The sequence below is a fragment of the Lethenteron reissneri genome, chromosome 8, assembly GCF_015708825.2.
Source record: "Lethenteron reissneri isolate LAM-NWPU_2019-01 chromosome 8, ASM1570882v1, whole genome shotgun sequence".
Lineage (NCBI taxonomy): Eukaryota > Metazoa > Chordata > Hyperoartia > Petromyzontiformes > Petromyzontidae > Lethenteron > Lethenteron reissneri.
The window spans coordinates 5,522,120-5,590,847 of NC_083786.1; the positions used below are offsets into that span (position 1 = coordinate 5,522,120).

At 53.3% G+C, this 68,728-nt stretch overlaps 7 protein-coding genes across 12 annotated transcripts in view; 4 read left to right on the forward strand and 3 right to left on the reverse strand.

Annotated features, from left to right (window-relative positions):
* Positions 1-1,147: 1,147 nt before the first annotated feature.
* On the forward strand, positions 1,148-5,895 carry LOC133360688 (protein cornichon homolog 1). Its single transcript, XM_061579481.1, has 5 exons — positions 1,148-1,338; positions 2,558-2,626; positions 3,673-3,785; positions 4,365-4,508; positions 4,747-5,895. The coding sequence occupies exons 1-5, from the start codon at positions 1,258-1,260 to the stop codon at positions 4,772-4,774; spliced, it is 435 nt and encodes a 144-aa protein (XP_061435465.1). The 5' UTR covers positions 1,148-1,257; the 3' UTR covers positions 4,775-5,895.
* A 429-nt stretch (positions 5,896-6,324) lies between these two features.
* Positions 6,325-12,047, reverse strand: LOC133360645 (glia maturation factor beta-like). Its single transcript, XM_061579442.1, has 7 exons — positions 11,916-12,047; positions 9,091-9,187; positions 8,217-8,266; positions 8,036-8,088; positions 7,342-7,421; positions 6,984-7,057; positions 6,325-6,798 (listed from the first exon to the last, which is right to left on the reverse strand). The coding sequence occupies exons 1-7, from the start codon at positions 11,916-11,918 to the stop codon at positions 6,727-6,729; spliced, it is 429 nt and encodes a 142-aa protein (XP_061435426.1). The 5' UTR covers positions 11,919-12,047; the 3' UTR covers positions 6,325-6,726.
* A 159-nt stretch (positions 12,048-12,206) lies between these two features.
* LOC133360564 (nucleophosmin-like) lies at positions 12,207-18,225 on the forward strand. Its single transcript, XM_061579363.1, has 11 exons — positions 12,207-12,364; positions 13,065-13,150; positions 13,858-13,977; positions 14,518-14,611; positions 15,465-15,577; positions 15,720-15,748; positions 15,917-15,953; positions 16,688-16,756; positions 17,063-17,152; positions 17,347-17,421; positions 17,992-18,225. The coding sequence occupies exons 1-11, from the start codon at positions 12,331-12,333 to the stop codon at positions 18,037-18,039; spliced, it is 795 nt and encodes a 264-aa protein (XP_061435347.1). The 5' UTR covers positions 12,207-12,330; the 3' UTR covers positions 18,040-18,225.
* Positions 18,226-22,714: 4,489 nt separating this feature from the next.
* Positions 22,715-37,408, reverse strand: LOC133360352 (leucine-rich repeat transmembrane neuronal protein 3-like). Of its 6 annotated transcripts, none has more exons than XM_061579073.1 (3): positions 37,366-37,408; positions 28,144-28,252; positions 22,715-25,120 (listed from the first exon to the last, which is right to left on the reverse strand). In XM_061579073.1, exon 3 carries the CDS (start codon positions 25,042-25,044, stop codon positions 23,413-23,415), a length of 1,632 nt encoding a protein of 543 aa, XP_061435057.1. In that variant the 5' UTR covers positions 25,045-25,120; positions 28,144-28,252; positions 37,366-37,408; the 3' UTR covers positions 22,715-23,412. The 6 variants fall into 6 exon arrangements, with proteins under 6 accessions (XP_061435057.1, XP_061435047.1, XP_061435025.1 ...); XM_061579063.1 differs by lacking the exon at positions 37,366-37,408 and adding an exon at positions 35,942-36,023; XM_061579041.1 differs by lacking the exon at positions 37,366-37,408 and adding an exon at positions 29,819-30,067.
* A 4,129-nt stretch (positions 37,409-41,537) lies between these two features.
* LOC133360573 (receptor expression-enhancing protein 1-like) lies at positions 41,538-47,789 on the reverse strand. Its single transcript, XM_061579373.1, has 8 exons — positions 47,142-47,789; positions 46,366-46,438; positions 45,862-45,938; positions 44,753-44,873; positions 44,278-44,391; positions 43,925-44,042; positions 43,329-43,474; positions 41,538-43,080 (listed from the first exon to the last, which is right to left on the reverse strand). The coding sequence occupies exons 1-8, from the start codon at positions 47,171-47,173 to the stop codon at positions 43,012-43,014; spliced, it is 750 nt and encodes a 249-aa protein (XP_061435357.1). The 5' UTR covers positions 47,174-47,789; the 3' UTR covers positions 41,538-43,011.
* A 2,378-nt stretch (positions 47,790-50,167) lies between these two features.
* On the forward strand, positions 50,168-63,472 carry PNN (pinin, desmosome associated protein). The gene is made up of 9 exons (XM_061578906.1): positions 50,168-50,323; positions 51,031-51,108; positions 51,788-51,871; positions 52,149-52,224; positions 53,029-53,123; positions 61,191-61,266; positions 61,421-61,576; positions 61,695-61,833; positions 61,958-63,472. The coding sequence occupies exons 1-9, from the start codon at positions 50,211-50,213 to the stop codon at positions 62,986-62,988; spliced, it is 1,848 nt and encodes a 615-aa protein (XP_061434890.1). The 5' UTR covers positions 50,168-50,210; the 3' UTR covers positions 62,989-63,472.
* A 2,553-nt stretch (positions 63,473-66,025) lies between these two features.
* Positions 66,026-68,728, forward strand: part of LOC133360656 (otoraplin-like) — a 3,475-nt gene continuing 772 nt past the window's right edge. The window contains exons 1-2 of the mRNA XM_061579453.1: positions 66,026-66,180; positions 66,930-67,072. Of these exons, the coding sequence (XP_061435437.1) occupies positions 66,081-66,180; positions 66,930-67,072 (243 nt within the window). The 5' untranslated portion in view covers positions 66,026-66,080. The remainder of the gene's footprint in view (positions 66,181-66,929; positions 67,073-68,728) is intronic.

Genomic DNA, 68,728 nt, shown 5'->3' on the forward strand with positions numbered 1-68,728 from the left:
TGTGGCCGAAACGTCGTGAGAATTATTTCGTTATGTTTTATTTTTATTATTTCCCTTCTACGTGACTTTACCGAAAGAACCAAGAAGAGGAGTTTACACGTTTCTTGCCATCAACCACTTTAGCCCATCAACCGAGACCTCAACAACGTTCCTCGTTGCCGCCGGCTCATAGTCCCGACCCCCCTTCTGGGACCGCACTGAAGTCACCATCCTAGAATAGAACCCAGATCACTCTGTGGTGAACAGATTGGAACAACGCGTACGTCCAGAAAAAAACGCCTCGTTCGAGACCCAAACATCGCACGAACACCTGCTGGCTTTGGCTTTCCTCCTCAAAGGTACCGGTGTCATATCAACCGCATCAGAACTTCAACAGGCTGATGTAGCACATCTCCGACATGAATGGAAAATTGAAGACGCAAGTCACAACAAGTGTGACCGGCCATGCAAACCAAACTATGGACCATACAGCAAAAACCACTGTAGTCTGCGCTTCTACATTGGAGGAGGAACAGCAAAACGACACGAACTCTCCTAAAGCCAGCCGACCTCGACATTGCCATTTAACTCCTGCACATATTGCTGCCATCGTACGCAAAGGTGCAATAGAAACGCACTTGTTGTAAGTTACACACTAAACAATACGATCATCGTTGACATACCGTACGATATTTTATCGCGGGGACCTTAGTGGCCACCAAAGCGTCAATGCCACCCAAGTTGCTTTGAGCGGCTTCTGTCTGAGCGATCGACTTCTGCCTGAGCGAGCGACTCCTGTCGGATGACTTCTGTCTGAGCGAGCGACTCCTGTCGGATGACTTCTGTCTGAGCGAGCGACTTCTATCTGAGCGAGCGACTCCTGTCTGAGCGAGCTACTCCTGTCGGATGACTTCTGTCTGAGCCAGCGACTTCTGTCTGAGCGAGCGACTCCTGTCGGATGACTTCTGTCTGAGCGAGCGACTCCTGTCGGATGACTTCTGTCTGAGCGAGTGACTCCTGTCGGATGACTTCTGTCTGAGCGAGCGACTCCTGTCGGATGACTTCTGTCTGAGCGAGCGACTCCTGTCGGATGACTTCTGTCTGAGCGAGCGACTCCTGTTGGATGACTTCTGTCTGAGCGAGCGACTCCTGTCGGATGACTTCTGTCTGAGCGAGCAACTCCTGTCGGATGACTTCTGTCTGACCGTCGAGGAAGCAGGCGCTGCCGGCTCAGCGGGGTGGAACTGCGCATGCGCGGCTGGCGCCCCGTCCGTCAAGATGGCGTTCACGCTCGCCGCCTTCTGCTACATGCTGGCCCTCCTGCTTACGGCCGCGCTCATCTTCTTCGCAATCTGGCATGTGAGTGGCGCCAAACTCCGCGGCCTCCCTCCCCGAGCCAGCGCCCCGTGCCCGCGCGCCCCGGGGCCTCGGCCCGCGCGGTGGGCATTTCGTGGTTGCGCGGGGCCCGGGCCTCGGATTTCCTAGCGCGGATAGGCGCCGCATCGCGTCGCCGCGTTTGGCTGAGGGCGCGCACGTGACCGGTAGGCGGCACGCGATTGGGTGGAGCTGCCAGCTGTGGCCAATGGCGAGCCGCGAGGAGGCCGCGATGCGTGTCCAGTCTGGGGAATGTAGAGGCGGCGGCGGCAGCGCCCCCCAGACACGGGGACACAGGGAAATGAGGATACTGGGACACAGACAGGGGGACATGGGGACAGAGACAGGGGGACATGGGGACATAGACAGGGGGACATGGGGACATAGACAGGGGGACATGGGGACAGAGACATGGGGGCAGAGACAGGGTACATGGGGACACTAGACAGGGGGACATGGGGACAGAGACGCAGGGATAAGGGGATATGGGGACACAGACAAGGGTACATGGGGACACAGACAGGGGGACATGGGGACAGAGGGACTTAGAGACAAGGGGATAGAGGGACTTGGAGACAAGGAGACATGGGGACACAGGGACGTAGAGACATGGGGATATGGGGACAGAGGGACCAGGAGACATGGGGACAGAGGGACGTGGAGACAAGGGGACATGGGGACACGGACGCAGGGACAAGGAGACATGGGACACGGGCATGGGGACATGGACACTAGGACAAGGCGACATGGGGACACGGACGCAAGGACAATGAAAAATGGGGACACGGACACAGGGACGAGGAGACACAGACAAGGAGATATGGGGGCACAGACGCAGGTTCAAGGAGACATGGGAACGGGGACACGGACACGAGGAGACATTGGGACACGGGGAAACAGACACTGGGACAAGGAGACAAGATACGGACGGGAACACAGAAAAAGGAGACATTGGAACAAAGGGACACAGCAACAGGAACATAGGGATTCAGTCTGGCTATCTTAATGAATGAGTTAAGTCTGGAGCTCCCATCTCTCTCTGACCTGGTAAAGCGGCCATTCACTGACAGTGCCAGAAGACTGTAGCAACACTTGTAAGTTGTATGAGCTGTGCTGAAACTACTCGTACGTCTAGTTACACATCGGTAGTGCTATTGCACTAATGCCGTTGAAGCAGTGACATGTGTTCCCGCTCTGTTCTCAGATCATCGCCTTCGATGAACTCAAGACCGACTACAAGAACCCGATAGACCAATGCAACACGCTCAATCCGGTAAGACAGTCTCTTGCACATGCCTACATGAATAGCAACTTATAAGTTTGTTTCGATTTAAAGCTTTCGTGACTGCAGGGATTCATATGCTTGGTTCTTTTGGGTAAAGTCACGTAGAAGGGAAATAATCAAATAAAAAAAAATTAAACAATAACATTCTCACGACGTTTTGATTTCTAACACAAGCAATCATCAGGTGTGAAAACCACAGCAAGAAAATTTGAAAAAGGTGGCGGTCTTTTGCACCGATGTGCTTATTTTAAAAAACCGCCACCTTTTTCAAATTTTCTTGTTGTGGTTTTCACACCTGATGATGATTTCTTGTGTTGCAATCGAAACGTCGTGAGAATTTTATTGTTTTATTTTTATTATTTCCCTTCTACGTGACTTTACCAAAAGAACCAAGAATATTATAAGTTTGTGTTCAGGTTAGTTAAACTGGAAATTACTTTGGCTGAGGTGCGGTTGACTTGCTTCAATACCTTCGTTGAAATTTCGGAGTTTCGCAATGCTCCACTGCCCGATGAGATGTCCGAATTGGAGGCCATCATGGCAGGCAGACACGGGCAGGTCGGGATCGCGGTGACAACTAACATTTATGACGTGGTCGTAACGTAACTAACGTCTCAGCATAAAAGTACAAAGGAGGGGGGAACTGGAGGGAACAGGAGGCACAGGAAAGGAAGCCACTCGAGAGAAGGAGAGAAAATAATCAATGAAGGGTCGAAGGGCATGTGGTTGAAGGTTATTTTTAGCAGAATTGAAAGCAGAGAGAAGGGACCAGGGGGAGTTGCCTGGGGAGGGAGTTTTAAAGAGTGGGCACGTAGTGGCTAATCGAGTGGCCACCAATGATGGAGCAGCGAAGGAGACCAGAGTCCACGGAGCGGAGGGAGCGGCTGGGACATGGGGTCGAATGTTGCAGAGGTATTGAGGGTGAACAATGCCGCGGATGGATTTGAATGCAAGACTGTGAAGCCCTGGTGATGAGGGCCTCGACGAGTCGTAACGAGGTGCTTGTGCTCACCCGCCCCCTGCCCCTGCCCCAGCTGGTGCTGCCCGAGTATTTCATCCACGCGCTCTTCTGCGTCATGTTTCTGTGCGCCACCGAGTGGCTCACGCTGGTGCTCAATGTGCCCCTCTTATCCTACCACATCTGGAGGTGAGCACCTCCCTTGGGGTCTCCATGTCTCAACCCAAATTCCCAGCACCGTGAAAGATGCAACCCAAACAAAACCCTTATTATCGTACATGTGCACCCTGGGTTGTTAAATACAATGAGTTTTCTTCATGCGAAACTGAAAATCAAGGTCAGGCACATCATCAGAGCACTGTAGTGACACGCTTTGCTTTGACCTATTACAATGTGCTTGAAGAATGCGATGATGACGCATGTGACGGACATGCTGTATCCCCCCCTCCTTTTATGCCTCTGATCCCATCAATCACGTTAAGAAGCCATTTAAAAAAAAATAATTCAAATTTCTGTCAGTCTGGGCCCACAGAGACCCAAAACATATGGTGTCTACAAACCCATTGTTTTCATGTTGTCTTTAACACCACTGACATCACGGGCAATGCTAACGCTCAGGAACGCTCCTCACTCTCACCACTAACAATAGTCACGATGATACCAACCTTTATCAATGTGGCAACAAACACTTGCGATAGGTTTATGTTAATGGACACTGTGGGTGTTGTGGTTGGCTGATGGTTCCTGGTTGATGGCTGCCGATGACAGGTACCTGCATCGGCCGGTGATGAGCGTGCCTGGCCTCTATGACCCCACCACCATCATGAACGCCGATGTCTTGGCCTACTGCCAGAAGGAGGGCTGGTGCAAGCTCGCCTTCTACCTGCTGTCCTTCTTCTACTACCTATACAGGTGCAGTCACCGCCCCTCCGCAGGGGCTCCACACCTAGTGTCGTGAAGGTTGCAATTTGTGTGCAGTTGCTGTGGTAGGTTGTGGTTGCTGAGGGTTTGTTGTTGCTGAGGTGTGTGGTTCATTAGGGCATGTTGCTGAAGAGCTGTGTGGTTGGTATGGTGTTTTGATGGAGTGGGGGGGTGTGCCTTGTGTTGTGCGGTTGGTGCGAGTTACCACCCTTGTGTGCTCCATTTGCAGCATGATCTACGTGCTGGTGAGCTACTAGCATGGAGCACAGCTCCACGCCCAGCCTGGCCTCAAGAGATCCAGCACAGGGTGCACTCACTACAGCAAAAGCATGCAGACTGCCTACATGTGCCTAACCTGTACACACACTTCGCGTGCATACACATCCTCACATGTGCACAAATGACACGTGCATTCCGCGTGCGCACTTCCACAGATACAGCACATTCACGTGGATACAACACTTCACATGCACACACTTGTACCACCCGCCACTCCCGCAGCCTGGCGTCACATTCCGCAGACTGCCGATCCCCACTCCGTTGTCCAGAGGCCATTTACGTTTTACCTTTTTACGCAAACCCGTTCGTGAAGGAATGCTCATTAATGTACAAACACAAAGCAGATTGTTTGTCAAGTTTAATTAGAAGCTGCCAGTGAGGCTAGAGCCCGATGTAGTTTACACCAATGATCGGCCTCCTCAGTCACCCCCGCCCCACCAGTGATGGACCCTAATCAGGTGATGACACGGCCTCTGGTGTTAACTTTAAGGTGGGAGGAGGGGGGTGGGTGTGGCGGGGCAGGGCAGGTAAGGAGAGGTGACACTTCAGCAGTAGCGGCATCGGGATTCCTCCAATGAAGCCACGGGGAGCTCTGTAACCGTACCGCACCTAATGCTCACGAACGTTGAATCGGAGTGGCTGCACAGAACCTGCGCGAGGGCTGGGGGGACGGTATGCTGTGTGAATTGGTTTACTAAGAGCGCTTGGACTGAGACCCCCGTTTGGAGTTATTGTTTTAATTGTCAGCCAATCAGTTGTGCAAAAAAAATCACAAATGTGTCGGTTATGTAACCACCTCCCCACAGCACAGACAGGGGGTGGTGAAATCTGCTGGCTGTGGTCAGGGTAGCCACGAGGTGCTGAACTGAGCGCAGGGATCAAACTCTGCATGGCTGCAGCCCCCCCCCCCCCCCCCCCCGTCTGTCTGATGCAATTTGCTCTGTGAGGTTACAGAGGTTTACCTGGGGAGGCACTGTGTTTGTTGGTTAAGAGTGTGCGTTTCCCCCACGACTTACGTGTGCTTTGACCCCAACGATTTCAATTCTTGTTTTTGAGTAAATGTGTACAATTGCATGCCAATAAAACACAGTTTAATATGCTGCGTCGTCTTGTTCTGATGCCATGATGCACAGTCCACCGCAAGTTGGCCAGAGCTGCACCTGCTCAGCACCAGCCTCCATCTCCAGTGGAGGAACAAGCACACGCATGAGGCAGCCACGCAATACAGCTTGGGATGTTTCTCCCGCTACTCTTGGGATTTGTCAAGAGTTATTTTAGCTTGGCGAAAGAATAAAAAATGTGATCTGGTGCGATTTGTGAAATTTACAGGAACGTGCTTAATGTTGGTAGCGAGTGGCATCCAAAGTGGGCCCTGGGCCCATTACTAATCTGCACCTAGTGGCGAGATGAAAATACTGCCCAATGGCAATTCACCGCACAAGCACACAAGAGAATAGTACACAACAGCTCATTCGCACCTCGTGAACATTTCTCATTTAATCTCAGACCAAAGCAGCCCACAAATTAGTTTCCCTGCAACATTTATTCCAGTGAGAAAAGCCAGTGGTGGGTTCTGCTCCCTATCATGAATACAAAATGGGCTCGGGGAAAGCGTTAAGAAGCTGCCTTCGCGTGCATCAGTCGGCCCAGGAGAAATCAAATGGCCATGCCGGCGACCTTCAGCCTCGGCCGAACGTGACCCAGGCAGCGCTAGCACGGACTCCATTCCTCGCTAAGCGGCGAGAATGGCGCTTGCTAATGGCTTGATTACCCGTAAAGCTTTTGGTCCCTTAAGGGTAAAAAGTTAGAAAACGTGCAGCAAGTTAGACAATGGACAGCGGCTGGTGCGGAAGGGGGAATGATGGGGCCCAGCACGAGACCTCTGGGAGGGGCCACTGGGCCCTGCTCTCCCACCCATCTCCCCTCTTGGTCAGCGGAAGAAGCACAACTTCTCCCGGAGCCACTCCTCTGTCAGCTCCTCCGTGTTACGGATCTCAAAGACCTGTGCACACACACACACAAGCATGTTAAATCTTTCATATCACTAATAGACATGGTCCAACTTTCTTCTGGGGCCCAAACCCTCCACCGAGGGCCCCTCTGGGAAGATACCTACGTGACTTTACCGAAAAAACCTAAGAGTATGAATCCTTGCAGTCACGAAAGCTTCAAATCTAGAATTAATACCTTGGAGAGCTTTGATGTCTGCACGAGCTTGTTCTTGCTGCCAGCGTACATCATCTGCTGCTCTGGGTTGCACCCTGCACACACCCATGGCAACACAGACATGTAGTGTGCAGTGGGGTGTATGACGATGTGCTAGTATGTGGTGGTGGTTTACAGAATGTGTTCAGCTGTGTGAGGGTGTTAGTGTGAAGTATGTTCTACTTAGTAAAGTGTGTTTTGGGGTGTTCCACTCCGTGTATGCTGTGCAGTATGTGGTGGTGTGTGGCACGTGTCCCACTGTATGGTCTGTTCCGCTGTGTGGTGGTGTGTTGAGCTGTGTTCTCTGTGTATGTGGCTGCGTGGGGCCTGCCATGCTCACCTTGGGGGCTGATGAAGATGAAGCAGAGTGGGTAAGACACACGCCCGTCATCATGCTGATACTTGTAGCTGTAGAGAAGGTATGTGTCGCGACGCAGTCAAGGATGACTCGTCCGTCAGTGTCGCCAGCGAAATGAAACCGGGGTTCCCATTAGCAGCAGCCCTGCACCACTGAGTGAACGAGCGAGTGGGTGTATGAGATAGTATGGGTGAGTGAACAAGTGTGGGTCATAGAGTGGGGGTGTGTGTAGGTCAGTGGATGTGTGAGAGTGTAGGTGGGTGTGTGAGTGCGTGGAAATGTGCAAGAATGGGAGACTGGGTGTGTGTGTTTATGAGAGAATATTGGTGATTGCGAATGAACATTAGAGGGTGTGGGAGAGCAGGTGTGTGAACGTGTCCTGCTGAGAGTTGTGATGCAGTGGTTCGCTCACTGCGCTAAGAACATGGAAACCGAAGTGCAATCCCTGGCCACAGTTAACACAGGTGGCAAAATATATCAGAACCATGCTTGTGCCTCCCCTAGCATGGCGCAGGCTTAAACACTCTTGTGCGACGTGTAAACATCTGCACAAGGGAGACAGAGGCGAACTGGCCTGGTGCTGGCCACATCACCCCCATGCAGGTCATGCTGGCCTTCATAGGTGCTCGCTAACAGCACGTGACCCAGCAGTCTGTAAGGCTTTGCCCTGGAAGGATATCGAGGTTGCCGCTCTGGCAACTCCTCCCTCAGGTCTTCGGGTGTGATGTCCTGCAGACAGTGCAGCAGAGGAGAGGCTGTAAACCCTCCCCCTCCCAGTGAACACCCGTCGAGGCAACGAAGCGCAATTACAGGGATGGAGAGGGGTGTGGGGACACAGTGCGGGCCGTGTCGCTCACCTCATGCTCCTCATCCAGCACCACCAGCCTCCGCTCCTTGTCAATCTTCACTGGAACAAATCAACACACGTCGTCATCATCCACTCACGAATCAACACACCTCGTTATTATCCATCGACTCAGTAAAGAATCGAGACACCTCGTTATCACCTACTCAATAATCAACACAGATATCCACTCACACCGCTAATGAGGGCGAAGACAGCGACAATATCTCATTGCCGCCGCCGTGAGCGGTAACCGACATACGGAGCGAGGCTGTGTGGGGTCCGATGGATGTGGGGTCAGGCGGGGGTCTCTTGAGATCCTTGGGTGGTGGGGGAGGGGGTGGAGATGGTGGGAGGGGGTGGCCAGCCACTAATGACCTCGCTTGACTGCGCTCGTTTGTCAATGGATTTGCTGTCGTGGTGACGGCGTTAGAGTCTAACAGCCCCCGGCGGCCATCCCTTCACAACTGCTCGCCACGCTCCATCATCCGACCACCGCGTTATCGCAAACATGCATCACCGCCACGCGGACTGGCGCGCGAACAGGTTATTGTTCAGCCGATTTACCACCACCACCCAGCCAGTGGCATTCCCTCCAGCCAGCAGCACTTCCAGCCTAACACAGGGAAGCAGGACAAGAAGACCCCCTTCACGGGTGTTTCCCCAACAATCCTAACACTAACACCCTCTCCATTGGAATGATAGCAGACTTGAGCAGATGACAAAATGGTAGAAAGTGAGACACGCAGACAAATTAACAGGCAGTCAGAAAGATACATGTGCAGACAGAAAGACATGATATGCAGTGAGACAGACTCGATTGACAGTAAAGCAGTCAGACAGAGTGCCGCTTGGACAGGGAGGAGCTGGATGGGCGAGGCACGTACTGATGATGGCGCCATTGGTGGTTTCCTTGCGAAAACGGAATTTCTGGATTTTCCCGTCCAGCTCAGGGTCCACATCGCAGACAACCAGGGATTCTGCCTGGACACACACACACATACACACATTTACAGTCACGCACATCTATACCATAAAAAGATACAAATATTCCTGTATAGCCTTTAACAGACTTGTTCGCGAACACATATGAAGGCTGGCATGAGGTCAGCGGGTGGCCAACACCATGCCCAGACGCTTTTGTGGCAATATTTACACATCGCACCATTCATCATTTTAAGGCTGAGTAGACCTTGGGGATGCCCAGGACCGGTTTAGATATTCGTCACCGATGTTGACCGTGAATGGGAATCGAACTACGTAGAAAGCCCGTGGATATCCTGAAATGCATCCAAAAGCACAAATGTCTACAGCCAGAATTCGCCTTTCAGTGATGGTTCCGTGACCACCGCACGTGTGCCAGGCTAGGTGCACTTTACTTTAAGGCTATCATGTGACATGATAAAGGCTCGCTGCTGATAGGTCACGGGACAGACCCAGGTGTTGTGAAATGACTGGGAGATGAATCAACACCCGTGCTCCCTACCATGCCATGTATACGTACAAGGTACACACCGTAACAACCGTTATACAGACTGTGGGGACAATGAATCAACAATTCAGCGAACTTACTATCTGAGATTTGAAAAACTGTAAAATATGGCAACATAAAACAGGACTGTATTAACAGATAAGTATTGTACGAACAGTTAGCGCCGTTGGATACGTACTGTGCGAAATAATTTAAACGTACAATACATACATGTACACATCTGAATGAAAGGGATGATGAACACTGACCCTAAACGCCGCTGGTTATTTGTGCAATTTTTTCATAGTTTTCACTTGTGCCACTTTTACTGGCCACCATACACTTACAGGCAACACACACCTAGACCACATACATTTATACACATATAGGGGTGTCAGGGGAAGGATTTCCACCAATAGGAGGGTTAGTGGGAGGGGTAATCGAGGAGATATAAGAGGAGAACGGGCGGGAAGAAGGGGTCTTTGGCAGAAACGAGATTGGGACGGCTGGGGACAGGTGTGGATGGGAGAAAATTATTAAAAGACGAACCCCCTGCAACCTTGTGTCGGCTCTCCTTTACACACACATTCCACACTGACAGCTTTCCCCACACACGTGTAATGGCGTAAGTAGCGCAGGAGACGTCGACGGAGGCACCACGTACTTATTAACAATTGCTACTATACAGCACGTAGCGCACCCTAACACTTGAAGGGGTAACGGCCCCTTCACCCGGTTCTATCTGAGGCAGTGTCCCTCAGCTAACGTTTCCCCGTTAGCTCCTACACCCCTCTAACCCAGACCATCCTAGTGGAGGCTAACTGACCTAGCCCAGCTTCGGTTCAGGTCCGACCCTCAGCCACACGAGCCTGGCCCTCACAAGGACACAGACCTCGCTGCTCTGAGGTCGCCCCTGGCTTGCCCTGCTCGGCTCTTATAAGAGCAGCGAGACAGGGTAGTCCCAGGGCTAGCTAGCGAGTCTTCAATCTTCACTTGCTCTTCATTCTCTTCTGCTCCAACGACTGCCTCGAGCTCTCTCGCTCACCGCCTTAAATACCCAACTGCTCCCCGAGGGGCGGGGCTGTATGCGGACGTTGATGTAGACACCCCAACGTAACAGCTTGCTACACCCCGTTATGTAATACCTCTACATACGTATACAAATATATGCAAATATCCCATGTATTGCATGTTCAGGCTGTTGGGCAAGTGTTGTTCGCGAGCATCTATGAAGGGCGGAACGGCGCACGGGGGGCGGTAGGGTGTATGGCCAACACCCCACGCTCAGCCGCCTTTGTCTCCCCAGTCACCAGCCAAGTGCACCAGGGGTGATGTTTATGTACAACCCGCTTACTCGCCCCGTGAGCAAAGCCGCGTGTCGCGTGACCACTTAGCGGATTCTTGACCACAGATGACGCCTCCCTCCTACCGCTCATCACGCACGGCTGATCGAACACCGCTCACCTCCACCCAGTGGGGCGGCGGCGACCACCGGTGGCCAAGATGACCACTCAAGAGCGGTCATCGTGGGTGGTAAACCCGTTAGGGTCAGTGTTCATCATCCCGTAGCGTGTGCTACGTAAATAAACACAATTAGGGCGTCCGTGCGACCGTAGCCACCACTCTCTACCTGGCTCCCTGCACCACCTCCCCACCTCATTCCCTCTTCTACCCACCTCGCTCCACGGGTGCCCGCAACTACCCCATCCCGAGCCTCCCCGGAGCGAGGCATTAACCAAACAATCAGCACTCCCTCGCCTGTGCCCCCCCTCCCCTGTGCCCCCCTCCCCTGTGCCCCCCTCCCCTGTGCCCCCCCCTCCCCTGTGCCCCCCCTCCCCTGTGCCCCCCCCTCCCCTGTGCCCCCCCCTCCCCTGTGCGCCCCTCCAGTGTCCCCCCCTCCCCTGTGTCCCCCCTTTCCCCTGTGCCCCCCCTTTCCCCTGTGCCCCCTTTTCCCCTGTGCCCCCCCCTCCCCTGTGCCCCCCCCCTCCCCTGTGCCCCCCCCTCCCCTGTGCGCCCCTCCAGTGTCCCCCCCTCCCCTGTGTCCCTCCTTTCCCCTGTGCCCCCCCTTTCCCCTGTGCCCCCTTTTCCCCTGTGCCCCCCCCCTCCCCTGTGCCCCCCCCCTCCCCTGTGCGCCCCTCCAGTGTCCCCCCCTCCCCTGTGTCCCCCCTTTCCCCTGTGTCCCCCCTTTCCCCTGTGCCCCCTTTTCCCCTGTGCCCCCCACTGCCCCCCTCCCCCCCTCACCATCACGAGTTTCGTGCCGTTGCCGCCTCCGCCGCCGCTTCCTCCACACTCCTCATTCCCCTCCTGCGCATGCGCGGCGGATCAGCCCGGTATCCCCGAAGGCGCGCAGCTCCTTTGATTGGCTGCTCTCGAAAAAGCCGCTGGGGCCAATCAGCGCGCGGTCACGAGGCGTAGACCACGACTCGAAGTTGCGCGCGCCGCCTACAAAATACGGGTGACGTCAGCGCGCGTGGCGAGTGACGTCACCAATCCGGAACCCGCCCCCTAACTTCCGGGGGAGGGTTTGCGGAGGTCCCGCCCCTCGCCGGGGCTGTCCGGAAGGCACCGCGTTGCAAGCCGGGAGTCTCTTACACGTGGTCACCGCTTCCCCTGCAGCTGCTCCGCACGTGTTCTCCTCAGCAACCCGGGATTCACGATGGGAGACGCCAAGCACTTGAGTTTCCTCTTCGGTGAGTACCTTCCCCCCCCGGGTGCGAGGCTGCGTTAGCACGGACAGGAGGGGCCGCCCGAATTTGGGGGCACCCACCCCCCCTAATCCGACTATTTTTGGGGCTGCGATCGTGTCGTACTTGACTACCTCGGTCCACCCGGACTCAATTGAGTAGTACTGTGTTTGGGTGCGCTGTTTAAAAATCGACACTCGGAAGACAAAGGCGGTCGGGCGTGTATTTATGTTTTGCTTTAACCAGGACTTCGTGGGGTAACAAACCCAAAATCTGAGGCGGCTGCGGCGCACGTGGTCTTGGCCCTGGGGGTTCTCTTTGAGTTCCCACTTGGCTGCCCCCCGGCAATCACTTTGGGGTCCCCCCCCCCCCATCCTGTGCCGTGTTCCCGACCTCCCGGATCCCCCTAGTGCCCCCCAACCTCGGTTCTTCACCCTGGCCCCCCTTTAAGTCCCGCTCGTGTCCGCCCCCCACCCACCCCACCCTCGGGTCCCTCCACGTCTTTCCCGAGTCCCTCCGTGAATCCCAGTCTTGAGTTCCTCCAGGGTCTCTCCCCACCTCGTGGTCCCCCCCACCTCGTGGGCCCTGCCGCTTTCTCCTCCCCTCACCCCGGATCCCTCGTAGATCCGCGCCCTTCGGTGCTGTCCGGAGCGCCGTGACTGAGCCACGCTATGTGCCCCCCCCCCCCACCACCGTGTTACCGCAGGCTGCGAGCTGACGGCGGCAAAAAAGGAGTTCTCGTTCGAGGAGGAGGAGGACCCGAATGTGGAGCATAACCTGCTGCTGCACACGGTGCGGCGCGCACCCACGCCGCCCGCCGGAGGCGCCGCTCGACCGAAGCGAACTTGGCCAGACACTTTAATTTTACCTGGAGAAATCTCATTGAGCTCTGAAGCTTTTTTTTTTGCTTGAGCCAGATATCGAGTCGACATCTCTCGTCGACATCTGGCTAAAGCGGAGGGGTTTCCGAGACATACTCTTAGGTTTTTTCGGTAAAGTCACGAATGTAAAAATAAATAAGAAATAATAGAAATAATACTCACTTAATACAGTAAATTCAGCTATGACGGTCCTACCTGATGAATGGAGACTTGTTGCCTCCGAAACGTGATTTATGATTTTATTTCTAGGATTTTATTATTTATTTATTTTTACCTACGTGACTTTACCGAAAAACACCTAAGAGTATGAATCCTTGCAGTCACGAAAGCTTCAAATCTAGAATTTCTCCGAGACACTCGAGGGGTCCCCGATTCATGATTAATGTATATTGGCGTGCTAAATGTCGCGAATTCACAAACTGACTAACAGAGCTCGTACATTTTTATCACAAAATACTTTTTTAAAAACCCGATATTTTTGGGTAATTATTTCGCACAACCGTTATGCCGTGGGGGGTGATGACGGCAACCACGCGCACAATCACTGCTCAGCGACCCCAGCGGGGCGCAGTCTCACCGCCTGCGTGCCTCCTCCTCCCCACCCACCCTGCTGCTCAGGTATGCCTGGGGGCAGGGGCTCCTGACGAGTTCCACTCGGTAAGCCTGGTGGCGCTGGACCACTCGGGGAAGATGACGACGGTGCCCGTGGCCACGCTCAAGCCCTCCGTGCAGGCCTCGGTACGGGCTTCTCCACGGCGGTGATACGATATTGTGTTGCTGGTGTGGTCATAGTGATGGTGGTGAGATTATGTATTCCTGTGGTGTTGGTTTGGTTATAGTCATGGTGGTGATGTGATGTCCTGTGGTGTGGTCATAGATATGGTGAGGTGATGTATTATTGTAGTGCTAGTGTGGTGATAGCTATGGTGAGGCAATGTATTCCTGTGATCGCCGACAAACACTGATGTGCAGTGGGGTGTTCAATGCATTGTGATGTGTTTGATGATGTGGTGAGATGTTGGTGATTGTGTGGGATGTGCATGATTATTTGTGGTGACGTATGTAATGATGATGATGTATGGTGGAGTTTGATGCTGTGACCCTGGTGATGGTGTTGGTATGGTGGTGTTGGTGAAGTAAGGATGGTGATGATGTCGTGCTGCGTGTGATGTGTTGTGGGTTGTGATAATGTGCTTTGCCATATTGGTAATGATGACGTTTATGACATGGTGTTGCGACGTTGACGAGTTGCTGATGTGTGTGTGTGGTGTGGTGCAGCTGTCCCTCGCGGGGCTCGAGCTGGCCCCCCCCGTGGTCCTCCGCCTGACGGCAGGCGCGGGCCCCGTGCACATCTGTGGCCAGCACGTGCTCAGTGAGTATCCCTGCGCAAGGGCTCACGGGTCCTCGTCGCGCACGAGTCTCTCGGGTCCACATCCTAAAAGGGTTGCATATGGTGGGGTGAGGGTGGTGAAGCTGCAGGTGTTAAGTAAGAAACAACTCCGTGGTGGCTTTGTGGAGCTAGAGCTGAGGGGTTTGGGGCTCGAGGCAGCCTGGTTTAACTCGTGAGCAACATGGACCCCAGCTTGGGCAACGCGTAATGTGAATTGGCTGCCTCTTAACGAGCAGACGCTCACATGTCCTGCACGTTAATACAACCCTGTCAACAGCACCACTGCCGCTCCTCCGTATTCACATTGAGACCATTTGGCTCCTAGCCGCCTCTCCACGGGGAGTTGTTCTTGAAATTTCAGCTGGGACTGTCTGGGCCAGCGACCCGGAAACTACTTCCTCACGTGGCACACCACATCCAGTATACCCCTCGCCATAGCTTAGGCAGTGAGTCACATGTATGTATGTTGAACATCTTTCGCACCATATATAGCCAACCGTACTAATTGGAGGTGTGGGGGAAGAACAACTAACCACAACCAGCAGTTCTAAAAAAATAAATTACGATTTAGATTTAAAAGTGCATGGCTCCAGTGGCTTCCTAATATCCAGACAGCCGAAGTGCATGAACACGCGATGCAGTGACCGTCGTCACCTATGCCAGTTTACTAGCCACCAGGAATCGTTTCTCTAAGAAATTATGCTGTGGGTGGAACAAGTCACTCGTTGCACCCCCTCAACATCATGTTTGTGGGGGTCCACAGTCCCCCACTATTCCCTTGTGGTGCTGAATGGTACTGGCCTTGAACCGAACGTCTCCTCCCTCGTGTGTGCAGCCTCAGAGGAAATGTTCTCTGACATGGAGAGCGACGAAGAGGAGGAGGAGGAACAGGCCGTGGTGCCGGCCAGGAAACGTGTTAATGAGGCATCACCCGTGGGGGGCACGCAGGTATGGGCCCCCCCCCAACTCTTCCGCACCCCCCCTGTCACCTCAAATCATTCCTGTGTTATGGTTTACTCTGAAAATAACTCTATGGCGACTGTTATGCACAACTCACAGCTGATATCTCCGGGCATTTTTATCATTGCAGAAAAAGATGAAGGTGCTTGACAATGAAGGGTACGTGTCATAACTTACACTTGTTGGGTCAACGTTTTGGGGAATTTGGAGGGGTGATGGGGGGGCTGGGTGGGGGTGCCCTAACGAGGGTCAGCTGCTCCTTGAGTCGCTGCTGAAGAAAGAGTTGCTCGTGCGTTGCCACTTAGATTTTCTCTCTCTCTCTTCCAGGCAAGACAAGAAACTAGCGACCGTGACGCCAACCAAGGTGAGGCTAAGGGGAAGGCATTGCTGGTGTTGTGTGCGCTTGTGTACCTGTGTACCTGTGTTAGTGTGGTGAGCGGTAGTGCAGAGGTTTGCGCACCGCGATGTGAACCCCGGCCACCCGAGTTCAATTTCTGCTTGTGGCAAAAACCAGTGAGGATTTTCTGAACTGGTCCTGGGTCTCCCCTAGGTCGACTCGGCTGCAAATGAGTACCCTGTGTGATGTGTAAAAACATTGCACTGGGGAAACAAAGGTGGCTGGGCGTGGTGCTGACCACCCACACCCCGGTGTGCTGTTCTGGCCTTTATAGGTGCTCACTAACAGAGCCTGCGTCAACAGTCTGTTCATCCTTTATTTGGGGGTCTTTGAATAAGTGTGCAGAGTGGTAGAGTGGTGGTGCAGTGATGATTGCACTACGAACCTGGCGATGAGTTTTATTCCTGCTCAAAGCAAACACCAGCGAGGAATAATATAAGTGGTTCTGGGCCTCCCCAAGTCGACTCTTCAAACAAGTACCTGGTATGGTGTGTAAACTGCTGGGGAGACAAAGGTGGCTGGGTGTGGGGCTAGCCACACCAGCCGCTTGTGCACCATTTGCCTTCATTCGGTGCTGGCTAACGACACTTGCCCCAATAGTCGCCATGGATGGTTGGGGGGGGGGGGTCCTTGTGTGGGTATGATTGTGTGCATGTGTGGCCGCCAAGGCTGAGCTGCGTTGCGCTTCTGGTTCTCTATAGAAGGCAGCGCCGAAGAACGGACAGAATGGGGGCACTCCGTCCACCCCATCCACTCCAAGCCAGACCAAGGTGTGGAGCTCGGGAGGCTGTGTGTGGAGCCGCGTGTATGTGGTGCTGGGTGTGTGTGTGGAGATAGTTGTCTAGGGGCTGCGCAGGTGTTAGTCTTTATAAGTAGCCGTGTGGATGTAAATGTATGTGCTAGTGGGTTGTAAATAGCTGTGCTTTCATATTTAATCTTGGGTGTATAGCTGCTAGTGTATAAGTATGTGTTCAATGCTGTGTAATGTATGCTTGGGCGCATGTAGTGGTAGGTGTGTGTGTTGTGTGTTTTGTGCTGTGTCTAATGTGTGTTTGGGGGGTTTTTTTTTTTCCCAGACTCCAGATTCTGCTGCCAAACCCAAAACCCCCAAGGGCCCCATGCCAGTTGCTGATATCAAGGCCACACTGCAGGAGAAGGTCCAGAAGGTAACGTTTGCAAAAGCAGCCAATATTTGTGTGTGCTCTGCGCCTTCATTCCTGAGTGTGCACCGTCACCGGGGTTAATAAGGTCAAGTTATAATTTGATCTCGACGTTAAATCACAAACGAGCAGTTTTGGGGAAAAGTGTCCCAGGTCTGGATGGCAGCTGATACCATCCTAATTGGCTGTGTCACCCTCAGGGGGTGAATTTGCCCAAGACCAAAGAAAAATTCTCCAACTTCATCAAGAGCAGCTACAAGGTTGAGGATCCAAAGGTGAGAGCGCAAATCTGTGACCTCAAGGGGACTTTGAAATTGAGTTAATTAAGTGCAGGATGCATCACATGTTAAAACATTTCTTGGTGCTTTTTTTACTTATCTTTGGTAACTGCAGGAATTCATATTCTTGGTTCTTTCGGTAAAGTCATGTAGATAGAAAATAATTAAATGTAAAAAATAAATTACAATTTAAAATAAAAGCAACACAAGCCGTATTCAGCAGGCCTGATAAAGACCACTTGTGTTTCAATCGAAACGTCGTGGTTTTTTTGCTTAATTTTATTTTCTATATATGTGACTTTACCGAAAGAACTAAGAATATTTCTTGGTGCATTAGAATTCCAGGCACTGGAGCTTGGGGAGGTGGGGGGAGAGTGCTGTGAGCTGGATGTGCTTGATTTCCCTGGCTTTCCATGGTCAAATAGACAATAAAGACCACAACACCATTCATTTTCTCAATGGAGCTTTAATCTGTTGTCTAGAAGGTCCTGTTAACCTTTGGATGTTTGGTCATCTGTGCCATCAGTCTTCTTGGGGTAGTGACCAACGTATGTTTGACCCCTGTAGGTGCTGAGCGAGCTGTGGGCCTTCACCGAGACCCTGAAAGCAGCATAGGAGGACAAGCAAGTGGACCCACTACTGTTCCAATGCTGTTTGAGCCACCTTGCTCCTCGGCCATCAACCTGCCAGTTACCCATCCGTCCGACAAGAACCAATTTTATGAACCATGCAAGCTCCACACCATAATCTGTGCGCTTTTCAAAACATTTTTGTGAATAAACATTTACATTTTAGCTGTTCTATGTTGGGCAGTGGTGTCAGCTTCCAGTGTGGATGGTGCTATTAGCTGGGGCCTATGAGCTGGGGTAGGAAAAGGTGGGGGGGGGGGTCTTTCATGGATGCCAGAATCTGTTGCTGCAGCTTTGCGGATCAGTAGAGTTCTTCCACCACTGCCATGAACCAGCCCGCAAACTCTGCCAGCGAGTTGCTGATCTGAGAAAATGGCTGGCAAGCGCATGCAACTGTCGTGGTGTGCTGGTAAACACAAGTGTTTGATGGTAATGGTGTGTGCGATGAGAGTAATTGGATGTCATGCGAGGCTGATGGCGCTGGCGGTCAGGGCACCCTCTGAATGCAGAACGCGGGTGGGCTGAGCAGGTTCCGTCAATAATTGGTCTGAGGTGCGCTCGCCTGAGTAAGTTTTTGCATTAAAATGCCTTTGCCAGGGAGCATTTAAGTTTTTGCATTAAAACACCTTTGCCAGGGAGCAGCAGCCTGGCCACGGTGAACACTGCTTCTGTCAAACGACGTTTGGTGCGTTGGAGTCCAAACGAGAGCCTCTGGCCAGGACCGAATAATGGAATGCTCGCGGTGCTCGTACAAGGCCCACATTCTCTCAAGGCGCTTGAGCGAACTGTCCACTCCCTGTACCTTACAAGCATCTGATATCCCCTTTGTTCACCTGTGCAAATGTGGTGGACAATTTGGACAGCAGCCCACTCGTACCTGGAGAGATGACATGGCTCGGCTCGTTGCAGATTGAAATCCGGCGGGAGGCCACCCTGGTTATTGCTGTGGCAGTATTAAGAAAATGCGCCGTCGGCTTTGCAGTGGGCAATAAAAGATGCTGTGATGTCATTCAAAAAAAGTAGGCCGTTGTGCTGGCCTCGCCGTACAAATTTGAAAAATTGCCCCAAAACAACTCCATTGGGGTTATATGGCAATATCTTCCCTTCCTTTGAAGCTACTGCAGTTTGAAATTGTGTCATCCTGCATGATGGCCGTGCATTATAAGAATGGCGCACATCAAATACTCCATTGTTATTCCATGGAAATATTTCTGAAATTAATCTACAGGAACTGGCGACTGGATGCCAAACTTCACACTGTATAACGTTGACATTCCTCCGTCTAACGTCATCGCTCACCTAACCTACCCATCAACCAAGATCTCAACAGTATACCTCGCCGTCTACTCGGGTCCCGATCCCCATTGTGCAATCGCCCTGCCACCGGAATAGAATCTCGCCCAGATCTGGAAGAATGGTGAACGCCGACGTCGAGTAAACGCCCTATTTGAGCACCAACCATCCTGGCATTGACAATCCTCGAACACACTGGTGGAACATCAACTGGCCTTTGTGCCACATCTTCGTAAATGGAAAATCAAAGACAAACCAGTGACTGGCCATGCAACCCAAACTGGAGGTTAAGCAAAATTACACAAACTTCTCCGCTGAAGCCATCTCGTCATGGATAGCAGACCTCGACATTGGTACTCAGCTCCTGAACACATTTCGGCTGCTATCGTACGCAAGGATGGAATCGCTCAGCAGTCTCCTCACTGCTCACCGCTGGCGCTGCGGGAGAGGTGATAGAGGGACCTTACGAAGGTTTCTCCATCGTTCCGAATGTGCCGGCTAACACTGCCACCTGTGCGCGCCGTTAATATTTCATGGCACGTCCCCTCAATTCTGAACAAGTTGTGCAGTGACAGATTGGGCTCTTGTTCACGTAACAGCCTCAAACAGCACCTGTTAAATAATACAATCTGTTCCGGCTGCGAAAGTGGTGTTCAGACCTGGGTGTTCGGCACGCTCACATCGCCGGCCGTAGGTTTGTCGGCAAATGAGTTGTTCCGAACCGTGTGCGGGCACCGGAGCCAGGATCGCTCCCAGCGCGGTCGGGAACGAGCATCCCGCACGGCACCGCCGCCTTCACGCTCGGAAATCCCCACGTGGCGACACCTCGTGAGTCGCTATGCCGGCTTGCGTTCCAGCCGGCCAGCCTCTCCGGGTTGACAATCCACGGACCTCCGCACCCGGCACACCACGTCCAGTATACAACTCACTATGGCCTTGGTTACGAGCCGTGTGTCACCTACTCCAGTTTACCATTGACCCAGAATATTAAATGAGATATTTTTTCTGAGTTACCATGTTAGCCAGCCTGACGCCATCTCTATAGCACCACCACCAATAACACAAACACTAATATCACAATGTATGTTGACCATCTTTCGCACACAAAAAGCAGTTCTAAAGTAGAGTTTTCGATCTAGATTTAAAAGTGCATAGCTCCAGTGGCTTCCGAATATGAGAAGGGAGGGCCGTTCCGGTCGGCCACAGACACGCATCTGAAAACACGCGATGCAGTGACCGTCTGTTTGATGGTTGGCCAAAAGCTGCTGCAAGGTGACCGGAGTTGAGCGATGGTTTATAGTCCTTGACGAGATCAGCAAGGTGCATTTGTGGTAAGCACTTGGTGTGTAATGAGTGCGACCTTACAATGTATTCGTTCAGCAACCTGAAGCCAATGCAGGCTCAACGAGCACCGGACTGACATGGTCGGATCTTGCAGTACCCGTTGAAGATGCCAAATAATGTTGTCCACGATGCAGCTTGCTAGTGTTGTTTTGCCAGACTTCCCGTAAGTATAGAGTTGCAATAAAAGAGCCTTGTCGATACCATGCTACATGTCACCGTGTTGGCTATGTCACGACTCAATAGTGACCGAATGTGTCGTAGAGCGCCGATATAGAAATTGCAGGACCCAACTAGATTTTGCACGTGGTGATCAAACGATATTCTGGTCGAGTATGATGCCGAGGCTGTTTCGAGGCGAAAACTGAATCCTGGAGTCTGCAACCACCACACCTGATCCTCCCACAAACGCCATCAACACTACGCATATCACGATGCGTAGATTGGTCCATTAAATTGAAGCTTACCCTCGCCACCATAACCACGCGGTCCACTCATGGCCATAGCTCCTCCAACGTCTCACCGATCTACACTGGGCCACTCCGCGCCCTCCCGACCCCTTCCCAGTGACCACCCACACCAAGATCACAGACACCACTCTCCCAAGCCAACCCGGACTTTGGGGTTAGGGTTCGAGACCCGGTCTGGGGGTCTGGTCGCCTCCTGCAACCCGAATGGCGGGGCTCGTAAGGAGACGGGACACGATGACCCAGGCAGAGCGCGCCATTTATTTAAGGAGGATTCAGACAGCGAGGATGCACTTCGATCAAACGAGGCAAATGCACAGGGGGGGGGGGGGGGGGCAGGACCACGGGGCCCCTCACCGCTCCCTGGAGGGGGTCCCCCCTCACACGCGCCCCGTTATGGGTGAGGGTCGCATTCCGATAACGAGCAGGAAGATAACGTGAGGTCTACACCCACATACACACAGGCCCCTACACCCCCCCTCCACCCACATACACACAGGCCCCTACACCCCCCCTCCACCCATACACACAAACCCCTATACCCCCCCCTCCACCCACATACACACAGGCCCCTATACCCCCCTCCCCCCCCACATACACACAGGCCCCTATACCCCCCCCCCCCCCCCACATACACACAGGCTCCTATACCCCCTCCCACATACACACAGACCCCTACACCCCCCCCCCTCCCCCACATACACACAGACCCCTACACCCCCCCTCCCCCACATACACACAGACCCCTACACCCCCCCTCCCCCACATACACACATACCCCTACACCCCCCCTCCCCCACATACACACAGACCCCTACACCCCCCCTCCCCCACATACACACAGACCCCTACATCCCCCCCCCCCACATACACACAGACCGCTACACCCCCCCCCCCCCACATACACACAGACCCCTACACCCCCCCTCCCCCACATACACACAGACCCCTACACCCCCCCTCCCCCACATACACACAGACCCCTACACCCCCCCTCCCCCACATACACACAGACCCCTACACCCCCTCTCCCCCACATACACACAGACCCCTACACCCCCCCTCCCCCACATACACACAGACCCCTACACCCCCCCTCCCCCACATACACACAGACCCCTACACCCCCCCCCCCACATACACACAGACCCCTACACCCCCCCCCCCCACATACACACAGACCCCTACACCCCCCCCCCCCCACATACACACAGACCCCTACACCCCCTCCACCCACATACACACAGACCCCTACACCCCCTCCACCCACATACACACATGCCCCTGCACCCCCCCCCCCCCACATACACACAAACCCCTACACCCCCCCCCCACATACACACAGACCCCTACACCCCCCCCCCACATACACACAGACCCCTACACCCCCCCCCCCCCCCACATACACAGACCCCTACACCCCCTCCACCCACATACACGCAGGCCCCTATACCCCCCCCACATACACACAGGCCCCTATACCCCCCCCCCCCCCCACATACACACAGGCCCCTACCCCCCCCCCCCCCACATATACACAAACTCCTATAGCCCCAACAACCGCGGTTGGCCACTAAATGGCGATGACGTAATCACGATGCTTGTGCCAGGCTCGGTGCACCTCCCCCCCCTCCATACACACCCACACACACCGCTGTACCCCCAGCGACTTGCATGGCGCACGCGTGGCACTCACTGGTTGTTGGAACTGCACGAGACGTATGGCTCAGTAGTGGACACCGCCGTGGGACAGAGACCCCCTCAATCCGGCGGGGGGTGGGGGGGGGGTCGACCGTAGAAAGTCACTCGGCATGAGAGGAGGTGGCCCCGCGGCGAGCGCGGAGTGGGAAACGTGCAGAGGGCGCGTGGTGCGGTCGTCACTGTTGGAGGGTGGCGGTGGTGGCGGTGGTGTCGAGCGGCGCGGAACGGCACGGCGAGGGTGGCGAGTAGCAGCTGTGACGTGTGGTGGTGGTGTCAGCGAGCGGTGTATCGTGGAGCAGGCAGCGTGGTGGTGGTGGTAGTGGGGAACAGGAGCCATCACCCTGACCCTGCCGCTCCCCTGACACTTCACCCCCCCTCGCATCAGCAGAGCACTGAACCTGCTCCTCACCTCCCACCCCATCTCGCACCTCTCTCCCTTACACCTCCCCCCTCACACCGCCCCTCAGCTCCACTCCTCGCCCGTCGCCCTCCACCGCACACCTTACCACCCCTTGGCTTCACATCACCTCCACGGATCACCTCCACCCCCTCGCCCCTCACACCTCGCACTGCCGGGAGTCGGCTCCGAGACCACGGGGCGCGGCGAGGCCGTTGGGCAGCACGAGGCGGGCCCGCTCGGCTGCCGCGGCCTCCCCGGGCAGCTTGAAGTCCACGTAGTACTCCATGGGGATACCGGGCGGCTCGGCGGCCACGACGCTGCCGCGCAGGCCGCTCCCGAGGCCGGCCACCAGCCCCGCGCGGGCCCAGCCGGCCCGCTCGGGGCCGCGGACCTGCGCCTCCTGCAGCCTGCGCAGCGTGTCGGGGTAGCGGCGCCACGACGCGTACGTGACGAGCAGGATGAGGCCCACGGAGAGGAGCAGCGCGGCGCAGCCGGTCACCACCTTGTGGAGGGGCAGCCGCTCCATGTCGGCCTCCGAGCCGGGGGTGGCGCTCGGAGCCGCCGGGGGCGGCACCGGGGGCTCCGGTGGCGGAGGGGGCCGAGGGGGCGCCCGCGGCACGGAGCGGTTGCTGTCGGCCCCCCCTCCTTCCGGGGCCGCGGGCGGAACGCGAGGCCGCGGCGGCGCGGGCTGCGCGGGCGGCTCAGGCCGCGCACTGCACACGGCGCGGCCGTGCATGGCGTCCAGCACGGTCGTGCCCTCCAGGTGCTGCGGGGACGTGCACTTCACGGAGCCCTCCCATTGGCCCCGCGTCTCCCACAGCCACTCGGCCAGGGGACACAGCGGCCGCTCGCACTCCCAGCGGTTCCCCGCGGCCGTGATCGTGCGCAGGGAGCGCAGGGTGGCGAGAGCCTCGCCGCCGAGGACGCGCAGGCGGTTCGAGTCCAGGTGCAGGGTCTGCAGGTTGGGCACCCCGGCCAGCGTGTCGGCGCTCAGCGCGACAAGCTCGTTTCCGGCCAGGTCGAGCTTGCGCAGGCTGCTCCACACCCAGGGCGGCTCTCCACGGATCACCTCGGCCACGCGGTTCCACTGCGCGTACAGCATCTGCAAGCCCAGCAGCCGCGAGAAGAGCGCCAGGTTGAGGCGCACCAGCCGGTTATTCTCCAGATGCAGCTCGGCCAGGCGCGGGAGGCCCGCAAACGTGCGGCGCGACACGCTGCGCAGGCGGTTGTGGCCCAGGTCCAGGAACTCGAGGCTGCGACAGTCGCGGAAGAGCAGCGGCGGTAGAGCGCGCAGGGCATTGGCGCGCAAGTGCAGGGTCTGCAGCTTCCGCAGGGCGCCGAAGAGGCGCGGCTCCAGGCGCCGCAGCCGGTTGTAGGAGAGGTCCAAGTTGCGCAGGTTGGGCACGGCCGAGAAGGTGGAGTTGGAGAGGCGCGACACGCGGTTGGAGGTCAGGATCAGCTCCTTGAGCTTGCGGATCCCGCGGAAGGTGTCGGCGGCCACGGGCCCCACGTGATTGTGGTCCAGGTAGAGCCAGGTGAGGTGCCGGAACCGCGCGAAGGCCCCGTCTCCCAGCTCACGCAGGGCGTTGTAGCGCAACGAGAGGCCGTGCGCCCGTGGGGACGCGTCGGCGGGGAGGTCGCTCAGACCCAGTGACTCGCAGTAGATGATGCGGCCGTCGCAGCGGCACCCTGGCGGGCACGCAGGGCGCGCAGGGCCCCGCGCCGAAGTGCAGAGCGCAGCACCCAGCAGCGCGCCCAGCCACAGGGGCGGCCCCGTGCCGCGCCCCATGGCGGAGGCCCTCAGCGGCTCCAGCTTGGGCCCATGGCTGCCCCTCCCTTGCTCGCCTCACTGCCCCCCGAGGGCCCTGCATGGCAGTTGCATCGGATCCACGTCAAAGCGGAAGTTGCAAAGCGTTCACCGACCATAAAAGGCCTCCTTCCTAAGCTACACGAATGTCACCACGAGGCAGGTCCCCGAGTACCACGCCGAGAAACTGCTGTGCACAGGATAGAGACCTGGGACAGCTCCGAGGTCTGCACAGCATCCTCGTCCCGATGGATCGCTCGACATGGAAACCAAAACAAGTGGTTAAATTCTCGAGAGACCACGTGGCGGAGTTGGTGACATCGTTGCACGGGGCAGGGCCAGGAGACGTCCGGTGAAGCAATGGCACGAGTCCGTGAAGTGTGGGGTGACAGATTGTGACAAGTATGAGTGTCGTGCTCAGAAACGATGGTTACCCTGGGCATGCGAGGGCGTGTGCTTGCGCATATCAGGAGTTATGGACCAATAATTGGTGAAACGTTTGACACTTGCAATTGGTTGTTTATTGTGTGGAATTGCTTACAATTGACTCTATTAGGCTCATTCATGTGTAAGGGTTGTGGAAGGACACGTTAGTGTGGCGTCAGGACACGTAGGTACACCATGAGTCCGTAATGAAAGGTAGCTGGGACACGGCTGGGAAGGGAAAAGCAGGGGATTGACTAAGGACTGGGGGAGAGATTTCGCGTGAGAGAAAGAGGGGGGGGGGGGAGTGAGGGGTCAAGAAAGAGGGCAAGGGACAGGATTGGCGGAGAAGAACGTCGTGATTTTTATTTTATTTTTATTTAACTTGTATTAATTTAGATTTTTTACCTACGTGACTTTACCGAAAAAACCTAAGAATATGAATACTTGCAGTCACGAAAGCTTCAAATCTAGAATTAGAAGAACCTGCAGGAAGGTTCGAATAATATCGAGGAGAGATTGTCGAGTGTCGGCATTAGAACCGAGTGATTAGACGAGGGAGGGAGAGGCGATGGTACTCTCAGCGTTGAATCCTCGTGAACCCGCAAGAGATTCCAAAGCGGAGCAGTGCGCGTGAAGAAAGAGAGGAGTGTTGTGACCTTCAGTGGGGTGGGCGAGTGAGTGAGTGGGTTGGTGAATGGGTGAGTCGTTGAGGGAGTGGGTGGGTATGTGGTTGAGTGGATGGATGGATGAGTGAGGGTGTTGTTGTGACTTGCAGTGTTGTTGGTGGTGGTTGAACACTGCGGATGAGACGAGTGTCTCGGTAGACCGAGAATGTGTGAGGCTGGCTGGGGCATAACTCGGAAGGCGGAGCAAGCATGACCCCACCATCACCGCTCTCGCCTCGCACGCGATTTTAGCCGGAATCCATCAGCATGCAGCTCCCGTCACGTGATCCTAATTACCGCCACGTGACTAATCACAGCCTTTAATCAGCCGCCGTCACGTGACGTTAACCGCCGTCGGACACCACCGGCACGTGACTAATTACCGCCAGACGCTGCGGCACGTGACACTAATCACCGCGAGATGCGCAAGGTGGTGGCGGGGGCGGGGGGCTGGGGGCGGGGGGCGAGCCCCCGCCCCACGGCCCTCTCCGCACGCGATGTTTGAGCAGAATTCAATTGATTTGAGAATTGAATTCCAGGAATGAGACAAATGTTCCGGAGCCGCCATAAACGAGCCAAATGTAGACGGATGTGGCGGTGGTGGAGGACGGGGTGGGGAGGGGAGAAGGGGGCGGGGGGAGAAGGGGACGGGGGAAAAGCGGGGGGGGGGGGACGGGGGAAAAGCGGGGGGGGGGGGGGAGGGCGCGGAGCCATGGGGGTTGTTTTAGATCAGAGCTCAGAGTCTGCGTGGGAGGTGGGATATTGGGGGGCAGGAGGAGTGGTAAACGGTGCTGGTGGGGGGGTGTCCCCGTTTCCACGATGCCGTGATGTAGGCGGTGGTGGCAGGGGGTCGGAAATAGACGCTTTTTATGTAGGGCCCCACAGCGCAAACATTCAATGTAAAAGTGTGTACTGCTAAATACCACTATTGTACACCAGTGTTTGGGGTCTCACGGGGGTGATTGCTCTCCACCCCTCCCACCCTGGATTCGCCACTGGGCTGCGTTGGTGGGATGGTGGTGATTGTGTTGAGGTGGTAGCGTTGTTGGGGTTGTGGTGGCCGTATTGGGGTTGGCGGTGGTATCGTTGTTGATGTTGTGGTGGCGATGGTAATCTGGTTTGCAATGGTGGTGTTGCCATTGTGGTGGTAGTGTTGAGATGGTGGTGGTAGTGGCGGTGTGCTCATGGTGGGTATGGAGTTCGGAGTGGGCTGTTATTCACGTGACAAAACGAATACTGGGGATGGGTCCAGTCGTCTCATCGCCCTTCGTTTTATACACGACGTTGAGTTCACCCGTAAGGGAAACCACCTGGGTTTCACTCCCGGTGTCAATAATCAGCGATTCTCACTCCACCTCCCTTGCCCACACCGCCTCACCTCTCCACCCTCCTCGTCCCTCGAACGCCGCTGGGAAGGTCTAGGGTGACAGGAGAAGGGGATAAAGTGGACCCCCTGTAAAACCCACGACCCCCATCTAGTCTGAGATATCCCCGTTTAATAGCAGGGTCCAGATCCGACCATTCTGCACAAGCATTCATCTTCGTTACCGCTTGGGTCTCAACGCGACCAGGGATAAGGACCTAGGTTCCTCCATAACCTGGGCTCCACGGACCGATAGACCCGAAAACCCCAGACCCTCAGACGCTGGTACCCCCAACAAAGCTGACACCCGGGACCCACAAACCCCGATACCCCCTCCCCAAACCCTAGAACCTAAAGACCTCCGATCCTGAAACCCGGGCCCCTCCCAGACACCGATACCCCGAGACACCCAAACCCGGAGACCGTCAGACACTGGAACCTGAGACCCCCAGTGGCTGGGTCGGTCCCGTTAACCCCAGACTGTGGGACTCGGGACTACCAGAACATGAGACGCTGAAGCCATCAAGTCCCGGGCCTCCCGACCCTCGGACCTTGAGACTCTGAGAGCTCCCGGGATCCTGAGACCTGGGGGCGGGTGGGGTGGGGGGTGAAAAGTCGCCCGCTCACCTCGCGAGGACCGGCCGGGTTCCCGTGCGCGGCGCGCCGCCTTCCATCGCGCGCGTCTCCTCCTTCCCGTGCTTCCCTCGTCCCGGAGAAATTGTGAACGGATCAGGACCTGGGCCGACGAAGGAATGGAGAAACAAATACAAGACTCAGCAAATAAATATAAACAATGAATGAAGGAATGAATAAGATAATCAGGGAGCCGGCTGCGGATTGAATTCGTGGAGCGGATCTCTAACGCCCGCAGCCCAAACGCCCAACGCTCGTGTGGAGGCGCTCACAGCGAGAGCAGGGAGATTGGGAGAAAGAGAGGGAGGGGAGATGGGGAGGGAGGGATGGAGGAAGGAGAGGGAGAGAGCGCGGGAGATGGCGGAGAGATGAGAGATGGGGGGAAAGAGGGGGAGACGGAGGAGAGAGGGAGGGAGAGCGGCAGAGAACGGGGAGGGTGGGAATAAAGGGGGAGGGAGAGAGCTACGGGGAGGACGCGTTCGAGAGAGAGTGATGGAGAGGGAGGGGGGAGAGAGAGGGGGAGACGGATGGTGGAGGGAGGGAGGCGGCTCGTTTATTAAACTTCACGCGTAAAGAGGCAAAACCACGGCGCGGGAAATGCGGCCAGGGGGAATGGGAGAGATGTGGGGGGTGGGATGGGGTGTGCAGCAGGGCTTCCCCGCGATTTGTGGGCACCTGCCGTTAAGGGACACTCTGAAATCAACTCAGAGATTACCCTTGCAGCTAACCATCACGGAATAAACCACCCTCCACAATCACAACAACACCTGCACTCATCACCGTGGAGCGCGAGGGGAGGGGGTGATTGGGATTCTTCGGTGTGTGAATGAGGGATGTGATGGTGGGTGAGGGGTGCTGTGGTGTGTGGGTGAGGGATGGTGAGCAGTTGAAACAATCGTGCACTTTTCTTAACCCCCCCCCCCCCCGCCTCTGTTATAAAAACTATGAAACTGAACCATTTTTTTATTTTACTAGGTAAGGCCCACTCAGCTATAGCTATTTTTCAGACCTGGCCACAAATTATAGCCCAACGAAGTGGATTATCATAGTGTGGAAATGTATAGCAGCCAAATACTCTAAAGCAGGGGTGGGGGACCTTTTTTCTGCCAAGGGCCATTTGGATATTTATAACATCATTCGCGGGCCATACAAAATTATCAACTTAAAAATGTGCCTGTCATATTTGGTCAAACATTTAATTAACTCACCCCTAATGTGATGGCTGGAACTGCTCATCTTTGGCGAGGCGTGTGATGTTAGCTGGTATTGATGATGTTGCTGCTCGCAACTGCTTTTCCAGGTTTGCTCCTAGATTTATTGAATTTCGAGTCCCGCCTGCGGTTGCCTTGGCAGGGCCACACCAAATGATTTCGCGGGCCTCATACGGCCCGCGGGCCGGACGTTCCCCACCCCTGATCAAAATGCACGTTTCACTGATTGTTGTCCACCCAGCAATGTAAATGGGTTCATCGTAGTTGGTCGAGCGGCAGATCGCGTGTGGTGGAGCAACGTGTGGGTACGCCCACCTCTTCCAACACGAATGCCCAGCGTGGAAGAGTAGGCCAGATTCCCTCTAGCGAACGGCTCTCTAGAGCTGCCTCCAGTGAAGGCCCCTTCCGCCAGCAGTGACGCGAGTAAGACATTGCAGGGCTGCGCCTTAAGCTTTCACCTGAAACACGAGGTCGAGTGGACCGTGCGCTCAGGGAAGCCGCCTTGCCGTTTGAACGTCCGCGCGTGCCAATCGGTGCTGACATTCACCACTAAAATTCTCCTGGACACGACTCCCGGTTATCTATTCTTAAAACGGTTATTGGTTCACCGATTGTGGCGTTTAACGATCCTGGTCTAGATTACCCGTAGTTATCGCCTGTTACCTTGGGTGACGGGGACGAGATATGTGTATCAGGGAGTAACGAAGATGAACACGGGTAACGGCGTAACCATGGGTGACGGAGGGTAAGGACCCGTCACGTGGAGACGTCGTTGCCGTGGTGACGCCTCCTCGTTAATTGCGCGTGTGGCGGTGACCCAGATGAATGCGAGAGTACAGACGGGAGCGTACAGAGTTGACAGAACAGGCAAGAGAGTACAGCGAAGAACGTACAGATGGGATAGTGCATCTGTACAGATGAGAGTACAGAGATGGGAGAATACAGAAGAGAGAGTAGTGTACAGGGTGGAGAGTACAGAGGGGAGAGTACTGGCAGTATAGGCTATAGACTGCACAGGAGACAGGGCAGTGGGCCGAGAATAGATGAGAATACGGAGTGGAGAGTGCAGGGAGACTACGCTGGAAAGCGCGGAGAAGAGAGGAGTGGAGGAGGAGAGAGTGGGAAGAGGGCGCTGGAGAGATGAGGAGCTATGAGGTGAGGGCGAATGGGAGGGGGGTGGGGGGTGGGCATACGCCCGGAGGGGGGGGGGGGGGGCTCTGGATGGAACCTCGGGCGAGCTGAAAGAGCAGCGGATAAATAAATGAGACAGCGGGGACCCCGCCCCTCGCCTCTCCCGCAGTGGAGCGAGAGAGGGGGGGGGGGCGCTGCTTCTGCTCTGCTGCTCCTGAGGACTGAACAGGGCCGCTCTCCCCATCTCCGCCTTTCCGTCTTTGTCTCTCCCAGCCTCACTGTCAATTATGAATGAAAGGGGCTCGACCCCATCACCACGCGAGCGTCGCCCGCGGCACGAGATGAACCTCGCACCCCCCCCCCCCCCCCGCGAGCCGGAGCCCAAATCCCGGCCCCTTCCCAACCTCCTCCTGAGCCTCACGAGGTGCCAAGTGGAACCACGAGATCCAGGCTCGGATCTGAGCCGGGGCCCACTCCTCTCCATCTATCCCCGCTCTCCTCCCCTCCCTCCCCCATCTCTCATCTCCCCCATCTCTCCGCATCTCCCTCTCCCAACCTGCCATATCTGATCCATGACCTGTCTACACTGCCAATCTCTCTCCACATCGTCTCTCTCCCCTCCATCTCCACATTCTCACCTCTGCCCTCCCGCCATCTCACCGCTCCCTCCCCCCCATCTCCCCTTTCTCACCTCTGCTCTATCTCCATCTCCCTTCTCTTCACATCTCTCTCCCCTCCATTTCTCCTCTCTCTGATTTACATCATCTCCCTCCTCTCCCCCTGTTTTGCCAGGCGATTGAATCAGCGGGCGCAGTAAATTATTTAATAAGGCTCCGTGAACCCACTCCACTGCAGTATTTATTTTACCGCCCCCCTCGCCATCATCTCTAATTTATTAATTCCTCCGACTGGCCGGTGGGGGGAGGGGGAGGATCGCGTCACGAGGAGGTGGGCTCAGCTGCTGCTCAGCTCCTGGGGGGCTCGCGGTGTGCCGGGCAGTGATGAACAAAGGCAAAAATATTCATATTCTTAGGCTTTTTCGGTAAAGTCACGTCGTGATTTTTATTTTTATTTTACTTTTATTAATTTTAATTTTAAATTTTTACCTACGTGACTTTACCGAAAAAAACTAATAATATGAATCCTTGCAGTCACGAAAGCTTCAAATCTAGAATTAAAGGCAAAGATCCCACAACACCCCCTAATAGACTGTCGGGGCAAGTGCTGTGAGCGAGCAGCACATACGAAGGCCGGCACGGGACGCTAGGGGGTTGAGTGGCCAGCACCACACCCGGGAATCGAACTCGGGTGGCCGGGATCGTAACGCAGTGCGCTCCGTGTCCTGCACGTGCACACATTGTGTCCCCTGATACAAAGACAACGATCTCCCATATAGCCTTATAACAGTGGGTGACCAGCACCACGCCCGACCGCCTTTGTCTCCTGAGTGGCAATGTTTACACACTGAAAAAGGTGCTTATTAGAGGCTGAGTCGACCTAGGAGAGGGCCAGGATCGGTTCAGATTATCGTGACTGGTGTTGGCCGTGAGCGGGAATCGAACTCGTATTCGTAGCGGAGCGCGCCAACCACTACACCACCGCTCCCCACGTGTCCCATTACACACGAACACAAACTCTCTATGCCATGGGACGAACCAGACAAAATAAACGCAACTTAACATAATCGATTCTATTGAATCGTGATAATATATTATATCGCAGTGGTGGAGGGATTTTGTGGTGGGTGTGAGGGTGAGAAACTGCTGGTGGGGGTGGTGGTGGTGGGGTGTTGGTGGTGGGGGTGGTGGTGGTGGGGGTGGTGGTGGTGGGGGTGGTGGTGGGGGGGGGGTGGTGGGGTGGTAGTGGTGTTGGGGTGGTGGTGGTGTTGGGGCGCAGCGTTTAGCGCGATGCGCTACGAACCCGGCAACCAGAGTTCGATTCCCGCTCACGGCGAACACCAGTAACGATTATCTGACCGGCCCTGGGCTTCCCATAGGTCGACTCAGCCTTAAATGAGTACCTGGTGAGCTGTGTAAACGTCGTCACATGTGGGGGTGTGTGTGTGTTGGGAGGGGGGGTTACACGCATGAGGAGCCCCGCTCCCGTCTCCATCCATCAAACACAGCCGCTCACTGAGCTAAGGGCCCCCATGCTCACTGAAGGGTCACATGGGGGGGGGGGTATTATTTATTATTAAACACACACAATGTCACTGGTGTTGGTCAAACATCCCAATGCAAGGATCCTCCTGAAAATAATCTTGCGATTCAGCGTGGCCTTCCTGGGGTAAAAATATATATTAAAAAAATATATACGAATCAGCGTTGTCGTTGATAAATTAATTAGGATCATCATTAGCATCGCCATTATCATCAGCGGCAGCCGCAGGGCCGGCACGGCGCGTGCTGCTGGAAGCCACGTGGTGCATCACGTGCACCACGTGCGACGCCGAGTCGCTGTGACGAGAGGGCGCAGTGACGAGGAAGCGACTAATGGAACACGGAGAGCGCGGCGAGAGTGGCGGAGAGCGATGAAGCTGGGGTGGTGGGTGGAGAGATTGGTGGTGGGGGGGAGAGTGGTGATGGAGAAATGCAGAGAAAAGACGAAGAGCATGAGAGAGAGAGAGAGCCACAGGAATACTGAGAGAGAGAGAGAATGTGAGAGAGCGTGAGAGAGAGAGGCCGCGATTCTGATTAATTTCCCGAGGCCACGCATGGATCCCAGCAGCAGATGGAGGCGAAGACGGGGGCAACGGAAGAGGGGGTAGGGGGGATGCACAGACCCCCCCTCACTCATCGCACACGGACCCCCCCGCCACTCTCACTCATCACAGATAGACCCCCACGCATCACACAGAGACCCCCACTCATCATACAGAGACCCCCCATTCTCACTCATCACAGACAGACCCCCCTCACCCACCACAGACAGACCCTCCACTCATCACACAGAGACCCCCCACTCTCACTCATCATAGACAGACCCCCAACACATCATAGATCCCCCACTCATCACACAGAGACCCCCCACTCTCACTCATCATAGACAGACCCCCTTCACCCACCACAGACAGACCCTCCACTCATCACACAGAGACCCCCCACTCTCACTCATCATAGACAGACCCCCAACACATCATAGATCCCCCACTCATCACACAGAGACCCCCCACTCTCACTCATCATAGACAGACCCCCTTCACCCACCACAGACAGACCCTCCCACTCATCACACAGAGACTCCCCACTCTCACTCATCATAGACAGACCCCCAACACATCATAGATCCCCCACTCATCACACAGAGACCCCCACTCTCACTCATCACAGACAGACCCCCTTCACCCACCACAGACAGACCCTCCCACTCATCACACAGAGACCCCCACTCTCACTCATCACAGACAGACCCCCTTCACCCACCACAGACAGACCCTCCCACTCATCACACAGAGACCCCCACTCTCACTCATCACAGACAGACCCCCTTCACCCACCACAGACAGACCCTCCCACTCATCACACAGAGACCCCCACTCTCACTCATCACAGACAGACCCCCTTCACCCACCACAGACAGACCCTCCCACTCATCACACAGAGACCCCCACTCTCACTCATCACAGACAGACCCCCTTCACCCACCACAGACAGACCCTCCCACTCATCACACAGAGACTCCCCACTCTCACTCATCATAGACAGACCCCCTTCACCCACCACAGACAGACCCCCACGCATCATATACCCCCCACTCATCACACAGATACCCCCCTCCTCACTCATCACATAGAGACCCCCCCCCCCACTCACTCGTTCTGCCACCGCCCGGTGATAGATCACACGTGCTCATTATTCTCGTCCCTTCGCAGTGTGTGCACGTGTTCGTATGTGTGTGTGTATATGTGTCGGTGTGTGCACACGTGTTAATGTGCGTGTGTGTACACGTGTCATTTTGTGTACACGTGTTCGTGTGTGTGCACGTGTCAGTATGTGTGTGTGTGTTATTGTGTGTGTCTACACGTGTCAGTGTGTGTGTGTACACGTGTGTGTGTAACCTTATCAGTGTGTGTACACGTGTCACTGTGTGTGTGTGTACACGTGTCAGTGTGTGTGTGTACACGTGTCAGTGTGTGTGTGTACACGTGTCAGTGTGTGTTTGCACTAGTCAGTGTGTGTGTGTATACACGTGTCAGTGTGTGTGTGTACACGTGTCAGTGTGTGTTTGCACTAGTCAGTGTGTGTGTGTACACGTGTCAGTGTGTGTTTGCACTAGTCAGTGTGTGTGTGTGTACACGTGTCAGTGTGTGTTTGCACTAGTCAGGGTGTGTGTGTACACGTGTCGGTGTGTGTGTGTACACGTGTCAGTGTGTGTGTGTGTGTACACGTATCAGTGTGTGTACACGTGTCAGTGTGTGTGTACACGTGTCAGTGTGTGTGTACACGTGTCAGTGTGAACACAACAATGAGCGGGGCGCCGTGGGGCTAAAACGCAGCGAGATGGCACAGTGGTGAGCACAGGTTGTGCATCTTGCCAATCATCGCAATCGGTCAACCCATGGCACCTGGGTCTGTTCCATGACCTCCTGCCAGCGAGCCTTCGACATTTCCCGTGGCCTCAAAGTGCACCTAGCCTGCCACAAGCCCCGTGGTGGCGTCACTGCCACTTCGTGGCGATTGGCGGCTGCTGTTGTTGTTGTTGTGTGTGTGTGTGTGCGTGTACACCTGTGTGTGTACACGTGTGTGTGTACACGTGTGTGTGTGTACACGTGTGTGTGTACACGTGTGTGTGTAGATGTTTAGTTATTGGGATCGCTTGGGACTCGAACTCGTCGATCTGAATTCGATTCCCGCTCACGACGACTACCGGTGACGATTATCTGAACCGATCCTGGGCCTTCCCTAGGTCGACTCAGCCTCAAATAAGTACTTGGTGCGGTGCGTAGTAAACATCGCCACTGGGGAGACAAAGGCGGTCGGGCGTGGTTACTGGCCACCCACCCCCACGTGTGCCGTGCCGCTAGCAGCACTTGCCCCAACAGTCTGTTGAGCAGTGGCGGCTGGTGATATTTATTTTTGGGGGGGCGCATTTTTTTTATTTTATTGAGGGGGGCAAATAAATATAAAGCAGTACCAAAAACCATTTTGACTACTTGAATATAAATTTTGATGATCTTTATTTACATTTCAGACCAAAAGAAGTACCAAAAAGCATGTTTCCTACTTGAACATAAATGTTTCTCTTTTATATACATTTCAGACCAAAGTACCAAAAAGCATGTTTCCTACTTGAACATAAATGTTTCTCTTTTATATACATTTCAGACCAAAGTACCAAAAAGCATGTTTCCTACTTGAACATAAAAACGTTAGTTTCATGCTATTATCAATATGGCTGCGGCTACTTTCATGACGTTTGCATTTGTCAGAGAGATGTTTGAGGTCTCTTACCCCCGTCGTTGTCCACAAAACTTCAGTGCCGACACTTTGAAATAAAAGACAGGGAAAACAAAAAAGAGAATTGCTAACATCACATCCAGCCAGCCACCTCCGTTTCTCATAACAAGCGCGGGTGAAGCTTCGTGTGTAGCTTCGTCCTCTGTCACTGGCCTGCTGCTGGATTTGTAAATCGGGTTGGTCCGGTCCGAGATCCTTTATCTTTTTTATTTCTTCCAGCGAAAGCCTTGTGAAAGAGTTTTTTTGTAAATAAATTACAGAATTTGGATGAACTGCTGCCATTGTTTACACAAAAAATTTGATCAGCCTAGCAAGTGTCAAAGTGGTGTCGCCTTCGCACTCGCAGTAGTGGCCTACAGCGTAAATTTGAATGACAGGTGACGAGAACCAATCAGATTGGATAAAATAACATGTATCCAATTCTGATTGGCCAGGGACGCAACGACTTGCGCCCCGAGGAGAATCTTTAAGAAACCAATTAGAGACCAGCTTCAGGTCACATGCTGTCCGAAAATGTAAAGTCTCACATAGACATCCATTTGTCCGGCGCCCCGCATGAAACACATTGAAAAACATAGAAAATAGTTGACCGATTAAAGCCAGTTTTTATTAAATGCTGATGCTTTTCTTACTACCAGCCGGCACATCGTATGATAAAAATATTTTATTTATGTATTTTTATATAAATTTTGCATATGTATATTTCTTGAATATTGATGGGGGCGGCGCCCCTGCGCCCTCTATTGACGAGCCGCCACTGCTGTTGAGGCTACACTGGGGGGGGGGGGGGGGGGCGGGGGTCTTTGTCTTTGTGTGTTCTCTGCCTATGTGTGTGTGTGTCTCCGCGCCGGGTAATATTGGGAGTGCAGCCTCAGACTCCAAATCAAATTAACCCGCAGTCACCCGGCCCATTAGTGGCGCGGACCGACCGTTACCACGGCGACGGATGGGCGACACGTGCCGTGGGGGTTCGGGGGGCTGCAGAGAGGGGGGTAAGGGGGGTAAGGGGGTAAGGCGGTCCCGGTGTTGGTTCAGTCTCCGCTCCCCTTCATTTAGCCCCCCCTAACCCTTCGTGTAACTCGAATTGGCACTCCCGGCCACCCCTGCGCCCTGCACACCGCCCCCCTGCACCCACCCACCCTGCACCCCCCCCCCCCCTTAACCACAGCCCCCCACCACCACCCCCCGCACTGATGAATTCCTGCAAATTGATGGTGTATCCCGCTGGGAGGGAGCGGATCGCAGAGGGAATGAATCACAGCGGGAATGAATCGCAGACACAAATTGACCACAGCAAGAATGAATAACGGGGGGGGGGGGGGGGCGACTGAATGACGCAAGATAATCGGCGAGCGAATTAATCGCAGAGAGAATGAATCAGAGAGCGAATGAATCACATAAATAACGAACCACAAGACCTTGGAGGGAAGGAAGTGGGGGATGGAGGAGCCGTTCTCACCACCGCGACCTGGCCATTGTGAGTCGCGGTCAGGGGCCTCTCTGCTGCGAAAACGCGAATACCTCCCGCGAGCGAGCAGCAGTTTGATTGAGAATGGTGATGATTGTTCTCTCATCTCCACGGAGACCAAGGTCCCCGCTTAAATAAAGGGGAAGGGGGCGGAGGAGTGGGGCGAGGTGGAGGCTGAGGCGCAAGGAGGGGGGGGGGGGGAGTTGATTGAGCGCGGCGGAATGGATGCTCCAGGGGTTGTGAAGGTCGCCCGTGGCGGGGGAGCCGTGGCTCAATCCTGCTCCAGCGAGCGGGGCAAAGCCTCCAAAACAAACCAAGGCCACGGGCGCGAGACCGCCACACTCGCCTCTCCCCCGCTCTCCTCCACCTCTCTCAACCCCTATCCATCTCTCTCCTCGCTCCATCTCTCTCCGCCTCTCTCCACCTTCTCTCGACCCCTATCCATCTGCCTCCTCCTCCTCCTCCCTTCCCTCTCTCCGCCCATATCCATCTCCTCCCTTCTCTCCCTCTCCATCCCAATGCATTTTCCTCCGTCCCTCTAAATCTCTTCCCTATTGCGCTTTTACGCACGCCCGCTGTTCGACACGCGCACTCTCTCGCGCTCACCCTCTCGCCCTCCAACAGTCCTCCCCCTCGCTCTCGGCTTTGCTTCTCACCCCCCCCGGGCCGCCGCTCACGTGGAGGCGCTCTGAGCCAGTGCCTGTCACGTGGGTTAAATAAAGGTCTCCATTCATCCTGCACTGAGTGGCGGTGACGTGAACACGACGCGCTCCAGGAGAGTTCACACGCTCACACTTTTACACCGACACGCACACTCACGCATGCATTGACACACACACTCACACCTATATACCGACACGCACACTCACACCTATACACGGACACGCACACTCACACCTATACACCGACACGCACACTCACGCATGCACTGACACACACACTCACACCTATATACCGACACGCACACTCACACCTATACACGGACACGCACACTCACACCTATATACCGACACGCACACCGATACACGGACACGCGCACTCACCCATCCACTGACACGCGCACTCACGCACGCACTGACACCAAGGCCGTAGCTATGGAGTCAACATTGGGGGGGACCAAATCGTCCAGGGGGTCGGGGCCCCCCCCCCCCCCCCAGCAAACAATCTCAATCTGAAAACTCATCTCCTGCCATTGCCTGTCTAAAATATAAAAATTTACTAATACATAGGATGGACTTTTTATTTATTTTTACAATGTCTAATAGTGTATTTATTACATTGCTCTGTTTTTTTCTTTTTCTTGTTTCATTGTATGTAATGGCAGAGATTAGGGATTAATAAAGTACAACCATAACCACAATCATATAAACAGAAATCTATTTTATACCAATATATTGGGGGGGACATTTTGAGCATATTTGAATATTGTGGGGGGGATGTGCCCCCCCCAATATATATTATAATTACGGCCTTGACTGACACACACGCACACTTACACCTACACACTGACACGCACACTCACACCTTTATACTGACACGCACACACCGACACACTGACACGCACACCTGCACATTGACACACACACTCACACCTGCACACACTTAAATGTACACACACCATTACTCGTTCACCCTCGCTCTCCCTCTCGCCCCCTCCCGCCAGGACGCGGAGCAATTAAATCCCAAACCTCAAGCAGCAGCACAAATCAGCCCCGCGACCCCTGAAGCGGGGGATCAAAGGGGGGTGCAGAGTGGGAGGTTTGGGGTGGGGTGTGGGAGGTCCGGGAACGAACGGGACACGCGGACGCGCCGACCTTGGCGGAATCGCTTCATCCCCTCCCAGGCAGAGACGGTAGACGCGGCGCTTCCCCTCCATCCTCCGCCTCCCCTCCACCCTCCTCCTCCCCTCCATCCTACTCCTTCATCCTTCTCCTTTCCACCCCTCCACCATCCTCCCCCACCTCCGTGCTCCCTGACTCCTCCTCTGCTAAATCTCCTTCTCTACCTTTACGCGCGCACGTGCACGCGCGCCACGGCCGTTGCACACGAGTGTGCTAACCACTACGCCACCGCTCCCGGCAAACACATTCACACACACACAGACATTCGTTTTAACTAAATCGTAATTCACAACCCGCTAGCAATCCACTGTTGGATGTAAGCCTCCCGAAATGTGTTAATATGTCACTGGGCCCTGCTGTTAGCCGTGGCTGGGAATAGAACCGAGGTCACAACGTCGTGCGCTAATCACTGCGCCACCGCTCCACCCTCTTTCGTTTTTTTTTCAGTCAACCGCGATCAATACACATTGCGATTCTTACAATCACACCGGCCTGGTCTTCTGTCGTATAACGGGAAGAGCTGATTGCAATGGGGCGTCCAGTTTAGCGAGCCACTTGAATGGCTTTCGAAGATTTAAAGCTTTCGTGACTGCAGGGATTCATCTTCTTGGTTCTTTCGGTAAAGTCACGTAGAAGGGAAATAATAAAATGATACAAAATAAAACATAATAAAATACAATTCTCAGAATTGTATTTTATTATGTTTTATTTTTATTATTTTATTATTTCCCTTCTACGTGACTTTACCGAAAGAACCAAGAAGATGGCTTTCGAAGGTGCCGACTGGAGAAGCGAAGCGCATCGCGCAACTGATGTCGATGCGAAATGTCCCGCGGTCTGGGACTCGTGGGGAGAGTCGCACGTGGAGGCACCTCCCATCCCTCGTGATCCCCGGGACGCGGGCGTCCGTGGCGTCTTCGCCCCTTCCACCACCCTCCACGTCCCCCTCCCCCCCCCCTTTGTGCGGAGGTGGTGGAGCCCCGTTCATCCTCTTCGAGAGAGGTGCCAGCCACAGGCACTCTGCTGTTGGGGTGAGTGGTGATTGAGGGCGTTGTACGTACCGTATGTTGGACTTGTGTCGGAGCCAACCGTGCTAATCGGAGGTGCGGGGGTAGGTAGGACAAGCTAAACACAAACAGCAGTTCTAAATAAGTTAGTTTGCAATCGAGACTTTTTTAAAGAATGAGTAATACACTGAATGAGTGAAACACCGAATGAGTAAAAGTGCAATCTGGATTTAAAAGTGCGTCGGTTCATCATGTTGCACGTGTGCCACGATTCCGTCCATCTCGATACGAATGAACAGATAACATATATTTCGATTTAAAGCTTTCGTGACTGCAGGGATTCATCTTCTTGGTTCTTTCGGTAAAGTCACGTAGAAGGGAAATAGTAACATAATAAAAATAAAAAATAATAAAATACAAATAAAATGAAATTCAGACGCTGTCTTTCCGACAGCCCTGTTCTTCACCTGAGGACGGCTGCTTGCGTTGTGGCCGAAACGTCGTGAGAATTTTATTTTATTATGTTTTATTATTATTATTTTATTATTTCCCTTCTACGTGATTTTACCGAAAGAACCAAGAAGATAACATATATTAATAAGTAGTACCGACATATTCATTTCTAATTAACATCCGCTAATTAGCATCCAGATCCCACTTTATACACTCGTGTTTTGTCACTTTACGCTTCGTACTTGCAAGGATCTCCGTTGCGCGACATCCCGACTCTGCGTGCCGTTGTTTGATCCCGGAGCGCATTGTTCGTAGCACGGAGGGGGTCGGAGGCATTGCCTGGATTGAATCACGAGGGGCCGGAGTCTCCCATCCTCGTGGGGCAATGCTGCCCCCTGGTGGTTGGCCCGGGGAAGCGCCCCACAAATCACAAGCGGCGGCCGTGCAGCTGCCGCGTCTTGGGGTTGTCGCTGGGAACGATGTCCGACGATTCGCTCCGCGTGCTGGGAGCGTCGCGCCAGAGCTCCCGTCACACGGAGCGAAACGTCGGACATCGTGGCCAACGAGACGTGGTCCAACCCGACAATCAGGGGGGAAGACCTCGAACCAGATCGTGATGATGGCGGGTACTCTGCAAGAGGGGTCCTTCAAGGCCGTATGTGGCTGTGTGTCTCGAATACGGGAAAGCGGACGGTGGTGGTGGAGCGACGGCGGAGGTTTGGTGACCTTTTGACCTTGACCTTAGCTGGGTCCGCTTCATCAGAGCCACAGCTGGCACCGCATGGCACGACTCCGACACAGCCGCACTCGCCGCTGCTTCATGTATTTTTATTCGTAAGCCACAGACACCGAGAGGTGGCGTGGGTGTGCGTGTGCACGCGCGTGCGCATTTGTACTCGCTCATCGATTCGCTCTCAATAAATTACGCGTCGCTCAAATCACGGTCGCGTCCGATCCGTGGAGGTCTCGGTAGCAGCAGCAGCAGTCAAACCCAGTGGCTAAGCTCGGGGGCGACGCCACGGTGGTGCAAGGGGTGCGGGGCCGCGGAGTGGTCATCAGTCGGGGTGGTGGAGGGGATGGTGGCGGGGGGGAGGGGTCTATGAGGTCACAGCTAAGAACAAGAAATACACTTAAAATCTTGCGCGTAACCAACGAGGCAAGGCTGCCACTTCAAAATCAACCTGACATGAGCCACTGCGACAGAAACTAAATGCCCCCCTCTCAATGTGCCCCCCGCCTCTCTCCGTAGCTGAGTGTCGAGGCACCTCCGGCGAGTTGAGCCCTTTGTAGTTTCGCCGCCCGCACACTTGATGGCTATGGCACGAACTCGCCGTTCTGAGTCTGATCCACGGGGTTGGGGGGACAGTGTTGACACCGGAGCGTCGGTTCACGCCAGACCTGATAGAAAACGGATTTGTTCCGAACTGGGGCTGGCGGGAGGTCAGACTCGCACAGTTCACGCTCGGGTCAAATATCCCTCTCGGGCTCGCCTCCACTGTCGGTTCGTACGAGCTTGGTCTTAACAAGCGACGCCCATTCTGCACCCGTTTCCTCGGAGTGAACGGCCGGCACGTGTAACATGCACTGCCCTATTGGAGGAGGGCATCTGCACGGCGGGCAGCCCGCGGGGGTCATTTGGCCATACTTCACCACATCGGTCAATGCGGCCCGGCGAAGGCAGCGAGAGCAAACGCCGTAGCAGAGCACTGCTGACGGCGGTGGCCCCCTCGCGTGCCGGTCGCATGACCTCAAGCGGAGTGCGGAGGGGCGCTAGCGGAGGCGCCGGGGCTGAGTCCCCAGCTCGATCCCCGGTATGAGTGGCAGCGCCAGCAACCAGGGGTTCCCTGGCGCCGTGTAAAGTGCGGAGTTTGTGCGTGGGCACGGTGAAGACGCGGTGGGGTGCCGTCGCATGCTCACCAACCTACCCCCCCCCCCCCCGATTTAAGCAGCAGGGGCTTCCGATTGTTGAACCCTGTTCACCGCAGACCGAGTTTCCAACCAACAAAGGTGCCCAAAATGTGTTGTTCGAATTTCTTTAACGAGGTCATGTGGTTTGCTTTGATGCCCAGTGCTCAGTGAAACCGGCTTCAACGCCGGCAGCCGACGGCTAAAATCAGTGGGGTGGGCGCAGGTGGCCACCGCTTCTACAGCCGCGTGCAAATCCGAGGCCAGCATGCCCCTCGCGTGCCCACAGTAACCCTGTCCTGCGGGCCACTGTGGTGTGGAGGGTAGGAGGACGGAGGTGCCCTCCGCCGCGCGAGGGGGGCCCCATGGCCCGGGCGGATGGCGCGGGTGTTACATGGTGTCGTAGTTGGCCGGCGCAGCCTTCTTCCTGCAGCGGGCCTTCACGCTGCGCACCTGAGCCTGCACGGCCGCCACACGGGAAAACGGCGGTCGGAATCCAGAATCCGCGATCGTGGCCCTGACTCTGAGTCTAACCCTGTCCCTGTGTCTACCTCTCACCCTGGATCCTGACCCCGAGTCTAACCCTGAGCCGTAACCTTTATTTTGAGTCTACTCCCTAACCATATTTCTAGTTTACTCCCTAACCGTACTCTTGGTCCTGTTGCCCCATTACCACCTGTGACTCCGTGACCCCATTACCCCATTACCTCGTTGCGCGTGGCCTTGGCCTTGGTCGCCTTCAGACTCTGAGTGCGGCGTGGGGGCGGGGCCTCCACGGGCTCCTCGTCTGATTGGTCGGTCCTCACCTCCAACTGCTCCGCCACGTCCGAGCGCAGACTCACGCTCGGTTCGTCTACACGCGCGGGCGACAAGCAATGAGCGACACGAATCTCAGGCAACGCCACTCAACCCGTGGGTGGTTGGGGTGCCGTGTGCGAGTCACGTGCAATGTTTGTCGTGTTTGCGGAAGTGGGTGCCCTAGTGCACGTGCGGTAAACTAAACTATTTCTTATTTTACCAGGTAAGGCCCACTGAGCTATGTAGCTCTTTTTTCAGACCTGGCCACAAATGATAGCTCAACGAAGTGGTTTATCATCATGTGGAAATGTATAGCAGCCAAACGCGTGTTTCTAAATGTGGGGGTAAAACTAGAGGACCTGAAGAAAAATCCACGCGACCACGGGGAGAACATGCAAACTCCAAATATACAGCAGGCGTCACGGCCTGGATCAAACCCATACCAGGCCAGGTAGTTAACATCACACCACCGTGGCGCCCATGGTGAGGGGCCCCGGGGAGTCACCGGAGTCATCGATGGTGTCGAGTGTGGAGCCTGCGCGGCGACTCGGCTCGTCCGGGTGGATCAGAGTCAGGTCCTGCATGCTGAAGCTCCGCAAGCGCTCCGACAACGCTCCCTGGCCCTGCACACGCACGCACACACATGCACACATGCACACACAGATCCCCCTAATGCATTCAGAGAGGTCTGTGGGTACTGTGGTGGTGCCACGGCAAATTGTGCTGCTGGAAGGGTGGAACGGGATGGTGTAGCTGGAGCGTGGAGCTGGAGAGAGGAGTGGCTGGATGGTGGAGCATGTGGCGTGGGTGGAGCTGGAGGGTGGAGTGGGTGGAGCAGAAGGGTGGAGCTGGGAGTACCTTGGCTGCGGCTGTGACAGCGGCAGATGTGGCGAGGTTGAGGCCACGTTTGCCGAAGCTCATGACCGTCTCGTAGCTTCGTTCCTTCGCCTGTGTCAAATACTCATCGATTTCCTACACACAAAGACAAAGATCCCCCGTATAGCCTTAACATCATTTTTGGGGAAAGTGATTTTAAGGAGCACCTGTGAAGGCAGGCACGGCACACGAGAGGTTGGGTGACCAGAACCTGGTACACACACTGCACCAGGTACTCATTTCAGGCTGAGTCGACCGAGGGGAAACCCAGCACCGGTTCGGATAATAGTCATTGCTGTTGACCGTGAGTGGGAATCGAACCTGGGTCACCAGGTTGCTCCCCAGAGCAGAGCACACACGCGCACACACAGACACACACGTGTGCATTGTCGTCTGTGAGGAACATTGGTGACGGTGGTGACAGTGGCTCGCGGAGGCCGTGGGTGACGGCACTCACGTGCTCCCTGGAGGAGAGCGCCGGGTGCACGAACTTGCGGTACAGCGTGCTGGAGCCCTTGGTGTAAGGGGACAGCAGCCAGATGACGAAGAAGATCTTCAGCTCGTAGTAGAACGGGAACCTACGGGGACGGAGATCCTGTCACAGGGACTCCCACCACGTGGACCCCCACCAAGGGGACTCCCACCAAGGGGGCCGTCGTTGCTTCGCGTTTAATCTCCGTGTTGGAGGCAGCACTGCCACGGGTCGGGTGCCAGGCCATGCATTTGAGAGCAGCGAAACCGCAGTGGGTTGTGGATCACACACACTCGTGTACACACACACACTCGTGTACACATACAAAGACAAAGATCCCCCGTATAGCCTTAACAGACTGTAGGGGCAAGTGCTGTTAGCGAATATCTATGAAGGCCGGAACGGTACACGAGGGGGTGGGTGGCCAGCACCACGCCCGACCGCCTTTGTCTCCCCAGTGGCGATGGTTACACATCGCACCAGTTACTCATTTTTGGCTGAGTCGACCTAGGGGAGGCCCAGGACCAGTTCAGATATTCGTCACTGGTGTTGGCCATGAGCGGGAATCGAACCCAGGTCACCAGGTTTTGTAGCACAGCGCGCTAACCACTACACTACCGCTCGTGTACACACACATACACGTTAGTGTAAACACACGCTCGTGTACACACACTCGTGTACACACACACACATAGACGCTCGGTGTACACACACTCGTGTACACACGCACATACACGCTCGTGTAAACACACACACATGTAAACACACATTCATGTACACACACTCGTATACACACACACACATACTCGTGTACACACACACATGTAAACACACATTCATGTACACACACTCGTATATACACACACACGCTCGTGTACACACACACATGTAAACACACATTCATATACACACACTCGTGTACACACACACGCTCGTGTACACACACACATGTAAACACACATTCATATACACACACTCGTATATACACACACTCGTGTACACACACGATCGTGTACACACACACACTCGTGCAAATATGCGCGTGGGGCCTGCTGGAGCCAGACTGCGCCTCCCTCTCTTGAGTTGGGACTCACCACGCGAGCACCAGGTCCGTGAACGTCTCCACAGCGGTGAAGATTGCAAACACGATCCAGTACATCATCCACTTCACCTGCATATCACACACAAAGACAAAGATCCCCCCTATAGCCTCAACAGATTGTTGGTGAAATTGCTCTTAGAGAGCACCTATGAAGGCCGGCACAGCACACGTGTGGGTGGGTGACCAACACCATTCCTGACCGCCTTTGTCTCCCTAGTGGGGATGTTTCCTGTACACCGCACCGGCTCACGCAGACGGAGGCGCGCACGCACAGCCTGTGGCGCACGGTGGTTGATGCAGTCTGCGCATGGGCAGCAGAGGGCTCTGAATAAATCCATCGTTGTACTGCACCATGCTCCCACATCTATGCCCCCCCACCCCGTCCATCAGCAGCAGCAGTGTCACGAGGGTGGGTAGGCGACGCGTCCACAAGACGGGAGGGCGCGTCCCCCACGCAGTACGTGGCCGAGCGTGTCCCCCGGGGGGCCCTACTCACGTATTCACGCACGTTCTTGGTCCGCACCGCCTTGTAGGACGAGTATGCCGGGTACAGGGTCCCGAACACGAGCCTGCGGGACAGGCGGCAAGGCAAGGTCAGCTAGGCTTGACCTCTCTCGACCTGATCCGACCCGACCCTGAACCAGGCAGGGCTGACCCATAACCCGAACATCTGACCTGCCCCAAACACTGCGCAGTGCGGCGGATTACGAACCACGTAAACCATCATCATCAATACCACCGCCATCACCACCGCAATAACCATCACGACAGCTATCGTCAACGTGACAACCACCGTTGCCGTCAACACCATAACCATCACCATCATCACTACCATAACCATCACCGACATAACCATCACAGCCATCACCACCACCATCGTCATCGCGGCTCCGCAGTCCCGGCGCAGGGACGATGAAGCAACAACAGAAGGCGCGGTGCGGACAGGGAGAGGCGAGAGACGTGGAGAGGCAGGGAGACGGGCATAGGAGAGAGACGTGGAGAGAGACGTAGAGAGAGACGGGGAGAGAGACGGGGAGAGGCGAGAGACGTGGAGAGGAGAGAGACGTGGAGAGGCGAGAGACGGTGAGAGACGTGGAGAGGAGAGAGACGGGGAGAGAGGTGGAGAGGCGAGAGACGTGGAGAGACGTAGAGGGGCAGGGATAGAGACGTGGAGAGGAGAGAGAATAGAAACGGAGAGCTCAAATGGACGAGGTTAGTGACGGAGATAAGCAAGGAGAGGCAGAGAGAGAAGAGAGAGGCGGAGATGCTCACGCGATAAGTCGGGAGATCATCCAGGACACCATGGCTCCTCTGCCCGTCTCCCCACGTCGCTCGGTCTCCGGGATTGCGGCTGGTAGCCTCGCCTTGGGCTCCCCACCACAGGGGCCCTGGCGACAAGGGGGTCTGGCCGCACGGGCTCTGCCGGAGGGGGTCTCCGCTGCTCAGTGCCGCGTCGTGCAGTGGCGGCGATCTGCGGCGACAGAGCGGGGAGACGCCGATGCCGTCGATGCCGCTGGCGGTGGTGGGAGCGGCGAAGGGGGTCACAGGGCGGTGCCTCCCGCACGCGGAAAATTACTCCCGAACCCCGCCCCGGGTCCCCTGGTCTCTAAGCCTGCCCCCCCCCCACCTAATCCACCTGCCACTGGGTCCCATTGCGTTTAAACCCCATATTTCTGGGTCCCTTATTCCCTGTATCACACGGGGTTCCGTGGTCCGAAACGTGAATACGGCGTTGACTGAACGGTGACACTCAGGGGGTCATGACCACGTGGTGACTGGCGGGTGAACGCGTGGACAGCAGTGAGCGAGAATGAACGCGTTAAAGAGCGAGCGACGAACGAGTGGATGCGAATTGAAGACGAGTGGTTGTCATGGGCGCTGACTGGATAATGGATAAACACTGCGGTGAGCGCGTTGTGGTTACGCGATTGTGAGCAGCAGAGGGCTCTGCTGCAAAGTCGACAGGACGTGTGGACGTACCGTCGACGTTGCGGTCCCAATTTTACCAACCCCTACCTGAACATCGTGGGGAGGTATAGGGGGCCGTCCATAAATGACGCCACGCACCTGGGGGGGGGGGGGGGGGTCAGACATTTGTGACGATGTGTGACGAGAGGAGGGGGTGGGTGAGAAATGTGACGTCACATCAAAATGCGCAACTTTAAATAAATATAGACAACACGTTCTACTTAATTAAATAGACTTTTTAATAAATGTTTTATCCTATAACATCAGAGTGCAGCGGCACATTAAACACGCACAACAATGCCAATAGTTTAAAGCGATTTGAAGCATGTTTTTTATTTGGGGGGGGGGGGGCAGAGCTTTGTGACGTCATTTTTGAGGGGGATGGGGTCTGACTTTTTGTGACGCCGTGTGACGAGGGGGGGTCAAAAATCGTCCAAAATCGCGTGACGTCATTTATGGGCGGCCCCATAGTCAAATATCCCCATGACTCACGTGGCGCGGGGAGGCCGTCATCCAGCAGTGGATTGACGCAAAAGGGCTGCACGTGTAGACTTACGATGAGTGCATCGTGATGAGTGCTGCAGCAATGAAGTGGAACAGTGGTGGGTCTCAACCTTTTTGGTGCGCTTCATCGCACGTGACGTCAGCGGCACGGCTCGGCTACAGTGGAAAAACAAAAACAATCTAGCGCATCTCGTTTTGTAATGGGAAAAGAGAGTGACGTCACCCACTAATTAATATTAATGTGTGCGGGGGGTGTCCATTTGGAAGACGTCACTTCTTCATGATTATTAATGAGGGGGGGGGTCCATGTGGAGGACGTCACCTGTTCATGAATATTAATGAGTGGGGACTGGCCGACGTGGAGTGACGTCACGCGCGGGACACACAGACATTATTGGCTCATTATAGTAGTAAATACGTGTTCAGTTTATTGTTGTTGTTGTTGTTTGTGATCTTTCAGTACTGTCAACGCAGTATATGACCATATATTGTGATTAGTCTTGAGGATTTGACGTGCGGTCTCGAGTCTCATAATCGGAGATGGGGGGGGGAAACTGGGCCGGTTTCCACTGAACGGCCCACGGGAAGAGGCTCGTAGTGTTGGGGGAGGGGTGCAGGGGCTCCATCTCGGCACCCGTGCCGTTCTCACGACTGTGATCTCGTGAGACTTGCGGCGATGTGGATGTCAAACTAAGAGGAAGAAAGCCTCTCTAAGCCGGACCGATTGTGGGGGAGGTGGAGGAAGGTGGGGGGGGGGGGCTTTTCCGACAATCAGCTAATAAATAAATAACACGAGTTTATGAAACGTGAATGACGTCCATGGTCTCGTGGTCTGTGCCGGGGTTTTACAAATTCCCCACGGCAGATGAGTTTCTTTGGGCTGCGTTGTGAGAGCAGCAACAGCAGCAGCAATGACAGGCCCTCCCGCCTGTACGACGACGTTAGTCGGAGGTGAATAAGTGGCACTAGGTGAATGAATGAGTGGCACCACAGAGATGAATGCGTGGCACGACACGAATACGCATAGTTGTCAACCCTTACGGTTTACAGGGAAATTTAGTTCTCAGGTTCACACGACGCAAGCACGTTTCAATACAGGCACATTTTTTGTGTATTTTTTGTCTGTGTTTCTCGCTTGTGATGGGTCTTTGTAGGGCGAACGCTGCGATTTATAAGGGCACGGGGTGACCAATAAGGTATTATTTGGTCTGTAATAAGGTAGGGCACTGATAAGGGGTTGACAGGTATGTGTTTGCATCCACATATTTAGCAAGCAGAACCATCAGCATGCAAGATTACAAACAGTATAATGATAAGTAGCATCATTGAAACCGATTATCAAAATTAATAGATAAACCAGCTTTTGTTTAGTAACATCATTTTGTGTTTCTCCCTTGTGATGGGACTTTGTAGGATGCACATTGAGATGTACAAGGGGCGCGGGTGACCAATAAGGTCTGAATTAATCTGCAATAAGATAGTCGGCACTAACAATGGGTTTGACAGCTATGAATACGTGACACTGAACGAGTGGCACTGCACGAATGACGAATGAGTGGCCGTGCGCGAATGAATCGGTGGCACGACGCGCATGACGCCGCTAGAATGACGAATGAATGGAAGTGTGCGTACATCGAGTGAATAAAACGCAATCCGAGCATCCGGGATGCTGGCTTCGCGCGCGCGCACGTGCGCACGTGCGCTCCCCTCCCAGGCATCGCTATTGGCTGCCCGCGCCCCGAGGTCACGTGTCCTCGCGCACAACGCCTCGCCATTGGCCGTGCGCGGGTTCCCCTCCCCCCCCTCTCCCCCACCCATCCCCCAGAGTGCCGCGCGCGCGTAGCGAGGCAGCAAGCAGCAGCAGCAGCAATGGCGGTGGAGGCGTCGGGCTTGCGCGAGCAACTTGAGCGCGCTCGCCAGAGCCTCCACAGCGTCGACGAGAACATCAAGAAGCTGACGGGACGCGACCCCAATGACTTGCGGTAAAGGCGACGCGAGCTCGCGGATTTTGTCTTTTTGTTTGTTGCTGCCTTCACCGCCGTAGACGGCGAACAGCCGAGGCGGAGGCCTGGAGCGCGGCCTAGTGTTTGCGGGCGAGGCCTGCGGTGTGCGTGCGAGCTGGTGGGGGGGGGAGGTAAAGGCGGTGGGAGACGCCGAGATCGCTCGAAAACCTCGGACCCTAAGCACGGATCCCCCCGAGAGAGACCCTGGCGAGCTCGGCAACACGAGACCGACCCTCACGGTGGAGTCCCCCGCGAGTCGTCGAGAGCCCGAGACGCTGTGGTTAGGAGAGCGGGCATGGTGGCAGCGCAGTGGGTAACACTTTTGGGCCTCGCAGCGGGAACAAGAGCTGGGTTCGATTGCCGACTGTGGGGCCTTTGCGTTGAGTTTGTACCTCGACCCCTTCTGTTATGCACGACTTTCCTCCGGCTCCTTTTCTTAATAAAAACACCCATACAATGTATGGCCAAGGATTGCCTGCAAATTACAGTGCTGTACTCAATTTGGCTTACACGTAGCAACATAACCGCCGATTGTAAATACTTGTTAGAACCTTCTTGAAAATTAATCTCGTCACACGGTATAAAAATACAATAGTAATAAGCGTACCAATGTAATGAAGGGGACACCGAGATCACGTGGAACTTGCGAGACTTTTAACGCTGAATGTGTGTGCGTGTGTGCGCAGGCCTGGACCGGGCAGGCGGTTGTCCCTCACGGGTGGACCCCAGGGCCTTGGCAGGGGGCGAGGAATGGGGCTTCTGAGGTGAGGCTCCATCCACGTCCAGATCCCCAAGCGCTTCACCGAGCACCGGGGGAGAGACCGTGATAAATTAAAGGAGTTTTAACTTAAAAAATTTAACACGGTGACGATTCGGTAATTTTGTCTTCGTTTATGTTGTCTCGGTGGGGTCCGTATTTTCCGTACCGTCTCATCTCTCGTTTCCGCCTCATGTAATGTCTGTCTCATATTTGTAGTGTTGTCTGCCTTGTCTCGCTGTGTCGTTTATATTGTGATTGTATCTCGATAGTAGTCTTGTCTTTCTCAGCTCCACCAGTTTCATGTGTACTGTCTTGTTCTGTTTAATCAATTTCGACCATTACCTTAATAAAAATATTCCTGTGACATTGGCTTGAATAGAAAATATACTGAAAGCTGAGTATAAGCATAAATAGAAGGTAACATAAGCCACACATCCTTGCATTGCACTGGTGGGCAAAGGGCAACTTCTGACAGAAGCATACGACTAAGGATAAAAGGTCACTTGGTTTGCTACAAATGGAAATGCTTATATTCAGCTTCTTCTGTTATCCGTTCTTGCATGCATGACACGCAGTCATTAGAATCGATGTTCATTGGTGAATTGATACTATTTGAGGGACACACCACAGCAGCGGTTTCCTTCGGAGGTTTCAAACCCACTCTCCCACCCCTATCCCTGCAGGCGTGGGCTCTCGGACACGGGGCTACTGGCAGGGATGGGCGGACCGCCGGCCAAGAAGAGAGATATGGATGGAGCGATGGGCAGGTAACCCCTTGCACCCCAGTTTGGTGTCTAATTCAGGGCCCACTTAACTAGAGTCCCATTCGTCTCTATCACTGTCGTGCATAATGATGCTGTGTGACGCTCATTGTGTGGTGCTGACTGGTGTTGTGTGGTTCTGTGGTACCAACTAATTATAGTGCTGTCTAGTGGTACACTGTGCTGGCTGTGGGGTGCTTTATGGTGATACTAGTGTGGTACTGATCGTGGGGTGCTGACTGTGGTGGTGTGTGGTGCTCACCGTGGCTCTGTGTGCATTCAGGCCGGGGCCAGAGCGGCGGGTCCGACGTGAATCCCACCCCGAGAGTGACGCCGAGGACGACGAGGACGTGCAGAAGGTAACGGCTCGAGCAGCGTGATTGGGCGGTGCGTGTGTGGCGTGCCACGACTCGACTCATTAGTTAAAAAGTAATCCTTACACTCACAATGCAGACATTGCATCTTCCTCCCAGAAGTTAGTTATTTTGATTGATGCAATTTCATTAAATTATTTGGCTAATCAAAACAACATGTGATGGAGAAAATGCGGTGGAATATAATTATACGTTATCGTGCAAATAAGATACATGGCACGCCACCACTGTCCTTTTTAGCTCTCTCCCCAAGTCTCTTCTAAAAAGCTTCCTCTGCAACCCTGTGCATCAACACACATACCCTCATTGTTTCTGCTCTCTCCTTCCTTGCTCAGTCTTCCTGATTCCCTCCTGTGTGTTTCTGCACTATTATACGTTTTTTACGTTATGGGCACATAATGTATGTTGTACAAATCAAGCAGTACAGAAAATACATTATATATCAGACAACAAATAAAAAAATGCAGGGTGCGTAACATTTTAAAAAATACTTGTATGGGACTCGTTTTTAATGAAAAAGAACGGATAATACACTAAGATGAAAACAAATGTATGTTAATAGCTTAAAAAAGTCAGAGTCTCCACTTGTTCGCCATTATTGTTAACACATACCTGGAATCTCCTTGTGGTATTGTTGCAAATTCTCGGAAATGTTTACATTTTTTTGAAGCATTCTGTATTATATTTGTCAATTGAATTGTGACAATTGATGAAATAGCAGAAGGTGGGGTTGGATCATTACTTGACCCCTGGAAGTGGCGCGAGTGACGTTGTTTGACTCTCCCTCAGCCCGCAGTGCAGTCATCAGTGGTGAATACTGCCAAGGAGCGAACACGCCGAGACCTCATCCATGACCAGAACCCAGACGAAAAGGGACGGCAGAGGTAACCGCGCCCTGACACTGTGTATACCACTTGCACCACAGTTTGACCGGCAGGGTTCTCACCTAGCCGCCTGGGTTGAGGCAATCCCAGCCAATGAGAGCTGCGTATTTTTCATTGATTTATTATTTACTAGCGGGAAGTACCCGGCGTTGCCCCGGGGAAAAATATATTTAAAAACTTATCTTAAAATACAAAAAAGTTTTATGTATGTAAAAAGTATTTGTGTATGAATTCTATAAACTCTCATACTAAATAAGCAATGCAACTGTGAATCCAAATGATGGACCACGTAATAAACCAGTGTGGTTTCCGTCTTTTCAATGGAGGAATAACACAACTGCATGAGCTCTCCTGAAGCCCTTTCGTTGCCAGCAGACCTCAACATTGACATTTAGCTCCCCAAAAGTGCCATACGCAAGAAGACAAACTGAATTTTTTTTTATTTTATAGTAGTTCATATTTATTTAGTGCCTTTCAGCAAGGAACTTCACAAAACACAGACAGCATATAATTTGGAATAGGGAAATTGGGAGAAATGGGAAGGGAGGTAGGGCAGGTAATGGCCGAGGCAAAAAAACTACGTCGCGCGGGTGGTGCCGCAAACAACCGTTGGCAGCCAGATCGCCAAGAGGACACTCGGCAGGCACGGAGTCAGGCAGGAGACTTGGGGATGGGGCGACGAGATGTGGGACGGCGAGGAAGCTCCGCCGCATGAGCGCCGCCACGAACAGCCGCCTGCAGTCAGGCTGCCGAAATGGTACCCGGCAGGCGCGGGTGTAGGCAGGAGACCCGGGAAGGAAGCGATGTGCAGGCTGCACAGGGCGGCGAGGTGTTGATGCAGCTCAGTGAGCACCCGCCGACAGCCGAACTGCCCCCCAGCAGGCATGGGGTCAAGCAGCACATGCGGGAGGGGAGCGGCGCCCCCAACCAAAGCAAGAGCCTCTCCAAAGTAATGGAAAACAAAATAGGGCCTCTCCAAAATAATGTAACTGCCACCTTTTGTTGACCCCACCCCCCTATCAAAGAGCCTCTTTGTAAACAATGTTCCTGGTCGTGCCTGCTGGTGCAAAGTAATGTAAATGTTTTTCATTGCCTACACAAGAGCATCCAACATCAAGCTGGCCATGAGAAAGCACCTATATTAAAGATTGTCCTTGTGCCTTGTTATGGACATCGCAAAGCTGAGCTGGATGGGGAATTGAAGCCTCTTAAATTCAAAGACTGTGTCATTTAGGATTATAGATATGCGAGGGAGAAAGACGTCTTCATCTCTAAAATTGCCTGTAATGATTGTAGCTTTGATAACATTTGAATGTAATTTTTTCACAATTAACCTTGTGCTGTTGCATAGTCTCGGTGGGTCCAAATTTCTCAATAGCAAGACAGGTGCCCCAATTATTAGTAGCAAGTTGTGTGGAGGTACACCCGGGAGCTTCAGAGAATGCAAGAATTCAACTGGATAGTGAATAATTTGATCATGGTCCAACACTGAGTCAATAGATTTGTAAGACTTGTTCTCTCCAGATAATGTCTGCAAGAACATATAATTTATTCTGTGAACAGCATCATTTCTTTGAGTCAAAATGATCCTCTTCTGTAGCCAGATAACATTTTGAAAGTGTTGTTGCATGTTTGGGTATACTTTTTCCTCCAGTTCCTCTTCTGAAGTGGAAAGGATGTATTTAGACATGGTGATAAGTCCATCTGTGCCGTCAGCAAGAATACTGCCATTTCCAATATCAAAAAGAGCTTCAGGAATGTTTCCTGCCTCTTGGTCTCCATGGAGATATACATGCATGTTTGTAGTTTCAAATTTATCATGTGCCTCCAGAGGAATGATGACTTGATGCAAGAACTTAACTCATCAGCTTTGGTTCCTCGAAGTACTACAGGCAAGATTTGTCAGAAGTCACCAGCCATGAGAAAACTTACACCACCCATACTCCTGGAATTGTCGCGGAGGTCCTGCAAAGCTGTTGACAGCCTCAAATACTCCCTTGTGGGACATGGTGCATTCATCCCACACTATTAATTCACAATTAACTAGGACTTGTGCAAGGGCAGTCCCCTTAGAAATATTGGAAACAGGATTTTCTTGTCGGGATAGATCCAATGGAAGCTTGAATATGGAATGGGCAGTTCTTCCTCCAGTAAGCAGAATTTCCACATTCCCTGATGATGCCACAGCCAGAGCAATTTTCTCCCTCTGGCGAACCTTAGCCAGGAGCAGGTTGAGAACAAAGGTCTTCCCAGTACTACCAGATGCATGAAGGAAAAATATGCCTCCATTTTTAGACTCAATGTCTTCCAAAATTGTTGTGTAGGCTTCTCTTTGTGCATGCATCAGCTTTGGTTCATTTTCCTCAAAGTTAAGAAGCTCTAAACCATCATAGGATATTTCACGTAGGATCTCTTGGGCAAGGGCATGCAGGTTGTCCCTGGAGGGTGTTGGTAGTCAGAAAGACTTTTGAGGTCTTTTCCACCAATGGAGTGAAGTTTTTCTTCAATTAGGATGAGGGCCTGGTTAAAGATGACATCAGAAAAGTTCACCTCGAGGTTGGGATTTTCTTGTTGAGCTCTGTGGAGGATATCCTCACTCATGCCTTCTTTGTATTTTTCCCCGAGTCCCATGGGGTTATGCAGAAGAGCAATCTCAGTTGAGAAGGGGACTGACTAACAGAAGCTTCTATCATAGCTGTCAAGATGCTGATCATCATCAAGAATTCCACGAAGATGGCGAGCTTCTCTGTATGTTTGACAGACAACTCCTTCCACTATTTGTAGGTCTTTTATAGATTTTGGCCCTTTAACAACATGGAGAAGCATTTGCAGTAAGTAGCACTCCTGATTGTTGGGATTAACTGTGTAGACTCAGGCATCAGATTCACCGTCACCACATCACTTCCATTTTTTTAGCAGTCCATGCATTGTAGGAAGGAACTTTATGATAGAGCAGGTTGGCAGCAAATGGGTCACTTGGCCACAAAAAAAAACGCCATCAGGGTTGTATCTTGTGGAGCCAGGAACCTGTTCTCGGGCATTTCCTTCAGTGAAGTAGATGCGTTGACCATTTTCGAGGTGAACTGCCAAATAGACCACTGGGGGAACAGATGGGGAAGCCAATAATTATCCAAATGGCCTCATTGCTGCTGATGTATCTTCCTTTAACAAAAAGTTGAACTTCATCCACACTTTGCCCCTCTTTTTGTAAGGCAAATACAGCCATGTCAGACCCTTTGTTGATGTATTTTCAAACATTTGATGGCTTTCACAGAATTGCAGAATTCCACATTAATGTGGGCCTCAAAGATTTTGCACAGAAGAGGGCAGTAGGGAACGATCCACTGGTTGTCAACCTTCATTTTAGAGTTAGTGCCAGGTCTGAGCGTTGTTTCAAATCCACCATCTTCAGTATTTATGTGACGATATAGAGGATAGCCATCATGCCCTGACTGAGTTTCTTTCAAGAAGTTTATTGGATACTTCTTGGTATACTTGTGGTCTTGCATACATGGGCCATATGGACAATTTGCTTGCAGACCACATCAAATAGGGCATGGTCTTTCTTGGGGGCAGGTAGCTCAGCACTGATAAATATGTCAATGTCACTTGCATTAATTTTTTTCCCTCATCCATAGCAATGTGGGCATGAGGAAGACCATGTTTTTGCCACTAAATGGTGTGAAAGTTACATCTTGTCTTGATTTGAAGCTTTTGTGACTGCAGGAATCCATACTCTTTGGTTTTGATAAATGTCCGGCGCCTCCGCAGATCTTACTCTGCCCCCCCCCCCCAATCTCTAGCCCCGCTCATGTACTCTACCTATATAGTCTATATAACCTCGTGCCACGGCAGCTCTCTCGTCTTTAGCAGTTGTTTCTTGCTGTAGTTGTCCCACCTGATGACGATTGCTTGTGTTGCGATCGAAACGTCGTGATTTGTTTTATTTTATTTCTAACTACGTGACTTTACCGAAAGAACCAAAGAGTACATCTTGTCTTCCCAAAGACGCTGCCTTCCGTTGTTGTAATAAGCCTCATGAGTTCATCAGCTTTGAGTTTAAACACCCTTGCAATTATGTCATGTCTCTCTGTTGGCTTTTGGTTTTGATAAAGCTCAACCTGGATCTCCTTCAATTTTGGATTGCAATTGAAGGTGATAAAGAGATCGGACCTGCCATATTGCCTGATATAGGTCATTGCATCTTGAATCCTCTCATGCATGTATCTTGGTCCACCTGTGAAGGATGAAGGCAAAATAACTAAATCTCCCCACATTCTGAGCGTTTGCATCTCCGTCGGCATTGATAGCGTCCCTGAGATGAACATACTGTTCTACACGCAGGCGTTTTTTATTGAGTTGGATGTAAGGAAGGTGCTCACTCAATTTTGGCACACTTATCCGCAACATACTGGTGAAAGTGGTTGGCACACCTTAATATATGGTTTCTTCTGTCCATGATCATGAAGGAATAGAAGTCCTTAGAGGAGACAGTTTTGTGAGGATGATTTTGTCCCGTTGCTTTGATTTGAGGAATCTGGAAGGTGGTACCCATCTTGCCCTTGCCACAGTATCATGGGGTATTGTAGGGCATCATATGCTCTGTTTCAGGAATTCGTTTGATGGTGTTGTCTTGGTATCGAAGCACAATGTCTCTCTTACCATGTTCTTCACCCACCATAAGAACAGCAACCTCACCAACAAGTTGGGGCATTAAATCTCCGTGCGTGCTCCCCCCTTGGGACCTCGGATGCACTGATTACAACCTGATAATCATTGGAGGTGACTTGTTGTGCTGCATGTTTTAAACTTGTAATCAACAAATTGTGTTGGTTGAGCATCCCTTGGAGGGACAGGACAATTTCTCGTCTGGCACCAGGAACATTGCTGCATCGCTGGTTGCCTTTCTGACCATCTCCCATGAAGTATATCTGAAGAAACTTTGGCTCTTCGCCAGGCAGTGGCTGAATGGATCGATTCGATGATAGACTTGGCTTTGAACTTTGAATGTGAGCATAAATCCTGGCTCTACTATCTCCTTTGTTCCACCAAAAGAAGTCATTTGAACGCAAGAATTGTACTTCCTGATGTTGGTCAGAAAGTGTTTAGACCCAGGGGTATGGGCCAGATACCGAGGATTTCAGTTGCTCAGGGGGCAGCTGCACAAGTCAAAGTTTGACTTTTCCATCACTGCAGCACATTCCCTTGGATTCTCCTTTCCACTTTTTAGCACCACATTCTGCGTAAGTAATTGACACAGAGCCTAATATCACCATAGATTGATAATCGATCTCTGGTTGGTGATTTAAAGCTGCTCTGTTCCAGTCCGGGTTATTTCTTCCTGCTCTTGATGCAGCAGCATGACGGACTTGCTTCTGGCGTGCCGTTTTCTGATGTTGTGGTTTCTCAGCCCGTGCTGCTGCAATGCCCGTGCGGTTTCTGGCTTGTCTAAATGCACTCGGATCAGGATTTTCTTCAGCCTGTGCTGCAGCAGTGGCTGTGCATTCTCTGGCTTGTCTCCATGCATGCTGTTCAGGATTTACCTCAGCTTGGGCTGCTGCAGTGCCTTCGTTGTTTGGTTGAGAAAGTTGTTTTGGTGCCAGTGCCACTCTCTTTGTGTGTGTTTTTTTTCTTTGAGAGGCTTTATTTTTATCTTTTTGGCATTTTTGCCGCTAAGGAGAACCTCCCTCCCGTCACCACTCAGCAAGCTTGTTTGTGTAACCGGCCTGGCCTATCGCTCTCCTCCCGTGATCTTTATTTCCAAGTGTTCTTCAGAGGAGCATTCGTGCATCTGTAGTTATGACCAGATGCATACCAATCAACCCCAATTCACACCACATCACTGCTCAACCCCTGTACAGTCCACTAAAATCGCAATAATGATAACACCTGCTTATATTCAATACACGTTCAACATCTAACATCTGAAAGATTTAACATTGAACAAAACTATCTTATAAATATCTAGATTATTTTCTAAATGCTGTATTCTGGTCAGCCACTGTGATAATACGGCACATATTAAAGAAAATAATACAATATTTTATAATTCAATTATATTAATATACATACATTTGGCAAATCATTTTAATTACCATAAATATATAAATAACTTGTTTTTATGAGCAAATCAAAACAATATCTACCAAAAAAACAAATATAATGATGCTCGTTCTATCAGTTCACTATTAAAATATAAGCTGCCGGATGGTTATTTTGTAAGGGTTAATTTTCCCAACAATAACAATTTATATTCTTAGTTCTTCCAGTAAAATTACGTAGAAGGGAAATAAAATAATAAAAATAAAACATAATAAAAATTATCACGACGTTTCGGCCACACCGGCTGCTTGCGTTGTCACCCTTACAGTACTATATAAATAACTAGCAGAAGTACCCGGCGTTGCCCGGGTGAAAAATATATTTCTTAATAACCTTACATATATACACAGATGGGCTACTACCCCTGCCCCCCCCCCCAGCCACGATCTCCTCGGCCGCTGTGCAGTAATATGTACGGCCTATAGTGTGGTGGGGTGTCGAGGCCTAGTACCGTGCAGAGCCTCCGGCCTCGCCTAAATTGCCCAGCCGGCTGAGGCTGGGTACTGGGGCCGTTACCCCCCCCCCCCCCGCGCTACAATAATACTGTCTAATCGCTATAATTTTATTATCTACCGACCCTATAATAGTAATTGCACACATTGGGGTGGGGGGGGAGTGAAGAGGACGTGAAACTTTGATGAATTTACCTCGGAGTCGCGTGTTAATGCGTGCGCATATTTTTAACGGGAATTAAAAATGGCGTCCACCCCGCAGCGAATGCGTCGCTACCCGTTGCCAGGGGCAACCGCCGTGGAAAACCAAACGGACCAATCGTGTCTCGCAAATCCCTCACATTTCGTCCAATGAAACTGCGTATGGTCCGGCGACACAGACAGACAGACAGACACACACACAGACAGACAGACAGATTTGCGATTTTATATATATAGATGATCCTGACCCTATGAACTTAAACAAGTATAAAAATAATAAGAAAGTACGTTTACGATGTTGTTGCTGCCATTTTTTATTTGCTGCGAGCAAAAGGGTTAAATAAATAAAATAAAACTCCTAAGAAATCAACTTGTCATACCTGTAGCTATGAGCAGATGCACACCAATTAACCCGAATTTACATAACCTCTTGACGGGACAAGTGTTAATATTCTAGAACGAAGACCAAATCACTTTATTTAATTACTAAAATAGTGACTTAAAGCTTTTGTGACTGCAGTAATTCATATTCTTTGGGTCTTTCGGTAAAGTCACGTAGATGGGTTCAAAGAAAATGGCAAAAAAACTACGACGTTTCGATCGCAACACAAGTGGTCATCAGGCCGACCGCTTGTGTTGCGATCAGAACGAATAAAAATAGTAAAATGATTTTTAAATATCAAATTTTTTTCCGTGAATATATTTACTATCAAACATTGCTTAATCCCTATCATTTAATATTAAATAACAGTAATACTAATTATTAAACAATAATATTTATCTATGTTAAATCTGTGTGTCTTACCTTACAGTGTCCACACAAATGAGAATTCCCCCCTCCCACCGATCCTGTGTGTGCATTGCTAGGGCAATCACCGGTCAGCGTTTCGCGCATGCGCAGATGCGTGCTTTGGTGCGCGCTCAGCGTAGTTATATAATAATACATAGGAATAAATTGTTAATTAAACTACTTGAAAGTTGACGGATGTGAAATACGAATAGTGCTGGCTCACCACGGGCCTTATCACGTGGTATCTGGGTAATTTTTTTATGCCACCACCCCACAGTTTGTGAGTTATATCCGTCATCAGTTTCGTACACACACAGACAGAGGCAGACGGCAAAATATTACGTTTATAGGTAAGATGACAAGGCTTGAGCTGTGATGCACATCGTGCTATGTTTATTACTGGTGTTTCCATTGACCATCTGACGATTAAAAATGTGTTACTGTCTTTCTAAATGAACAGCTAAGGCTGGCAGCCCTGGAAACGTGGTGTCATAACCACTGAATTGTTTCTGTTATTTTTAGGAATCGGCGAATGTTTGGGCTGTTAATGGGGACCCTGCAAAAATTCAAGGCCGAGGCATCGGAGGAGAACGAAAAGGTGTGGTTCCCCCTTGTATCCAGCACGAGGCCACATCCCACACCCTCCATACACTCATGGCAGTGATCGCGTTTAGGATCTCGTATACGCGCCGTAGCCACACTCCGCTGCCCCCACAGCCCTAACGTCAGTGCTACTGTCTTGTTGGCCGCAGCAAAAGCGGCGGCACGAGATTGAGGCGAAGGTCGAGGAGCAGGCGGAGGAGGAGCGGCGCGCTCTGGCGCTGGAGCGGCGTGAACTGTTTGAGGAGCGGCGCAACCAGCAGGCAACGCTGCGCCTGCTCGAGGTCAAGGTGCAGCTGGCGCACCTGGTAAGACCCCCACCCCCATCACAGTCACCATCGCCGCGTACCAAGTTTATCGCTGTAGGCTGTGCCTGAGAAACACGTGTTTAGCGGCGTCCTGCGTGCCACGTGTCTCTTGTGGCAGCAAGAGGAGTGGGATGCACACAACCAGAAGTTGCTCCCGTTCATCCGCACCAAGACGAAGCCGCAGATGTTCTTCCTTCCGGCCAAGATGAGCCCTGACACGCAAAAGCTGCTGGAGGAGTCGCAAAAGACTCTGAGTGGTAAGGCAACCATCCCACGGTTGGACGGTGCTGGGCTTGCAGTACAGACAATTAATCAACGAGTCGAGATTTGTATGTGACTCTGTTTCACATTGCTTGTGTATGCGCACGCACGCCTTGCCAGATGAGTTTGCGAAACGACGCGCCGACTTCCTGGAGGAGATTGAAAGAATGGAGGTGCGGCCACGACGCGCGAGGATCCGGGGGCGGTTGGGTCCCACGCCGGACGGAGACGGGGATCTGGGGGGCGGCCCCCCCTGGCTGGGGGAGGGCCCTGAGACAGAGGACGCGGAGGGTAAGGCGAAGATGGGGCGCGTTGGAGAGGACACAGATGCAGCGCCGGTGCAGGATGTAGAGATGTCGGGCGGCCCCGAGGGTGAGGGGGGGCAGGCAGGGCAGGAGCATCCAGAGCAGGAGAAGGGCAGCTTCGAGGCCAAGCACCAGGAGGAGGGGATGGAGGAGGGGGAGGTGGGGGAGGTAGGGGAGAGGGCCCAGCCTGAAGGGCAGGAAGTGAGTAAGCCTGAAGAGACGAAAACACCGGTGGCCAAGGAGGCGAGTAGCGAGAGGCGCAGGGAGAGCGATCGTGGGCAGCGAATCCGCATCGTGCGGCGGGGGCCGGAGCGTGACCGGGGGGGCAGCCCAGACAGGCGGCGCGATGGCTGGGACCGGCGCAGGGGGGCCATGGGATTCGGGGGCAGCCGCAGCCACGAGCAGGGCGGCTCGGGAGGGGGACGGCGGCGGCGCCATAGCTCGGAGCGGGGACGTCGGGAGCGGGAGCCGGTGCGGCGGAGCCCCCGCCCGCGCTCGCCCCGTCACGCGCGCCACTTGGAGCGCGGTGACAAGAACGAGACCAACAGGAAGGTCAGGGCTGGGTCCGACGGGGACAAGAAGGGGGGGCACAGTGGGGAGGGGGGGCACAGGGGGGAGAGGCGGCGCAGGCTCTCAGAGGGCGGGGCTCGTCGCAGGCATAGCGAGGGGCACAGGGGAGCCGAGGCCGGAAAGCGGTTGTCCTCGGAGGGCAGCGCCGAGAAAGGTAAGGAGGCAGAGGCCGCAGGGCAGCAGGGCGACACAACAGGGGAGGATGTGCAGATGATGGTGCCAGCGGAGGAGACGGAGGGTCAGGAGGAGCCAGGGACACAGGCAGTGGAGTCGTAGGGGGAAGTTAAGCCCCGGGGCCGTCCCTCAACATTGGTAAGTATGGGGGGGGGGTGGGGGGTTTCCGTGGCCTCGCCAGGGCTCGGCAGGGCTGTCACCCCCCAGTTTTCAGAGCGATGATCCGCCAGACGCCCATGGTGTGCACTGGGCTTCTCGCGGATGTCAACGACCACGTCCCTGCGAACGGCAGCACTTCTGCACGGCCTTGCGCGTTTCATGCCGGGGACAGAGACTCCTCTTATGATCTCGGTGGGGAATGCGAGGCTTTTCACTTGTTGAACGTGCGGTGTTTCTGTCAAGTAACCGAGTGTACACATTTTAATCAGGACTCTGGTTCCCTTCCACACTTGGAGCTGTGCTGTAAGAGTCGCATCAAGGTTCCTGCACCTGGCCCCATGCGTGTTTTATGCGGTCACTATTCCATGCAGCTCGAGACAATGTTTATAAGTTGGACATTTTGGATAAATAAATTGTTGGGCGTGAATGGAGTGGTCTTGTTATTTTATCGTCTGCGTCTTGCCTGCCCTACACTGGACACTTTTCGTTGGTGCATCTGCGTCTACACACAGACTACATCAACTCAGGACTTCATGAACCCAAAGACTGCACCTGGAGACTTCGCAATCCCCAAAGTCTTTGCAAATTCAGATCATTTGCAAATGCAGATCATTCAGCAGCTCTGAGTAACACGTTCCTCCGGAGTGGGCAGGTAGGAACTTGGTTGGACAGCGCATTCGTGCTGCGTGGGGTGGCGCGTCACATGGTCCTGAGCCCGCCCGAAGCGCTCTATGAAATACAAATCGAGGGCGTGCCTATGCACGACAGACAGACAATCCCTGGTGGGCAGTGTGGAACTGTTCCTACCTGTATTAAATTTACAATCTTCATCACCACTCTTTGGATTTCATGAGTGAGGCGGTAGTGACATTACTGCAAAAGATACTGCTCAATCAAGTTATTGAGTTGCCAGCCAGGGTGGTCAGTGGATGTGACAAGCAACATCGTGGGGGGGGGGGGAGGGTGTGGTGGTCTTGGTGGCAGAGCCTTTACTCCCAGGATGTGTGTGCCTGCACACTGCCCCCCTGAATTTGCAATGCACAGATACTGATGAGACCACATTATGAAAGTATCACTGCCAAAAGCCACTGCGGTGGGAAATGCCGACCAAAGGTGAGAAAAGATGGTAGAAATTTTTATTTTCACGTTTTGGATGGGGCAAACAGACTTGGCTGTCCTCACGAAAGCACAGAAGCTTCCGGTGATAAAATCCCATTTCTCCTTCCCCTAATAGATTGTTCCGCTGGGATAGAGCTATGGCTACAGTGGACGCAGCTCCTCTTCACAGCAGCGGTGTTCCTGCCCACGGGGTGGCCCGCTTATTGACGGGGTGCCCGTCCCCATGTCCCCGCGAAACACGTGGTACGGCGCAGACAAACTCGGCATTGATCTCCGCCAAGCGGGGGCTCGGAGGGGGAGGGGGTAGAGATCGGTCTTTAATCCCCCGACATCCCCCACGTGCCCGCATCTGGAAGAATTCGTGTTCGAGAGAGCCGTGGTCTGCTGCTCGAGTCCCCAGAACCGGGTCCGAGTTCAGCGGCAGCGGGAGCGTGATTCGTTCGTTTCGATTCGAGAATAACTCCGATCCTATGTGCCAAGATATAAATATATATCTAGGTCTAGCATACCAATGCCATGAAGCGGCACTTTTGAAAGCAAACTCAGCCCCGTTTGGTTTTGAGCAGATTTGGGCTTTTTAAACAATGCTGCTGAAGTATAATTCAGCAGAAATATAATTAAGATAATTATCAGTTCTTCGTGGCTATTGGCTTGAAGCAATACCGCAAACGAACTCGTGGTTGTGGAGATTAGGGCTCGGAACAAATTTAAGCAGAACTTCGTGCGGTCTCCACTTCCCATGTTTATATATAAAACGTTTCCAGTCCACCTGCCTATACGGAGTGCCGTGATGACTTTTTGTGCCAATATTGCACATCCGCATTTGTTGAAACAAGCACACTGGACATGTTTCGACCGTATGGGTCTCATCAGCAGCCTGCAGTCGTGTTCAATGATTCGCAAACACGAATCTGCGTTTATCGTGAGAAAAAAAATCGATACGAATAGATGCATCACAACAGCATCATCTCGTCCAAGTGAGCGCAGTGCCGTGAGCGAGCACCTGTTCAGGCCGAGCGCGCTGTGGCCAGCATCATGCCGGGCCCCCTTTGTCTCCCCAGTAATGATGTTTACACACCGAAGCGAATACACTGTTCTAAGGCTGAGTCGAACTATGGGAGGTACATCACCTAGTTCAGCTATCACCACTGATGCTCGCCGTTTTCTCTGTGGCGGGGATCGTAGCGCGAGCGTGCTAACTCCTGCGCCACGACTCCTCACACGTACATACATGAACGCACGTCTATACAAAGACAAAGATCCCCCATATAGCCTTAACAGACTGTATGGGGCAAGTGCTGTTAGCGAGCACACACCTTGAAACCATCAAGCGATCTCCAGTCATGCAACGATTTTTGGCGAGCCATCGAACAAAAATGGTCATCGCATCGCGCACTTTCCGATGTGCTTCTGCGGTCGTCTGGAACGCTCTTCCTTGCGATATTAGGAAGCCACTGGAGCTATGCACTTTTAAATCTAGATTTAAAACTAATTTCTTCAGAACTCCTTTTTGCGTTTAGTTCGTTGTCCTTCCCCGCACATCCGATTAGCACGGTTGGATACGTATGGTGCGAAAGAAGTTAAACAAGTTCAAGGCGATCTATGAGAAGCCGAGGGCCGGTTCAGATAATCGTCACTGGTGTTAAGTGGGAATCGAACTCTGGTTCTTAGCGCGCTAACCGCTGCGCCACCGCTCCGCACACATACGCACGCACAGCCATACGCGTTCACACACAGCACAGCAAGGCGACCGGGCAGCCCCCGTGCCCGGAGGCGCCGCCACGCACCCGCCACATTCTTCCCAGAGGCCGCCCTCCCCTTTACCCCCCCCCGCCTCCATTCCTTCATCCCCCCCCAGGCTGCTGTGGCTCGGAGGGAGATCGGAGCTCAGGTCAGTGTCTTTGTGGATCTGCGCCATGTGGAGCTCTCTGCTGTGCGTCGTGCTCCTGGCGGCCGGGGCCGCGTCCTTCGACAAACTCTCCAACTCCAAGCGCTGCGCGGACCCCGAGTGCAGCTGTGAGTACACCTGGCGCACCTGGCGGTGGTGGTGGGGAGGGGGGCGCTATGCCTGGAGAGATTGCCGTGGTGATGCAGCGGGATACGTACGGTAGCCCGCTGCATCTGGGGCTGTGAGTACACACATACCTGGGCATGCGTGTGCGCCTGAGTTGGCGAGTATTCACACCTGGAGATGCGAGTACACCTGGGTAAGGTTAGTACACACACACACACCTGGGGATGTGAGGACTGACTTTTAGATATAGCCATAGTGAGTGCTGTGGTGAGTACTGTGGTTATAGGTACGTGGTTAGAGCTGCGGATGTAAGTACCATGATTATAGGGAGGTGGTTATAGCTGCGGATGTGAATTCCGGGAGCACGCGGTATTTGTTAGAGCCCCAGTGTCAATCCGCTGGTGGATGAAACACCACCTACGCCGTATCATTCATGGGGGTGATTTGTGTCAGTCTTCACCACGCTGCTGGACCGTGCGGATCGGAGACGCGGGGCCACGAGATCGGCTGTCGCGTTAATTGTGGCGTTGTGGTAATAGGTGGGAGTGTCGATTCACGCGGTGATCGTGAACGTTGTGGATTTGAAGTTGATTAGAGGGAAATAGCTATGGGCGCCCCACGTGGCTTTGAGCAGTGGGAGGAGGCGGCGAGGGTACAGCTGGAGCGTCACATGACTCGGGCCCCCTAAGAGGGGGGCACCCCGACGCTTGGGGGTCCCGCTGATATGACCCCCACCACGTGCCTCCCGCAGACGCCATCTCCGTGGGCGAGGTGGTCACCGACCACGAGGCTTCGGACTGTCGCTTTCTGAACCTCAAGGCTCGCCAGGTGGTGTTCGTCTTCTCCAAGCTCAAGCCTGCGCAGCCCGGGGCCCCCGAGTACTGGGCCGGCAGCGTGAGTCCCCCCCTCCCCCTTCCCCATCGAGTGGGGGCCCGGATAGATTTCCTGCGACCACGGTGGACGACCGTATTCAGGGGGCCTGTGGCCAGTGGCGGCGTTAGCCTATCGGGGGTGCCACGGAGAGGTATTGTTTTGCCACCCACCCACTCTGAATTTACAAAACTCATGGTAAATTGAAAGGTAAGATAAATATATGGTGCCATGAGAGAGGACATGCAGACTAACATATAGACGTGAATTGGCTTGTTCTGGTTGTTCGGAGTAGCATCTGAGAAGATATTTGATATACCCCAATTCCCCCCTTCCCCCTGAACTGCATGGGTCACTAAGCTTTTACTTTGTTTGCTTATGCCTTGCACCACTACTGCCCACACGCGAGTCAATCCCACGCGTGTCGCGTTCAGTAAACCATTCCAGTACAAATAATCAGGGATTCATTTATCGCTATGGTTGTGACGATGCCACAGCCACAGCGAGAGGTGTAAACAGTTGATGTGGTGTGCCGTATGTGGAAGTATTTTATGGGTCGCCGACCCAGCTGACATAATTCCCCAATACGAAGGGTCGTCCATGGGGGGGGGGGGAGGGGCGTACGGGGCCTGGGGCAAACCACACCGTGTGGGCCCCCAGACGCATTAAAAATAAAACGGAACTATTACATCTGACACACTGACGTCGAATCGCGCTCCCCCCCCCACAAAAGCACGGGGCCCGAGGCGGTCGCCGCGATTCGCCGTACCCTCGGGAGGGCTCTGTCGATATTCATGTCGTTGCACACGTCCGGACTGAAGAACCCCGTCTGCTCTGGTGTTGAGAGTCTCTGTCTCTCTTGAGAATTATATAAATATTCAGGAGACGCATCTCTCCCTATTCCTTGGTGACGCATGTCCCACGACATACATGCGCATGTTATCAATATCGCACAAGTCCGTTCCTTAAGGGCACCCCCGCTTGTTGTAATACGACAGTGACTTGTCCTATGGATTAGGACAAGTCACTGTCGTATTACAACTTGCTCTCGCCATAGCAATGTGGAATTTCCACTACTGAGAGCTGTAAAGAGGAGACGGACACCACGCACTCTCGTTTGAACGTAAATCCACTTTGACATGTTGACTGTGCCTCGATTGTGAACAATCATCATTCATGTTATATCCACTGCTGGATGAATGCCTCACCAAGCTGTTTCCATCTCTTACGGTCCATTAAACTTTACAGCAGGGCCGCCGGTACGTTCGCATTGTAACTATTGCGTCGTCTGTGTAAGCGCCACTGAGATGAAGTTTTAGTGTGTTTTTCGGCAAGGTACATGTAGAGAAGTATAAATTCTAGATTTGAAGCTTTCGTGACTGCAAGGATTCATACTCTTAGGTTTTTTCACTAAAGTCACGTCTTCAGGTGGAACCGTCACAGAACGATTGCTGTACTTGTACTTGATACAGCAATCGTGCTGTGACGGTTCCACCTGAAGACGGAAGCCTGTGTTGCCTCCAAAACATCGTGATTTTTTATTTTACTTTTATTAATTTTTTACCTACATGACTTTACCGAAAAAACCTAAGAGTATGAGAAGTATAAAATCGGGCTTCATTTCAGCCGGAGCAGTCCTGGCCTGCGCTCCATAAAATGTGTCCGCACCTTGACTTGCAT

Bases quoted from the DNA above. Each gene is read 5' to 3' on its own strand.
- LOC133360352 (XM_061579073.1), bottom strand. From the start codon at position 25,044: ATGGGGCGCGGCACGGGGCCGCCCCTGTGGCTGGGCGCGCTGCTGGGT.
- PNN (XM_061578906.1), top strand. From the start codon at position 50,211: ATGGCGGTGGAGGCGTCGGGCTTGCGCGAGCAACTTGAGCGCGCTCGC. The intron at 53,124-61,190 runs GTAACCGCGCCC...TGTTATTTTTAG, and splicing joins GACGAAAAGGGACGGCAGAG to GAATCGGCGAATGTTTGGGC. The intron at 61,834-61,957 runs GTAAGGCAACCA...ACGCCTTGCCAG, and splicing joins GTCGCAAAAGACTCTGAGTG to ATGAGTTTGCGAAACGACGC.
- LOC133360645 (XM_061579442.1), bottom strand. The intron at 7,422-8,035 runs TCCTTCCAGGGC...TCGCGACACATA, and splicing joins CCAGAGCGGCAACCTCGATA to CCTTCTCTACAGCTACAAGT. The intron at 6,799-6,983 runs GTATTAATTCTA...GTGTGTGCACAG, and splicing joins AGACATCAAAGCTCTCCAAG to GTCTTTGAGATCCGTAACAC.
- LOC133360688 (XM_061579481.1), top strand. From the start codon at position 1,258: ATGGCGTTCACGCTCGCCGCCTTCTGCTACATGCTGGCCCTCCTGCTT. The intron at 1,339-2,557 runs GTGAGTGGCGCC...CTCTGTTCTCAG, and splicing joins TCTTCTTCGCAATCTGGCAT to ATCATCGCCTTCGATGAACT. The intron at 3,786-4,364 runs GTGAGCACCTCC...TGCCGATGACAG, and splicing joins TTATCCTACCACATCTGGAG to GTACCTGCATCGGCCGGTGA.
- LOC133360573 (XM_061579373.1), bottom strand. From the start codon at position 47,173: ATGGTGTCCTGGATGATCTCCCGACTTATCGC. The intron at 45,939-46,365 runs GTGAGTAGGGCC...TGTGATATGCAG, and splicing joins CCAAGAACGTGCGTGAATAC to GTGAAGTGGATGATGTACTG. The intron at 44,043-44,277 runs GTACTCCCAGCT...GTGCGTGTGCAG, and splicing joins CTGTCACAGCCGCAGCCAAG to GGCCAGGGAGCGTTGTCGGA.
- LOC133360564 (XM_061579363.1), top strand. From the start codon at position 12,331: ATGGGAGACGCCAAGCACTTGAGTTTCCTCTTCG. The intron at 13,151-13,857 runs GTGCGGCGCGCA...CCTGCTGCTCAG, and splicing joins ATAACCTGCTGCTGCACACG to GTATGCCTGGGGGCAGGGGC. The intron at 15,749-15,916 runs GTACGTGTCATA...TCTCTCTTCCAG, and splicing joins AAGGTGCTTGACAATGAAGG to GCAAGACAAGAAACTAGCGA.